Source organism: Salvelinus sp. IW2-2015, linkage group LG32 (assembly GCF_002910315.2).
Source record: "Salvelinus sp. IW2-2015 linkage group LG32, ASM291031v2, whole genome shotgun sequence".
NCBI classification, from domain to species: domain Eukaryota; kingdom Metazoa; phylum Chordata; class Actinopteri; order Salmoniformes; family Salmonidae; genus Salvelinus; species Salvelinus sp. IW2-2015.
In genome coordinates this window covers 13752627-13824715 of record NC_036871.1, presented here as the reverse complement: position 1 = coordinate 13824715, position 72089 = coordinate 13752627, and the positions used below count along the sequence as shown (strand labels likewise).

At 42.6% G+C, this 72089-nt stretch overlaps 3 protein-coding genes and 1 long non-coding RNA gene across 11 annotated transcripts in view; 1 reads left to right on the top strand and 3 right to left on the bottom strand.

Moving 5' to 3' along the window:
- LOC111956594 (fibrous sheath CABYR-binding protein) overlaps window positions 1–1428 on the bottom strand; it is a 37984-nt gene extending 36556 nt beyond the window's left edge. The window contains exon 1 of one of the 3 annotated variants that reach the window (XM_070436655.1): window positions 1207–1428. Coding sequence is in view for 2 of the 3 variants with exons in the window: in XM_070436649.1 (XP_070292750.1) it covers window positions 1207–1246 (40 nt within the window). In the remaining variant the exon portion in view is untranslated. The remainder of the gene's footprint in view (window positions 1–1206) is intronic. The other 2 variants (XM_070436649.1, XM_070436654.1) reach the window with 2 other exon arrangements.
- Window positions 1429–18646: 17218 nt separating this feature from the next.
- Window positions 18647–24379, bottom strand: LOC111956960 (alpha-tocopherol transfer protein). Of its 3 annotated transcripts, none has more exons than XM_023977673.2 (5): window positions 23998–24379; window positions 22432–22585; window positions 20276–20469; window positions 19764–19874; window positions 18647–19330 (listed from the first exon to the last, which is right to left on the bottom strand). In XM_023977673.2, exons 1-5 carry the CDS (start codon window positions 24214–24216, stop codon window positions 19088–19090), a joined length of 921 nt encoding a protein of 306 aa, XP_023833441.1. In that variant the 5' UTR covers window positions 24217–24379; the 3' UTR covers window positions 18647–19087. The 3 variants fall into 3 exon arrangements, with proteins under 3 accessions (XP_023833441.1, XP_070292656.1, XP_023833442.1); XM_070436555.1 differs by lacking the exon at window positions 23998–24379 and adding an exon at window positions 23116–23213; XM_023977674.3 differs by lacking the exon at window positions 19764–19874.
- A 2204-nt stretch (window positions 24380–26583) lies between these two features.
- Window positions 26584–28824, top strand: LOC139023494 (uncharacterized). Of its 4 annotated transcripts, XR_011474630.1 has the most exons (5): window positions 26584–26774; window positions 26935–27609; window positions 27907–27977; window positions 28065–28240; window positions 28330–28824. It is a non-coding gene; the product is annotated as an uncharacterized lncRNA (long non-coding RNA). The 4 variants fall into 4 exon arrangements; XR_011474629.1 differs by having other exon boundaries at window positions 26585–26774; window positions 27907–28240; XR_011474628.1 differs by lacking the exons at window positions 26584–26774; window positions 26935–27609 and having other exon boundaries at window positions 27661–27977.
- Window positions 28825–31915: 3091 nt separating this feature from the next.
- Window positions 31916–65335, bottom strand: LOC111957026 (xenotropic and polytropic retrovirus receptor 1 homolog). Its single transcript, XM_023977739.2, has 14 exons — window positions 64852–65335; window positions 55173–55224; window positions 43313–43414; window positions 42735–42955; window positions 41462–41611; window positions 41132–41297; window positions 40827–41014; window positions 40261–40440; window positions 39798–39960; window positions 38961–39155; window positions 38464–38630; window positions 36427–36563; window positions 35957–36178; window positions 31916–35801 (listed from the first exon to the last, which is right to left on the bottom strand). Exons 1-14 carry the CDS (start codon window positions 64918–64920, stop codon window positions 35747–35749), a joined length of 2067 nt encoding a protein of 688 aa, XP_023833507.1. The 5' UTR covers window positions 64921–65335; the 3' UTR covers window positions 31916–35746.
- Between the last annotated feature and the right edge of the window lie 6754 nt (window positions 65336–72089).

The window sequence follows — 72089 nt, the reverse complement described above, 5'->3', positions numbered from 1 at the left end:
GGAACCATAATATTCACACTGATATGATCGATTTGCATGATAGTGGCCTGATGATTATCATCTTATTGAAAGTGTAACAAAACATGGTGTAAATGCAGCGTTCTATATCAGATGAATAAAAAAAATAGTTATGGAAGTAGCCTAAAATGAGGGGCACTGAAACACTGATAGCCACAATCTACTTACCTTTGTGCAACACATTCTAAGGTTATATAAGTCTACAAGAACTAGAAGTATACAAAAAACAACTGACTTGCCTAGTTAAATAAAGGTTAAATATATTTTTAAATACAAAAAAACTTCGGGTAAACTTTTCTATGGACACGTGTCACAATGACACTGGAGTTTTTGAAAAGGGGCCCAATATTTAGCATGACTTGTACAAGCACCCCCTTGCAGTCTGCCCTGAAACCATTAGTTTAGAAAGTTTAAAGCAGGGAGCTCAGCCCATGCCAATGTAATTAATCAACTCGATAACTTGGGGAGCGGTCCCGCGATGAGAAAAAGGGGGGTCCATATAATTAAAAGGGATCCATATGGGTCCTAGTTCGCAACAGTGACGATATAAGCCACGTGTAACCCCTCCCACGTTCTCCCACTATTGACACGTGAGCACTTGGTAGAAATTAAGGAAAAGTAAATGGGGGGGGGACAATACACGCAACTGATGCCGTTTCCGCTGAAGTCTACGAGGTGGATATGTAATTGGCCTCATATGACACATATTGTCATACGTGAGCACAAGATGACACAGATCCTCACTATTCTTGGCTACCATTGCCAATCTAAAATGCACGGGCTATGGTCGTGCAACTATTCTTTGCAACCTGACGAATTGCACGAAACATTTTCAAATCGAACAAATGCGCTGTTATGAATAGTATGTATAATGTATAGTAAAATAGGGAACGCGTCTGAAATATGGATATAAAGAGACACTGTTTGTGCTGTTTACTATAACTCGAAACAATGTACTGTACAGTTGATGGCTCCGTAAAAAGGGGCACAATTGCTGGCTTACGTTGTTGGTATATTGTTGACGTTATGCTACATATTGTTCAGTTTTATAGGCTTCGTATTGTTGTAGGCTAACTTGCAATGCTTAAATGAAAATGTCAATATTGCCTCCCGATTAACTTTTAAAGCCATTCTGCAGCTAAGTGAAGGTTGGTTCCATGCACCACTGCCACTACTAAAATTACGAACCTTTCATTTTGTGTCCTCGTGCGTTTTTCTTCGGGGCCATGGCTATTCGAAGTTGATTGAATTCAAGTAGAAATGTGGAAATTCAAAATTAACGAGCTTCACTCAATTTCTTGCACTAAAGGTGGCCCAGTAGAAATCAAATCTCTGCCCTCATAACCCGAAGCCCATAGCAACCCCGTCCACTGTTTAGTGAATGCGCCCTCAGCCAGTGCGAGCTTCACGAAGATGAGGTGGGCGGAGAAAAGGAAAATCTCGTCCAATTCGCTTTCAGAGGTGGTTGTCTTATTCAATCGTATGGATACAGTCATTGGGATACCCCCGCAGGCTAGAACCGCCTTGTTTATCCCCCCTTTATGTGGTTTTAACTATAAGGGATACAGCTTTTGTTAAAATGTACTTTTCGTAGGTTATGAGAACTACCCTGATGAACTGATGAAGACAGCTTGTCTGTCGAAACGTTGGTTATTAAATTATTGCATCTGAGCTCCTAGAGTGTGCGGCAGTTTTTTAGGAGAACTTACGCAGAATGTTAGTAGAATTAACGTAGCAGTTTAGGATAATTATGTTAGGGTTAGCTAAAATGCAAAAAATATATTTTCGACATTAATTTGACAAAAGCTGTATCCCATCTAGACATTACCGTTTTACGTCAGCGCTCGAACGTGGCAAGATGGAAGATACACCCATCGCGAGAACTGACTGTTTTTCACAGTACTGTATTAGCTCGTTATTACATAACCTATGTAATCTCTGAGCCTTTGTGAAGTTGTAACCAGTTTTTAACAAATATGTCGCTTAAAACCACGTAATCTCGTTGTGGAATGTGATTGATGCATGTTTTATGTGCATTTGATAGAGAACTCTCACTCAGTATCACAAAGATGAGACCATGCAGAGAATGACCACCGTCAGCGTCACACAGATGAGAGACCGTGCAGAGAATGAATCACATAGAGTAACCTAGCTTCCATGAGCTCAGTAGTGCTTGCGCACTTAAATCCAGTGTCAACAGTGGTGATTCTACACTTATTCATCAGAAACCAATATCTATTATTATCAAAGTAGAGTACCCCCTTCATAAATTGCAAATATTCCATCGACAGCATACTAAATAAAAATCCATACTGTCCAGTTAAATATTCAATTCTGATGTAGCCTACACGTGCTAGCCTAGTACACTGTGTGTCTGTAGGTTGATGTTCCATACATTGTGCCCCTCCCCCATTTATTCAGTTGTCCACATCATCAAAGACAGTACAGATGGGTCCATTCCAGGCAATGTGAAAATCCTAGACACACTTTGCCTGTATAAAACTACACACAAGTATCCACTATTTTTTATTAATCTAAGGACTTTTAGTTGAAGTCGGAAGTTTACATGCACATCAGCCAAATGCATTTAAACTCAGTTTTTCACAATTCCTGACATTTAATCCAAGTACAAATTCCCTGTTTTAGGTCAGTTAGGATCACCACTTTATTTTAAGAATGTGAAATGTCAGAATAATAGTAGAGAGAATGATTTATTTCATATTTTATTTCTTTCATCACATTAACAGTGGGTCAGAAGTTTACATACCCTCAATTAGCATTTGGTAGCATTGCCTTTAAATTGTTTAACTTGGGTAAAACGTTTTGGGTAACCTTCCACAAGCTTCCCACAATAAGTTGGGTGAATTTTGCCCATTCCTCCTGACAGAGCTGGTGTAACTGAGTCAGGTTTGTAGGCCTCCTTGCTCGCACATGCTTTTTCAGTTCTGCCCACAAATTTTCTATAGGATTGAGGTCAGGGCTTTGTGATGGCCACTCCAATACCTTGACTTTGTTGTCCTTAAGCCGTTTTGCCACAACTTTGGAAGTATGCTTGGDGTCATTGTCCATTTGGAAGACCCATTTGCGACCAAGCTTTAACTTCCTGACTGATGTCTTGAGATGTTGCTTCAATATATCCACATAATTTTCCTCCCTCATGATGCCATCTATTTGTGAAGCGCACCAGTCCCTCCTGCAGCAAAGCACCCCCACAACATGATGCTTCCACCCCTGTGCTTCACGGTTGGGATGGTGTTCAATGGCTTGCAAGCCTCCTCCTTTTTCCTCCAAACATAAAGATGGTCATTATGGCCAAACAGTTCTATTTTTGTTTCATCAGACCAGAGGACATTTCTCCAAAAAGTACGATCTTTGTCCACATGTGCAGTTTCAAACCGTAGTCTGGCTTTTTTTATGGCGGTTTTGGAGCAGTGGCTTCTTCCTTGCTGAGCGGCCTTTCAGGTTATGTCGATATAGGACTCATTTTACTGTGGATATAGATACTTTTGTACCTGTTTCCTCCAGCATCTTCACAAGGTCCTTTGCTGTTGTTCTGTGATTGAGTTGAACTTTTCGCACCAAAGTACGTTCATCTCTAGGAGACAGAATGCGTCTCCAGGAGACAGAATGCGTCTCCTTCCTGAGCAGTATGACGGCTGCGAGGTCCCAGGGTGTTTATACTTGCATACTATTGTTTGTACAGATGAACGTGATACCTTCAGGCGTTTGGAAATTGCTCCCAAGGATGAACCAGACTTGTGGAGGTCTACAATCTTGGCTGATTGGCTTTTGGTCTTGGCTGATTTCTTTTGATTTTCCCATGATGTCAAGCATAGAGGCACTGTTTGAAGGTAAGCCTTGAAATACATCCACAGGTACACCTCCAATTGACTCAAATTATGTCAATTAGCCTATCAGAAGCTTCTAAAGCCATGACATAATTTTTTTGAATTTTCCAAGCTGTTTAAAGGCACAGTCAACTTAGTGTATGTAAACTTCTGACCCACTGGAATTGTATTACAGTGAATTATAAGTGAAATAATCTGTCTGTAAACAATTGTTGGAACAATTACTTGTGTCATGCACAAAGTAGATGTCCTAACCGACTTGCCAAAACTATAGTTTGTTAACAAGAAATTTGTGGAGTGGTTGAAAAACAAGTTTTAATGACTCCAACCTAAGTATATGTAAACTTCCGACTTCTACTGTAGTTTGCCCCCGGTGATGCGTTGTGCAAGTGGCAGGTTCATGCATTTGGTGCATTACTGATGTTAGAATGCTTTTCAGTGAATGTTTTCTTTTACTTTTACATTTTAGTCATTTAGCTGACGCTCTTATCCAGAGTGACTTACAGTTAGTGCATTCATCTTCAGATAGCTAGGTGGGACAACCACATATCACAGTCATTGTAAGTACATTTTGCCTCTATCAGCAAAGTCAGTGCTACTAAGGGGGTGTTATGGTTGTGGTGTAGGGTTTGAGCATAGCCTGAAGGTAAGGAGGGGCAGTTCCTCTTGCTGCTCCGTATTTTATTTTTTATTTTATTTAACCTTTATTTAACTAGGCAAGTCAGTTAAGAACATATTCTTATTTACAATGACGGCTTACCCCGGCCAAACCCTAACCCGGACAACTCTGGGCTAATTGTGCGCCACCCTATGGGACTACCAATCACGGCCGGTTGTGATACAGCCTGGAATCGAACCAGGGTCTGTAGTCTGCCTCTAGTACTGAGATGCAGTGCCTTAGACTGCTGCGCCACTCGGGAGCAAGTACCATGTTCTTGTAGTGGATGCGAGCTTTGACTGTAAGCCAGTGGAGTGTCCTGAGGAGCGTGGTGACATGGAAGAACTTGGCATGGTTTAACACCAGGCGGGCTGCAGCGTTCTGTATAAATTGCAGGGGTTTGATGGCACAAGCGGGGAGGTAGGGTCGTACTCTACGGATGTTGTAGAGCATGAACCTGCATGTGCGAGTTACTGCTTTGATGTTTGCAGAGAACGACAGGATGTTGTCCAGGGTCACGCCAAGGTTCTTTGCACTTAGGGAGGGGGACACCGTGGAGTTGGCAACCGTGATGGAGAGGTCTTGGAGCGGGCAGTGCAGAGAGCCTCCGTCACATAAAGAAGAGCGGTCACGGTTGAGTGACCCGTCTTGAAGCCTGACTGGTTAGGGTCAAGAAGAATGTTCTGAGAGAGGTAGCGAGAGAGTTGGTCAGAGACAGCACAATCAAGTGTTTTGGAAAGAAAAGAAGCAGGGATGCTGGTCTGTAGTTTTTGACGACAGAGGAGTCAAATGGTCAGGAATGAGTTGATGAGGGTAGTGAAGAATCGGAGAAGGTCTCCAGAGATGGTCTGGAGAACAGAGGATGGGATGGGGGTCGAGCTTGCAGGTTGTCGGGCAGCCAGACCTAACTAGTTGCAGGATTTCATCTGGAGAGAGGGGAGAAAGAGGTCAAGGCGTAGGGTAGTTCAGTGTAAGTGGGACCAGATGGACTCAATAGACAGAGTGAATGAGGAGCAGATGTCCTCAACCATCCAACCTTCTTTTCAAAGTGGCTGACAAAGTCGTCCAAAAAGAGGGGGGGTGGAGGATTAAAGAGGGAGGAGAAGGTGGACCGTTGGGGCAAAAGCTTGAAATTTGGAGTGATAGAAAGTGGCTTCAGAAGTGGATACAGGGGAAGAGACGGGGGTAGTGATCAGAGACCTGGAGAGGGTTACAGTGAGATTAGTAGGCGAGCAGCCTCTAGTAAAGATGAGGTCAAGTGTATTGCCTGCCTTGTGAGTGGGATGGGTCTTGGGAAGGGTGAGGTCAAAAGAGGCAAGGAGGGGAAAGAAAGAGTTGCAGTCTTATCACTCATCTTTTCAATCTTCAAATTATAATTTATTTCTCAACTATTGCAGAAGATGGGATCCCCAAGTGTAACCAGTGAGTAAATATCCAGTCAGTTGTGTGTGTCAGGATTTGGGTTCTGTTGTCAATGTAAACCAAGCCCTGGTGTGAATTAAGCTAGTTGAATGTAATGTATTTTGGCACCTCCATGTCAGTTTTCATAAAGACCCCTAACAAACTATCCCAACAGTAGACCCAGTAGTGAGATTCCGTTTGCTTGCCTGCTTATCCAAACAGTCCCCAGATTCACAGATAATGCTGCCCCAGGCAGTGGCCTGGGTGGAGTGGGGTCGGGGTGCGGAGGACAGGGGAGGGGGTCAGGTACGATGTGGGAGATGGGTCTGGATGGGGGTCTGATATGGTAGTGGGTGTGGGTTTCCCACATACTGTATGAATGACTGAGAGACAACAGGAAGGACAAAAGGCTTTGTTATGACCTGATCACCTCACCCACTTTTGTCTTTTGTCGGGGTGTGGACAGGGTGTTGATGAAAGTGAGAGAGGGATGATCCAATCACCTAGATGGAATGTTGGAGTGGGGGATAGTTGACTATAGTGGGGGCCTCTCTGGCTCTCCCTGCCTGAGTTTTGTAGTCCCATTTCCAACACCCATGGCTAAATACTGTACAAATAGGCCAAGTCTATGTCTATTGCTCCCGAGTGGCACAGCGGTCTAAGGCACTGCATCTCAGTGCTAGAGGCGTCACTGCAGACCCTGGTTTGATTCCAGGCTGTATCACAACCGGCCATGATTGGGAGTCCCAAAGGGCGGCACACAATTGGCCCAGCGTCGTCTGGTTAGGGTTTGGCTGTGGTAGGCCGTCATTGTAAATAGGAATTTGGTTAAATAAATAAAAAATCGAATTGTATGTGTCCTAAGGGTTTTGAGCTGTAAATTAGTATATAGTATCAACATGTGGAGGAGATCTATCAATGGTTTACAGTTGCTGATCAGACTGAAAATGCACTTGACAGATTTACATTCTAAGCATTAGAAGCATTCAAGTTCAATGTCCAATTGACTGTATGGACTGGAATCAGTGCCCAACACTGTCTTTACTAGTATTACTGGAACACAATGCACATCATTGTATCAATGGTTTATTTAATTTGAATATACAGAACCAAAGGTCTAATCTTAATGCTTTTTGTTATCTGAACATAGAAACATCTTTAAACAGGTGTATTAATAAAGATATCCCAGGACCTTCAAAAAGGTAACTCCAGGTATTGTGAAATGGGATTATCAACTTTGTGATACCTAAGTAAATATCTAAAATCACATCATGTCATCTGTGCTGCCAATATTGTATGACTTCATGATGGCAGTTCAACATAGAGCACATGCAGTGTTCCCATATGCAGTAGCCTATATGCTGGTAATGACATAGAGGTGGTGTACATTGTGCATATATGAAGGTGTACATCAGGTGAAACATACTATTTCCATTGACAGGACCCTACTGACTACTAGGTAACGTGTCCTTATACGTATGTAAACATATGTGAACCTACCTGTCTCTTCCTGTCCGAATGGTTGTCTGTCTGGGCCTCCATGTCAATAACAAAACATATTCATCTTTATCCCTCAGAGTTTTGAAATAGTCATTGAAATAAATATTTCTGTCAGTAAAATATTACATTCAATGAAGATGATATCTTGATAGTACATTTATGGAGGTCTGTACAACTCATGGGGTCATGTCTAATAGTAGACCTACGAGTCATTTGACAATGATAATTGATAGTCATAAGTATTTTACAGCACAGTAAAGAATGAATGCAGGATATGGATGAGGGACAATGGGATTTATAAAAATACTGACCCATGCATGTTTGGATTCCTATTTTCCCCACTAGATGGCAACACTTGACCGGTTAAGTGTCCAGTAAAAACAATTCTGTAACTTTTGTGCTTTATGCTTTTTACCCGAGTCATTTTATGAAATTTCATGGAAAACATAATTGAACAGTCACACACCCACATGTCTGTGGACACTAGAGTCTATTCCACTGTCAAAGTTATTCCATATCCAGATTCTTCCACCTTGGAACAAAGAGTAATTCCATTGGAGAAAAAAGGGTTACACTCCATAACTAGTTAAATATATGGTTACTCCTGTTGCTTTTTACCCTACTTCTATGGATTTATATTTATTGGAGCATAGGGCATAGACTGAAATTCAGAAAACCTGGAAGTTAAAACATCATTGGTAAGAACAAGAAAAATGGCAAATTAGGGTAATAATATTATTTTGTAGTTTCTTAAAATAAAATATTCACTTGATACAGTCAAATTACAGGCATTTGGTAAACTTTCAAATAAGTGGATAAGTTGTCTAATTACAGTACTAATAATAGTAGGTACAATAAAACTTTGCCATATGAGGAAGGAAGGAAAGGGGGATATCCAGTCAGTTGTACAACTGAATGCATTCAACTGAATGTGTCTTCCGCATTTAACTCAACCGCTCTGAATCAAAGAGTTGCAGAGGGCTGCTTTCATCGACACCCACGTCGTCTTCGCAGGTGACTGTATCAGGAACTACAGAATGACACAAAGTTCCTTGGAATTACTGGTATGTTCGCATTTCCTCAATTCAATGTTATTGGTCATAGAGGTGTAGCAAGCAGTGTGTTCCAAACAAGCCTCAACTAAAACGTCAATAGAAAAACACAAGAGGCACTTCATCAAAATCATTTTGCTCTTATCTTGCTCCCAAACTCCAAACAAACAGACTCAAATAAAACAAATTATTAAATGAATCCATGGTCCAAAAGTGATAGAATCTCCTCAAACATTGACATAGGACTTATGCACTACAGGTGAGGCCAAAATGTACATGTCGGCCGTCCAGTGTTTACTGACCAGTTAGAAAAGGGCCGAAGGTTAAGAAGAGGAGAGTACCCAGGCAAACACAACACAACAGACTGGGAAAGAGTCCAGCCGGGCTCAAAACACTGTTGTGAGAGAACCCAACCAAGCTCAACACACTGCACACTGTCCACCTGGACAGCTGTTCGACCTTTGGACCATTTCACATAAAGACAGGGAATGGACTAGAGCTTCTGTAACAACATACACAGTTCTATTTTGTACTTATTTTCTCATTTGAGATAGAGATGCTACAATGTGAAAGTTTCTGGGAACAAGTTTCGACAAGTTTCGACTCTCTTTCATAACCCTGTATGAGAAAGAGACGAAACAGCAAAGAACTTAATCAATGTCCTCTGAGTTTTTAACACTGGACAAAGGATATTCAGGCAATTCTGCCACTTTTCATCCTCTTATTATCTCCAGCACCAACCCAGTGTTTACATACTGTAAAGTGCCTGCAGAAACCCCTTGACTTTTCCCACATTGTTGTGTTACAGACAACATTTTAAGTTGATTAAAAGTAGATTTCTTTTGTCACTGGCCTACACACAATACCCCATAATGTCAAAGTAGAATTAGGTTTTTGGAAATGTTTACAAAAATGAAAAGCTGAAATGTCTTGAGTCAATAAGTATTCAACCCCTTTGTTATGGCAAGCCTAAATGATTTCAGTAGTAAAAATGTGCTTAACAAGTCACATGATAAGTTGCATCTCTGTACCCCTCACATACAATTATCTGTAAGGTCCCTCAGTCAAGCAGTGGATTTCAAACACAGATTCAACCACAAAGACCAGGGAGGTTTTCCAATGCCTTGCAAAGAAGGGCACCTATTGGTAGACATTGAATATCCCTTTGAGCATGGTGAAGTAATTCATTACACTTTGGATGTGAAGGAATTGTGCATGTGTCCTGCAGGACATGTCCCGAATGCTCCAGCAGGACTCCCGTAGGAGTACGACTTGTCCAGCAGAAATGTTGAAAATCCTGCACAAACATGACAATTCCTGCAGGAATACTGCAGGACCAAACCCTGCAGGATTTTGATATTCCTACAGGATGTGGCAATACCTGCAGGACAAAGTAGATTGCTGCAGGAATCCTGCAGGACCTAAACCTGCAGGATTTTGATATTCCTGCAGGATGTGGCAATTTCAAGTTAACTACAGGATTTGAGATACAGTATGTTGTGACAACAGAGAAAATATACTTTTGAAATATAGTGCAATGTCAGACATTTCAACTCAGCAGATGAGAAATGTAAAAAATGACAATGTCCACATGCAATAAATATAATGAATGTTATTTTTATTTGATAGATGTCAACACATTTGATAATGGTTTCAGTAGGCCCACAGTTCAGTCAATGTAATAATGTATTTATATACAGAGCATCTGGAAAGTACTCAGACCCTGTCAAGCGCTGACCTTAGAGATCCTTTTTATGTCTCTATTTTGGTTTGGTCAGGGCGTGAGTTGGGGTGGGCATTCTATGTTTTGTGTTCTATGTTTTCTATTTCTGTGTGTTTGGCCGGGTGTGGTTCTCAATCAGAGGCAGCTGTCTATCGTTGTCTCTGATTGAGAACCATACTTAGGTAGCCTTTKCCCACCTGTGTTTTGTGGGTWGTTGTTTTCTGTTTTGTGTTTGCACCAGACAGAACTGTTTCGTTTTGTTCCACTTTGTTATTTTGTTTCAGTGTTCAGTTTGAATAAATAATCATGAACACGTACCACGCTGCGCTTTGGTCCACACCTAATTCAATTGGCTACAACTGCTCACAGGTTCTCCTTCCAAGAGAAATTGTGTCTGGTAAGGGAAATCAACCTTTTGCTCAGAGAACAGACCTTGGCTGGAGCGTAGTCGGCTATGGAAACCCATGTATCGACATGGCGACGCTATTGGAGTGAGTCAACGGGTTATCGTTAGACAGGTGATGCCAAGTCTCAATCTTCTTCCAACCTCACAAATCAAGTACACTATGTTTGTAGAACACGCGTAAGAGAGGTAATCACAGCACTAGACATTATCAAGATGCTTGAATCCGACTTCACGAGAGAGCTGCAGAAGAGGACCTCATATCTCAAGAGGATATCCGGTTCCTGACAAAAAGGAAAGCGGGCATCAGACGCAAGACAATAGACATTACGAGATGCCGCTGCCATTTAAGGAAGAAAGACCCAATCTGCCGAACAATAAAACATGTGTAGTTCACCGTCTCAGTGCCTGGAAAGGAGGCTAAGGAGAGACAAGCAGTTACTACAAGGACTACACAGCATTCATGGAACACTCCATAACTAGTTAAATATATGGTTACTCCTGTTGCTTTTTACCCTACTTCTATGGATTATATTTATTGGACATAGGGCATAGACTGAAATTCAGAAAACCTGAAGTTAAAACATCATTGGTAAGAACAAGAAAAATGGCAAATTAGGGTAATAATATTATTTGTAGTTTCTTAAAAACACCTTAGACAGTCAAATTACAGGCGTTTAGTAAACTTTCAAATGAGTGGATAAGTTGTCTAATTACAGTACTAATAATAGTAGGTACAATAAAACTTTGCCATATGAGGAAGGAAGGAAGGATATCTAGTCAGTTGTATAACTGAATGCATTCAACTGAATGTGTCTTCCGCATTTAACTCAACCGCTCTGAATCAAAGAGTTGCGGAGGGCTGCTTTCATCGACACCCACGTCGTCTCCCAGATGACTGTATCAGGAACTACAGAATGACACAAAGTTCCTTGGAATTACTGGTATGTTCGCATTTCCTCAATTCAATGTTATTGGTCATAGAGGTAGGCAAGCAGTGTGTTCCAAACAAGCCTCAACTAAAACGTCAATAGAAAAACACAAGAGCACTTCATCAAAATCATTTTGCTCTTATCTTGCTCCCAAACTCCAAACAAACAGACTCAAATAAAACAAAATTATTAAATGAATCCATGGTCCAAAAGTGATAGAATCTCCTCAAACATTGACATAGGACTTATCACTACAGGTGAGGCCAAAATGTACATGTCGGCCGTCCAGTGTTTACTGACCAGATAGAAAATGGCTGGTAGCTGTATGTAATGTTTTCTGTGCTGAGCGCTGCCCTCAGATAATCGCATGGTTTGCTTTCGCCGTAAAGCCTTTTTGAAATCTGACACAGCGGCTGGATTAACAACAAATTAAGCTTTGTTTTGATGTATTACACTTGTGATTTCATGAAAGTTAAATATTTATAGTAATTTAATTTGAATTTGGCGCTCTGCAATTTCACCAGATGTTCCAGGTGGGACGCTACCGTCCACACCCCCTAAGAGGTTAATTGGCTACAACTGCTCACAGGCTCTCCTTCCAAGAGAAATTGTGTGGTATCAACCTTTTGCTCAGAGAACAGACCTTGGCTGGAGCGTAGTCGGCTATGGAAACCCATGTATCAACGATGGCGACGCTATTGGACTGAGTCAACGGGTTATCGTTAAGCAGGTGATGCCAAGTCTTCAATCTTCTTCCAACCTCACAAATCAAGTACACTATGTTTGTAGAACACGCGTAAGAGGACTGTAATCACAGCACTAGACATTATCAAGATGCTTGAATCCGACTTCAACRAGAGAGCTGCAGAAGAGGACCTCATATCTCAAGAGGATATCCGGTTCCTGACAAAAAKGAAAGCGGGCATCAGACGCAAGGACAATAGACATTACGAGATGCCGCTGCCWTTTAAGGAAGAAAGACCCAACCTGCCGAACATTAAAACATGTGCAGTTCACCGTCTCAGGTGCCTGAAAAGGAGGCTAAGGAGAGACAAGCAGTACTACAAGGACTACACAGCATTCATGGAAGAGACCATAGCTTGTGGAGATGTGGAAATTAAGGAGGAAAGGAGGAAATCAAGGAGGAAATTAACAAGCATCCAGCATGGTACATCCCGCACCATGGGGTTTATCACCCACAAAAGCCTGGGAAGATACGAGTTGACTGCTCAGCTAAGTTTCGAGAAATGTCCTTGAATGACCATCTCCTTACCGGTCCAGAGTTGACAAACACATTGCTGGGTGTCCTTTGTCGTTTTTGTAAGGGTCCAGTTGCAATCATGTGTGACGTAGAGCGCATGTTCCACCAGTTTCATGTGAAAGCAGAAGACCAAGATTATCTRCGGTTCCTTTGGTGGGAGAACGGAGATCTAGAGTCTCAACCCTCAGTGTATCGTATGAAGGTCCACTTGTTCGGCGCAGTTTCATCTCCTGGTTGTGCCAACTATGGTCTCAAACATCTTGCTGCCGAAGGACGAGGAAGCTTCAGCGAGAAGTCTATCCAGTTCATAGAAAGGAGCTTTTATGTTGATGATGGGTTGACGAGCGTATCGTCTGAAGCTGAAGCGGCCCAGCTGGTGAAAGAAGCAAGAGAGCTTTGCAGCATCGGCAAACTTCGGTTGCACAAGTTTATCTCTAACAGCAAGGAAGTTATAGCCACAATTCCCAAGGAAGAACGTGCCGAGGGTGCCAAAGATCTGGATATGGCTCTGGGTGAACCACACATGGAGAGAGCGCTTGGTGTACTGTGGTGTGTCGCATCAGACGAGTTCCAGTTTAGAGTAGTTGTCAAGGAACGCCCACTCACAAGAAGAGGAGTGTTGTCTACAGTAGCCTCTATATGACCCGCTTGGGTTTATGGCACCCTTTGTCCTGGCAGGGAAGCAGATCTTGCAGCAGATGTGTCGTGACAAGATCGGCTGGGATGACCCCCTTCCAGATGACCTACGTTCCCAGTGGGAATTTTGGCTCCAACGTCTACAAAACTTGTCTGAAGTAAGGATCCAACAAGGCTACTTGCCATCAAGTTTCAAGGAAGTGCAGAGTTATGAGCTCCATCACTTCTCCGACGCTAGTACCTCAGGTTATGGAGAGTGCTCATACCTCAGAACAATCAGCACAGCAGGAGAAGTTCATTGCTCCCTAGTTATGGGGAAGACGAGAGTCGCCCCTTCCAAGGTTACGACCATACCACGACTGGAACTTTCAGCAGCGGTGGTAGCTGTTCGAACAAGTGACATGCTCAAAAGGGAGCTAGAGATACAAGGTCTACAGGAATACTTCTGGACAGACTCGAAGGTAGTTCTTGGCTACATCAACAATGAAGCCAGAAGATTCCACGTCTTTGTAGCTAACCGTATTCAACGCATTAAGCAAAGCACAGATCCCGAACAATGGAGATATGTGACCTCTGAAGAGAATCCTGCGGATCATGCTTCCAGAGGTCTCACATCAGAACAGCTCATGGCTTCCAACTGGTTCACAGGTCCAGACTTTCTTTGGCAAGAAGAACTTCCCAAAGGACAAGTCAAGGGGGAAGAGTTCTCAGACAATGATCCAGAGCTGCAGAAATCCCTGGTCCATGATACCCAGGCAAAGGAAGAAAGATCATTACTAGATCACCTTCACAAGTTCTCAGACTGGGCAAGAGTGGTAAAAGCTATTGCCAGGCTCAAACGATGTGTCAAGGAAGCCATAGGCTTAAAATTGAGGTCCAGTGAAGCTACAAGCATAGAAGAAAGGAGAGAGGCAGAGCTCACCATTATAAAGATGGTTCAAGAAGCAGCCTTCTCCCATGAGATACACAACCTTAGGCACCAGAAAGACATCAAGACCAAAGATAAAAGCAAGCAAGTTGCATAAATTGAGTCCATTTCTGGATGAGCAAGGTATCCTCAGGGCGGGAGGTCGCTTGGCTCATGCAACTCTTCATTCCCATGTGAAGCATCCTGCAATCCTGCCAAGAGATAGCCACTTGTCAGTGCTGCTAGTCAAGCAGGAAAGAGTGAAAGAGTACGACACCAAGGACGTGGAATGACGATCAATAAGCTGCGATCCAACGGTATATGGATCCTGGGATGCAGCAATGCAGTTTCCTCTCACATCTACAAATGTGTGAAATGCAGGAAATTCAGAAGATGTACAGAAGAGCAAAGGATGGCAGATCTTCCGAAGGAACGCATGGAGACCACGCCTCCCTTCACATACTGTGGGATGGACTGCTTTGGACCTTTCTATGCCAAGGACGGAAGAAGAGAGTTAAGGCATTATGGGCTCCTACTCACTTGCATGGGCTCTCGAGCAGTTCACATAGAAATGCTTGATGACTTAACCACCGATGCATTGATGACTTAACCACCGATGCCTTCATTCATTGCCATATGTGGTAATGTTTGTCAAATCAGATGTGATCAAGGAAGCAACTACATTGGCGCAAGACGCGAGTTTGTGGACGCCCTGACAGAAATGGATGAAGAACGACTGAAGGAACTTGGATGCGAGTTTACTATGAACACCCCATCTTCAAGTCACATGGGTGGTGTTTGGGAAAGGCAAATCCGCACGATACGAAGTGTCTTAACATCCATTCTTGGTCAGTCAGACGGAAGACTCGACAGCGCTTCTCTGCGTACCTTTCTCTATGAAGTCAAGGATCTGCAGAGAAGAATGGGAGAAACACCCCAAATACAGGTGTGCCAAGCTTGTAGCGTCATACCCAAGAAGACTTGAGGCTGTAATCGCTGCCAAAGGTGCTTCAACAAAGTACTGAGTAAAGGGTCTGAATACTTATGTAAATGTAATATTTCAGTTTTTTGTTTTTTATACATTTGCTAAAATTACTAAGAACCTGTTTTTGCTTTGTTATTATGGGGTATTGTGTGTAGATTGAGGGGGACATTTAAAAAATCAATTTTAGAATGAGAAAAAGTCAAGGGGTCTGAATACTTTCCGAATGCACTGTATATTTTGCAGGATTCCTGCTGGATTGTTTTTGTGAAGGGCTACCTGCATAATTCCTACAGGATCCTACATACAGGAATTGTCTTACAGGAAAGTTGTCCCGAAAACCTTGTGGGATATCCTGCAAGACTTCCCTTAAAAAGAAGTCCTACAGGAATCCTGCACAAACAAATCCTGCAGGATTCCTGTAGGACTTCTTTGTAAGGGTGTAACCACGTTTCCAACCAATGTTTGTTCAAGTAAAGTCATACCATTGAAAGAAAATCACAACGACTATGATGGGAACAAGAAATGTGATGGGATCTTTTTATGTCAGTAAAATAAATTGTGATGGAAATTACTTATTGTGCAATTGTTGATAGAATAACCATCATGTTCAGGTAAATGTGCAGTTACGTGATTCTATGTTGTATGGTCCTCCCACTACGACTTTAAAAAAGCATGCACATTTTATTAAGCTACAGATTAAATAAATTATGATTTTCACAGGATGGTAAGTGCATGGTGATGAGCTTGATGCTCCTTTCCAATAAATATTGAGGGTCTTAATTTGTATAATAGTGACATGATGATCGGTGCTTAGCTGCAAATGAGCAAATAAGAATGATCTTGCTCTTTCTCATCTCATCATATAACCTAACCCCATACTCAACTGGGGGACTGCGATCCGGATAAATAAACACACACACACACACACACAGTCAACAGTTTGGACACACCTACTCATTAGCCAGCTAACTTGCGATTAGCATTAGCAGCTAACAAGAGTTGGGCTCAACTCGCTAAGAAAAGACAAACTAGCTGTTTACAGATGTAAGAAACACAAACTAATGGTGTAATTATAGAATGCTAGTGGATTTATATTAAGAAGCACGTTGCATGTGCTGCATTGACCATGTAGACTGAAGGCAAGTGTCTCATGGTCGAGGAACAACAAATGTGCTCCTTGAGTGGCGTGGGGCTATGTCTGAGAGCGGAGATAGATGACTCCAGTAGCAAAGTAAACTATTAAAACATTTTATGTTACGCTGTGTGTATCACATTTAACAAACCAAACATTGAAAAACCGTTATAGAAGGTAAAGTAAAAACCCAACCCGGTCCGTGCATCAATGTATGTATGCATGCATGTATGCATGTATGCATACAAACTACCGGTCGGAAGTTTTAGAACACCTACTCATCCAAGGGTTTTTCTTTATTTGTACTATTTTCTACATTGTAGAATAATAGTGAAGACATCAAAACTATGAAATAACACATATGGAATCATGTAGTCGCCAAAAAAGTGTTAAACAGAGATTCTTCAAAGTAGCCACCCGTTGCCTTGACAGCTTTGCACACTCTTTGCATTCTCTCAACAAGCTTAATGAGGGATGCTTTTCCAACCGTCTTGAAAGAGTTCCCACATATGCTGAGCACTCATAGGCTGCTTTTCCTTCACTCTGCGGTCCAACTCCTCCCTAACCGTCTCAATTGGGTTGAGGTCGGGTGATTGTGGAGGCCAGGTCATCTGATGCATTACCATCACTCTCCTTCTTGGTCAATTAGCCCTTACACAGCGTGAAGGTGGGTTTTGGGTCATTGTCCTGTTGAAAAACAAATAATTGTTCCACTAAGCGCAAACCAGATGGGATGGCGTATCGCTGCAGAATGCTGTGGTAGCCATGCTGGTTAAGTGTGCCTTGAATTCTAAATTAATCACTAACCGTGTCACCAGCAAAGCACCCCCACACCTCCTCCATGCTTCAGGGTGGGAACCACACATGCAGAGATCATACGTTCACCTACTCTGCGTCTCACAAAGACACGGCGGTTGGAACCAAAAATCTCCAATTTGGATTCATCAGACCAAAGAACAGATTTCCACCGGTCTAAGGTCCATTGCTCGTGATTCTTGGCCCAAGTCTCTTCTTCTTATTGGTGTCCTTTAGTAGTGGTTTCTTTGCAGCAATTTGACCACGAAGGCCTGATTCACGTAGTCTCCTCTGAACAGTTGATGTTGAGATGTGTCTGTTACATGAACTCTGTGAAGCATTTATTTGGGCTGCAATCTGAGGTAGTTAACTCTAATGAGTGTGCAAAGCTGTCATCAAGGCAAAGGGTGGCTACTTTGAAGAATCTCAAATATAAAATATATTTTAATTTGTGTAACACTGTTTTGGTTACTCAGTGATTCCACGTGTATTTCATAGTTTTGATGTATTCACTATTATTCTACAATGTAGAAAATAGTAAAAATAAAGAAAAACCCTGTAATGAGTAGGTGTGTTGACTGGTACTGTATATATACAGTATATATTTTTTCCTCTGTCGGGTTTCAACCCCTTGTAAGTGGTATCATATACACACACAAGACATGGAAGAAATGTGTACAAGTGCAAGAAATTAGCTTTAAAACAGAAACATTTATTTCCGCCAACAAGAGGGGTGTGAACAGTTTAGGGTCGCATGGGTTGGGAGGTGTTTCACATTTTTTTTTTTTTTTTACTATGCTGATAAATTACATCCATCCAGACCTTTGCCACCTAGGAAATGTGTGTGACCGGACCTGCTCAAATAGTACTTGAGTTCCCCTGACACCCATCCACTTTATCAGCAAACTAGAGAGCATGCGCTTAAACCAGATTGGCATTCATAACAAGTTTGTGACAAAACAAAACCATGCATAGAGTGGAAAATGTAATGCAAATACATTGAATTTGTTTTTTTATCTGATACATGAGATCTTTAGCGCAAAAGTGTTTATGTGCACTACGTCATCACGTACAGCTTTTTTTCTGCAACAAATCTGTTTTGATGGGAAAAAACCTTTGGAAAATGTGCATATTTGTTTAATGTAGATTTTATAATATTTGCATGAACATCTCTTGCAAATTGGATGGAAACCTAGCTTGTGACATCACAGGGTAGAGTAAAAAGTAGTTTTCAAAACTTGTAACATATTTCTACCCACAGTTTTTGAAAAATCACTTACATTTCTGTGATGTCATCGGCTAGAACTTTATATTTTCTTTCTACAAAATGTAGAAATGTGCCGTTTTTTCACATGTAGGCATTGTGCTGAAGATAATGTAAATGAGGTTGAAAAGTGGTGGAATTGACCTTTAATCTTCGTAATTAAAACACCAATTATAGTATAATCATACAAGTCTATAATACAGTAGACATTCACAAAATTGAACAAATAGCTAAAACATACATCTTTAACCTTGGTCTTAGTTATAACACATTATGGTAACAGACAGTTGGCTGTATACTGCTAATATACTTTAAAACCCATAAAACAGGAGATAGAGAAAAGTAGTCTAGGTCTAATTCCAAACACAATGTACTCAACTCTTTTGAGCACTTGGTCCTAGCATCATCAACTGACAAACGTAATAACCAGGAAACTGGTAGTAAACTTGCATATAATCTTAGACCTCAAGGGCTGAAGTTGTGCACCCCATCCACTTCAGAAGGATGCTACGAGTTGTGTGGTTGTTGGTTGGTCATTGAGATGCACTCTGGGATGTGTAGTTCATTTGGAGTCAGGAGCTGTAGGCAGACTGGCTGTCAGGGTCAGGTTCTGTCTCGGGGTCTGGGGTGACCTCATCTCCTGCAGGGCAGATGGAGAGCTGGGTGAGGTGTTCCTCAGACTGCAGGATGTGGGAGGTCCACTCCTGACACACCTCCTCCATGGAGGGGCCGCTGCCCCCGTACTCCTGGGGGAGAATGTCTTTGGAGAAGAAGCCACTCAGAGTCTCTTCGAAGTTGCTGCCGTGCATGTGGATCTAGGAGTAAGACAGAAGGGAATTGACATGAATTAGTATCACTGTTGTCATGATCAACATTGTCATTGTTGTCATTATTATCATCAGAGGCAGCATTATCATAATGGGTTACCTCTTTAAGGAATACCTAGGATAGGATAAAGTAATCCTTCTCACCCCCCCCCCCCCCCCCTTAAAAGATTTAGATGCACTATTGTAAAGTGGCTGTTCCACTGGATGTCATAAGGTGAATGCACCAATTTGTAAGTCGCTCTGGATAAGAGCGTCTGCTAAATGACTTAAATGTAATGTAAATGTAATGTATAAGCACCTGCTCTAAACAACATCTGAGGTCACTATCATCATCTCCATCACTCCTGTTGACAATGTATGAAAGAGATGTATCCAGGTGAAGCAAAAGTCATAGTGCAAGAATATGTGAATGGTGACTGACCCGCTGTTTGATCTTATCAGTCAGGAATGGACGGATCATGGTGAAGATGTGTTTGAATAATGTGGGCTCATTGATCAGATGGATCCCTCGCACCTTCAGAGGAAACGAGTCCTGACAAGATCACATTTACACAGAGGCTTATTACAGTATTATTATTACAGGCTTATTCATAGTATAGCTATTGTGTATGTAGCTATATTCTGTAAGAGTAACATGAGATGTCTGCAATACAGACAACTCTGGATCCAGACCTAACCCTAACCTTCAAAAGTATTGATCATTCTAAGATTATTTCTGAAAGCAGCGGAGGGGCCCTTTAAAAACAGCAGTACTGGGTTCTGTTCATTAGGCACCAAACTAAAGAAAACGGACTGAAACAGGGAGGGACTACCTGTAATGATTCAATAAGAAATTTTTGTTTTCAGTTGCAAAACTTTAAAAAACATTTTTCATTGGGTGTCCTAATGAACACAACCAAGTTCAACTGATACCAAGTTCAACTGATAGCCTACCGTGAGCACAGAGGACATCCTCTTTGCCAGGGAGGAGTTGATCTGTAGGGCATGAGCGAAGCACCATCCCTGCATGTCGAAGATGGCCTTCAGTCCATTCCTCTGGGTCTCTATCTCCTGGACGATCAGCTCAGATGTAATCAGACTGACACGGAACACCTCGTAAGCTGTGAAGTCTTTAGGATTCCACTGGCCTGAGGAGACAGGCCAACACATTGCAAATGACATCTCAAAATGACAACTTCTCAAATGCCGGGTCTTTCAACCCTGTTCTTGGAGAGCTACCGTCCTGTAAGTTTTCACTCCAACCCTAATCTAGCACACTTGATTCTAACAATTAGCTGGTTGATAAACTGAATAAGGTTAGTTACAACTGGGGTTGGAGCAAACACCTACAGGAGGGTAGCTCTCCAGGAACAGGGTTGGAGAGCCCTGCTGTAGAGTACATCAATTCTAATCTTGACATCGAAGCCAGTTCAACTGCTTTTTATAAATTCTTCCCTTCTATTCAGGGACTGATTTAGACCTGAAACACCAGATGGGTGCAATTAATGATCAGGTAGAACAGAAAACTAGCAGTGCTCTGGATCTCGTAGGGTAAGATTTGAATACACCTACTATAGAGTATATTATATTAAGCCAAATACAGTAGGTATGCCACCTCAGATAATATTTTACACAGCCCTGTGCCATGGGCTGATGTATCAAAATGAATAATGTGTCACGTTCCTGACCTTATTTCCTTTGTTTAGTATGTGTTTAGTTGGTCAGGACGTGAGCTGGGTGGGCATTCTATGTTATGTGTTTCTATGTTGGGTTCATTTTCTATTAGCCTGATATGGTTCTCAATCAGGGGCAGGTGTTTTACGTTTCCTTTGATTGAGAACCATATTAAGGTAGGCTGTTCTCACTGTTTGTTTGTGGGTGATTGTTCCTGTGTCAGTGCCACACGGGACTGTTTCGTTTCGTTCGTGTGTTCCTTCCTGTTCGTGCGTTCAAGTGTTTTGTTCTCAAGTACAGGTCTGTTCACGTCGTTTGTTATTTTGTAGTTTGTTCAAGTGTTTTTCGTCTTCGTTTAAATAAACGAGATTATGTCTTCACAATACGCTGCATTTTGGTCCGATCCTTGCTCCTCCTCAGACGAGGAGGAAGACGAGCGTTACATAATGTTCAAAGTACATTTCAAGGTTGCTGCGTTGACATTAGGGGAACATAGCAGGAGTGAAACTTCGGTGCAATTCCATACGATTCAAGAGATTATGTTACCCCAGGATACCCATTGTGGCGGTAACTGTAGATGACAAGGTATCTTTATTCACGTCAGGAGAATTTTGTGAATTAAGGTTGCTTTATTCATGTCATGGGAATTTAGTGAAGTGCAGACTGCAACTCCATACAATTCAAGGTTGCTGCATTCACATCAGGAGAACACAGAAGGGGTGAACTTACGTGCAACTCTATACGAAATGATATGTGGCTCTGTTCACGCCAGGGGAGATGAGCAGGAGTTAACGACTTTGGTGAAACTCCACATGATTATTGCATTTTCGTGTTTTACACTTGTGTTCAGTAGCATCTGAGTCACATGATTATGAACCAATGACACAGATTGTTCCTGATGTTGTGAAATTCGCTCTTTACAGAACTGGTGCTGTGATATTAGGATATCAGGATTCAAGGATGCTGTGATATTAGGATTTCGACCTGCTTAAACAGAGCAATTGTAACAGTAGTAGAGCAAAGGATTGCAATATGAGAAAATTAATGACTGCAGTATTGCCGTTATGAGTACATGATGCATGGAATGCTAAGGCATACATGTATGAAAGTGTGTATTCTTATTTTAAATGTATGTACAGTGGGGAGAACAAGTATTTGATACACTGATTGATTTTGCCTGCAAAATCAGCAGTGTATCAAATACTTGTTCTCCCCACTGTAGTTCTGTCCTTCAGCTGTAATTGTCTATTAATGTTATTTATTATGTTATGGTTTGAGTGGAACCCAGGATGAGTGGCTGCTGCTTTAGCAGTAGCTAATGGATATCCTAATAAAATACTACAAGTACTAAATACTATTTTAGGTGGTTTTATGCAGTGGTGCCATTTGCCTTGCCTGACACCACACCATATCAGACCATATAGATGAGGACTAACCGATCCTATAGATGAGCACTCTGCTGCCGTTGAGGTCCCGGTCCCTCAGCACTCCATGGTAGTTATTCTGGAGGAGTCCCAGGACAGAGGACGGGTGCAGGTTGGCACTGATCTCTGGGCACTCTCTCCTCCAACGCTGGTAATTAATTAGTAGCTATAAGGATGGAGGGAGAGAGGAAGCGAGAGAAAAAAAGATGGGAAAGAAAACATATTTTAGATTGCAACAGAAAAACAGCCAGCGGTCAGCCTGTCAAATCATGTCAGGCTATTGAACCAAGCATGACAATGAAAATTACATTCTGAAACGGGAGGATGGAGAACAATCTACACCTTTTACTTTTTTTGAGAGATTGAAATCAAAATAAAGAATAAAAAACAAAATGTATCTGTCTCATCTACATTTTTTAAAAGTCACTAACAACGATTCGGAGGTGAGTTAATATAATATTTTGTCATTTAGAAGAGAAAAAAAAAATATATACATACATACACACACACAGTGCCTTTGTTAAGTATTCAGACCCCTTGACTTTATCCACATATTGTTACGTTATATACTTATTCTAAAATTTATTAAATAAACATAAAAAAATCCTTAGCAATCTACACACAATACCCCATAAGGTTTTTTAGAAATGTTTGCAAATGTATAAAAACAAAAAACAAAACAGATACATTATTTACATAAGTATACAGGCCCTTTGCTATGCGACTCGAAATTGAGCTCAGGTGCATCCTGTTTCCATTGATCATGCTTGAGATGTTTCTACAACTTGAATGAAGTCCACCTGTGGTAAGTTAAATTGATTGGACATGATTTGGAAAGGCACACCTGTCTATACAAGGTCCCACAGTTGACAGTGAATGTCAGAGCAAAAACCAGGCCATGAGGTCAAAGGAATTGTCCGTGAGCTTCCGAGACAGGATTGTGTTGAGAGCCAGATCTGGGGAAGGGTACTAAAACATGTGTGTTGCATTGAAGGTCCCCATCAGCATTGAAGGTCACCATCATTCTTAAATGGAATAAGTTTGGAACCACCACGACTTCCTAGAGCTGTCCGCCTGGCCAAACTGAGCATTTGGGGGAGAAAGGCCTTGGTCAGGGAGGTGACCAAGAACCCGATGGTCACTGACAGAGCTCTAGAGTTCCTCTGTGGAGATGGGAGAACCTTCCAGAAGGACGACCATCTCTGCAGCACTCCACCAATCAGGCCTTTATGGTTGAGTGCCAGACAGATGCCACTCCCCAGTAAAAGACACCCCAGTAGTTACCCCAGTACTTGGGAAAAACGCCTCTTTTCTAAACATTTTAATTAAATAACGTTAACTTAAAAAGTGTTAACTGCGGTCACTTATTTCCCTTCAGACAAACTAAGTGTGACCACATACCTCATATTTACCAAACAGTTTTTTTGTGTAAGCAATTGGACATTGTTCTTGGGGGCATCGACCCAACTTTCCTTCACTGACAGTTTTGATTCCAAGTTCTAAACAACTGCTAAATACATTGAAAACATGTCCTAAATAGTTTAATTTTACAATAGTTAACCCACCGCGGATACCAACCTTCAGTGACAGCTCAACATCAAAGTTTCTCGCTCTCAGAAACTTTATTAGAAAACTGTCCGACCAATTCAACGTGTCCTGCGGGTCGATGATGTCTTTCTGCGCCCTCTGTCTCAGCTGTAATAAATAACGTTGGACAACATTGGAGTCGTCGGGTAAACTATTTAGGTCTCCTTCATAATAATTCTCCTTTACAGACATGTCGGAACTGTATGACATTTCCCGCCCACCACACACAAAAGTAGGCTACTCTATTTACGTCAAGGAGAATAGAGAAACTTCCGTTCATGCAGTCAGAATGCAACTGAAATCATTTCTGCTCTTTAACCCGCATGTGGCTCACCTAGGCTAGGCCCTACTCACCGCTGTGCAACTAAGCAAATAATCGAAGCACGTGTCAACAAAGATGATGACATCAATGCAACTGTACAGCCTATTGGTGGTGAGGGGTATAACCTTTGTTTTCAAGTACTTCTCGACCTAAAGTCTACTTCCATGATACGTTGTAGCAAGGCAAGACAGTGGAAAACGTGAGCAGTGACTTGTGTAATAGGCCAACGAGCTGTTATTCTTATAAATAAATTGTTCTGTTATGCTACAATTCAAACACTTAATAACTCGGGCTAATTAAGCAATAAGGACCGAGGGGGTGTGGTATATTGCCAATATATATTGCCATTTATACCACTGTTAAGGGCTGTTCTAAGCCACGATGCAACACAGAGTGCCTGGATACAGCCCTTAGCCGTTATATATTGGCCATATACCACAAACCCAGTCTTATGAACTGGTTACCAACATAAAATAAAATGTTTAGTCATACCCGTGGTATATTGTCTGATCAGCATTCAGGACTCGAACCACCCAATTTATAATACACAATACAAAAGTATGTGGACAACTGCTCGTTGACCATCTCATTCCAAAATCTTGGGCATTAACATGGAGTTGGTCCCCCTTTCCTGCTATATGCCTCCACTCTTCTGGGAAGGCTTTCGACTAGATGTTGGAACATTGCTGCGGGGACTTGCTTCCATTCAGCCACGAGCATTAGTGGGGTCGGGCACTGATGTTGGACGATTAGGCCTGGCTCACAGTCGTCGTTCCAATTCATCTCAAAGGTGTTCAATGGGGTTGAGTCAGGGCTCTGTGCAGGCCAGTCAAGTTCTTCCACACCGATATCAACAAACTATTTCTATATGAACCCCACTTTGTGCACGGGGGGCATTGTCCTGCTGAAACAGGAAAGGGCCTTCCCCAAACTGTTGCCACAAAGTTGGAAGCACAGAATCGTCTAGAATGTCATTGTGCTGTAGCATTAAGATTTCCCTTCACTGGAACTAAGGGGCCTAGCCCGAACCATAAACAACAGCCCCAGAACATTATTCCTCCTCCACCAAATTTCAGTTGGCACTATGCATTGGGGCAGGTAGCATTCTCCTGGCATCTGCCAAACCCAGATGGTGAAGCGTGATTCCTCACTCCAGAGAATGCGTTTCCACTGCTCCAGAGTCCAATGGCGGCAAGCTTTACACCACTCCAGCCAATGCTTGGCATTGCGCATGGTGATCTTAGGCTTGTGTGTGGCTGCTTGGCCATGGAAACCCATTTCGTGAAGCTCTTGACAAAGTTATTGTGTGGATGTTGCTTCGAGGCAGTTTAGAACTCGGTAGTGAGTGTTGCAACCGAGGACAGACGATTTTTACGTGCTACACGAATCAGCACTCGGCGGTCCTGTTCTGTTAGCCTGTGTGGCCTACCACTTTGCAGCTGAGCCGTTGTTGCTCCTAGACGTTTCCACTTCACAATAACAGTACTTGCAGCTCTTGACGAACTGACTTGTTGGAAAGATGGCGTCCTATGACGGTGCCACGTTGAAAGTCACTGAGGGCTTCAGTAAGGTCATTCTACTGCCAATGTTTGTTTATGGAGATTGCATGGCTGTGTGCTCAATTTTATACACCGATCGGCAATGGGTGCGGCTGAAATAGCCGAATCCACAAATTTGAAGGGGTGTCCACATACTTTTGTGTATATATAGTGTATCTATTTGGTTATGGATCATTCCCCAAACTGAATTAAATACTTCCAGAGAATGAAAAGGCAGAGTGTACCGTTACAAAAGTGTCCATAAAACGTTACTTTGTCTCTACAATCTGTCATATAATTGTATCCTTTGGCATTCCACACATGAGGGCTGTGTCGTGTTGATCCACATTTGCTGTAGCGGACATCCCAAATAGGCATGGGCATGTTTTCTGGTGTCAAATCTGTGGCTGACCTTGGCCTATACAATACATTTTCCATTTATAGGAGAAGCATGGGAGGTTTCAGCTACTACTTTGAGTAGCTATAAGAAGACATTTCATTGACACCTCCCTATGCAAAAGAAACCAAAATGTACAGGAAAATATTCACAACAGTCTACATTATAGAATGCCCTCACGAGGTCATAGAAACAGCAGCACCTGCTGGACAAAGAAATTACGGAAGAGAATGAATAGAGGAAATAAAGAAGTACAGAAGGATGGAAATAAAGAACTACGAGTCCAGTCATTTTTTGTTTGATCTTTTTTTGAAACTCAAAAACAGAATAACAGGTTCAGGGAGACGATCCAGGCGCCTAAGTTAGCAGAGAATGCCAACGAGTACTCATGACGAGTACTCCTTTAAGGTTGTAGTTAGTGACCAGAAGTACAGGGTACGATGACAGTACATAGGGCGAGCATGTCCAAAAACTGGAACATAAAACAACGCTCGCGGGACACATGGGACATGTAAGTGTCGTCCGTTTCATGTAATCCATACAGGGTCTTTATTAAGTCTTTATAACGTTCTAGGCATAAGGGAAACATGGTTTACGTTTCATAAAACAATCTAAAGAGCTTTGTTTTGGTCCAGGCTTTTGCTACAGTAGATTCCACTCTTCTTCCATAGGAGGATCCATTTGAGTGACAGCTCTGAGAGATTCAGTGATCCAATGAGAAGCGACAGGGGAATGGGTCCAGTGCAACTCTACCCTTAGCATTCTTAGATCAGCTGGATTATACTCCAAGCAAGGTGAGTGTATGTACAGGGTATGCTTGTAAGCAGGGTGTGTGTAAGCACTTCAGAGTGTGTGTATATTTACAATATCTTTGTGTGTGGGCCCTCCATATCACTCTCTCAAGGGTGTGACATTACTTTAGGAATGTAACAAAAGGATAAATATTTGCTTATTCCCCCACCTGGGGCCTGTTGCACAAAAGTAGAATTAAGACATCCGGGATAAATGACTCAGCTGAGCTCAATGAAGCCAAAACATGTGCGTCCAGGCTTAATTGGTTGCACAAAGACCAAGCCAGGATGAGCAGACACGGATTCATTAAGCCAGGTGAAACCAATCCTGGATAGGTGCGCGCTCACGGCTCACTCAAATAGACCCCGCCACAGATCACAGATTAACTGATTTACCATGGCAACTAGAGCCGCGTACTTTTCCCCGTCGGAAGCACAAATCCTCATGGAGGCATACGAGGAGGTAAAAGATATAATTAAGAAGAAAGGCAACACCGCCACAGTGATGAAGCAAAGAGAAAACGCGTGGCAAAGTATTGCAGACCGCCTGAATGCGTAAGTAGTGCACAATTACACACTCACCGCTCCGCTGAAACATCACAATTACAATTAAAATATTTAATTCACATCTCCAAAAATGCAGTTGTACTGTAATTATGAAACGGTTAAATTTTTAATTGAAATGCACTGCAGATATGAGTGAAATTGTGTAAAGTAACTCCATCACACTGTATAAAGCTATGATAAATATTTTGATATTTTTACTGAAAACAAGACAAAAATACCAAGTAATTTTTTGCAGTGTGACTCCATTAAATGTGTGTGTGTGTGTGTGTGTGTGTGTGTGTGTAGATTAAACATGAACGGGCCAAAACGGACATGGCAGCAGGTCAAAATCAAATACAAGAACATTCTGCAGAATGGTATGGTCCCTGACTAATATTTAACAAAGCACAAGCATATATTGTACCCAGAAGGTGCCTGCTCACACATTGTCTGTACTGTTTTAGCAGTGAAAAAGAATACCCACAGACAAGGCACGGGTGGTGGGTCACCAAAGGCTGACCTTACCCCAGCAGAGGACATGGCCTTGGAGCTAAATAAAGGCAGGCCCGTCTTAGAGGGGATCCCTGGGGGGAAAGAGACGACATAGGTTCCTCCCAAGATGCCACCCGCTTCATTCAAGGTATGTCCTTCCATCTCTACATGGGATACAACCACATTCTATTGAATCAATTTGGACTGTCTGACTTTGGTTTACCTATTGCCTTGCAGTGTCTGGCAGCACTGTGTTCCTGTTAGAGCCACCAGCACAAGCACCAGACGATGCTGATCCAGTGAGTACTCCATCAAAGGCATACTGTAGGCCTGGCATGTCTTGTCTACTAGCTTCAATATGAATCCGATTAAATGTGATAGGGGAAGGCCCCAGTGCAGCAGCAACAGCACATGATGGAGACGATGATGAGGAGGAGACCATCTCTCTGGATTCCAGAAGGCATGAGGTATCATGTTAAGACTGTGAAAGTACTATTTACTCTACAATGGTGAGGAGTCCTCATCAAAATCAAAAAATCTAATTTCTTTTACAGGACCCAGATGCTATACAGTGGGAAAACCAGCCTGGCAACATAGTGCGTATTAATAAAAGGACACCACATCCTGCCAAATTCCAGCTGCGCTAATTGTATGTGTTCACAAGCTCACAAGCTATCAGAAAGTTGTATGGCAACCACCTCCGGCGCCAAATAGAACTGGCAGACATAGACATTCAGTACAAGAAAAGAAGATGGAAAATCTTGCACTGGAGTCCGAAATAAAAAAGAGACAATTAGGAAACTGGACCTTGAAATAAAAAAACTTGAGAGGGAGGTGAGATATGCCTTCAATGTACACTGTATGCTAACTGTAACACAAATGTATTAATCATTATTTTTCTTTCCTCCCCCAGCTCCAAGAAGATGACACAGCTCAAAATAAAAATTAGGTATATTCTCGTAAAGTCAAGTGAGCCATGACATATGAGCTCTTATTGTGAGCACACAGGACGGTGGCATCTTTCTAAGTTTTTTTTATTTTCCCAGCAATCAGTACAACCAAGTCATCGTTATAAGGCATCGCCCTCTTTTGCCCCACCCCCCAGCACCGAGTGTGGCCACTAGCCTATATGAAGGCCCAAAATTGTGTGTTCCTTTCTGCTCTGACAATGGCATGCCCATTCGTGCGAGATGTGGTGGATGAAGAAGCACTTGTGCTGAGGAGAGCCTTCAGGCGAGAAAGGGTCTTCAGGGACCGGTTGGACCACTGGCCTTCCCTGATGACCATCTATATGAAAGATACAGGTTTCTGCAGATGGCATCAGGTATCTATGCAGACTACTGGGTCCCAGGATTAAGCACCGCACTGCACGGAGCCATGCACTGAGTGTGGAGCAAATGGTTTGTGTGGCCTTGCGCTTTTTTGCTAGTGGAGCCTTCCTGTACTCAGTGGGGGATGCAGAACAGCTGAACAAGGCCACAATTTGCCGCACAATAAGGAGTGTGTGTCTGGCTATCAAAGCATTAGCAGATGTCTTCATCTCCTTCCCTGGCCACAGAAGACTCTGTGACATCAAAGAGGAGTTCTATAGGATTGCAGGTAAGAGGATCTACAAATTACAGGACAACTGTTAACACATAGTAGGATACTCATTACTTTGTGTGACAGGTTTCCCCAATGTCATTGGTGCAGTGGACTGCACACACATAAGGATAAAAGCCCCCTCAGGTGCCCATGAGGCCGATTTTGTGAATAGGAATCCTTTCACAGCATTAATGTTCAGGTGAACATAACTTTTTGATATTGTCCATTGACGACACATCTGCATTGCCAGTGATGTGCATTGATTGGTGTAATATTCCTCATCTTATGATTTCAGATGGTCTGCAATGCTGACTGTGTGATCAGCATGTTGTGGCAAAATGGCCTGGCTCAGTCCATGACTCCAGAATCTTTCGGGCCTCTGAAATCTATCAGTGCCTATCACAAGGTAAGCCACACAACCCTATTTATAACCATCATGGCTGTGTCAAGAATATCACTGTGTTTATGAGGTAGTAATGATGAGATTTTGTGTTGACAGGTGAATTCTCTGGTGTGTTGCTGGGAGACAGGGGGTATGGCTGCCAGCCTTTTCTCTGACACCTTTCACAGACCCCCAGGAAGCACCGCAGGCCTACACCATGCCCATGCCAGGACCAGGGCCAGAGTTGAAATGACCTTTGGCCTCCTGAAGGCACGCTTTCACTGCCTTCACAAATTAAGGGTCAGCCCTGTTAGGGCATGTGATATTACTGTGGCTTGTGCTGTCCTCCCAAGTGGGCTGCCTGAGGAAGGAGAGGGCCCCCAGAGTGCCACCAGCCATGGACTGGGACAATCCGGCAATCTTCCCTGATGACGACAGTGGTCGGCTGCTGAGGGACCAATATGTGTTGAATTATTTTAGTTAGTATGTGTGCTTTCATTTTGGTTAAATATGTCCTGCGGTGGCAGAGGAATTTGGGTTTTTTGGTTCGTTTTTTGACGATTTGGCCTCTTATGATGTTTGTGCGGTATACTGTGTGTAATACAAGGCTGCAGGGAGGCTACTGCATCCATTCATTTGTCTGTTCAGTTGATGTGTATGGATTTGTCCTGCATTTATTTATGTGGCAGACATGCAGGGTGTGTTATATACAGACCTTTGATGTGTATGTATCATTTTGTATAATATGCTTGGATTCTGTGCTTTCCATCTTGTAGAGTCACTGTGACTTCAGTTTCGAAAGGAGCTGATGGTTTACCTGCTTTGTTTTGTCCTTATTCAATAAAGGAACTAATGTTACACATTGTGTTTTTATATTCATATGGAATGTGTATTTGTTTATATGACAGAGTACTAGGCCACACTGAAGAAAAAGGATAAAGTCATAAATTTATGAGGCTGGTTCTTTCTGCAGAAAAGCTACATATTGTTTTTACAGTTTTGATACTTATGACAATGTGATACTTAATATTCTGGCACATCAGCATGTCTTTGTTTATGAAACCATACTGAAGTACAATTTCACGAAATGCCCCACATCTGTCATTTTAACAACTGTCCTCCTTTAAAACAACTGGTTACAATATTATGACTTGTGTTTTTTTCCCCTCTGTGGCCCTAATATTCTAATCATTTATATATAGCCTTATAGTCTATGGGAAACTGTAAATTATCTAATGATAGCAACATCATCTAAAAATCATTTTTTAATCCAAAAATCATTGAAATTAATGATCACAAACGTTTAAATAATAACAGTGGGTCTAGTTATATGTGATAACAATGTATAGTGAGCAGTGAAATAACTATTGGTTTCCATTTGTGGTGACTGCTGACTGACATTAGGGATGAGATTAAATAGATCCTGGAATTTAGCCTGGTCTGGAGCAGGCTAGCTCCACAGAATAAATCTCCATGGTAATTTATACCATAACATATCCTCCTGCCCCCTATCCATCTTTAGTGCAACCGGATTACGGATCAATTGAGCCAGGATCACCAAGATATCCTGGCTTAATCCCTTATCCTAGTTTTGTGCAACAGGCCCCTGGTCCATTGGTTGACCTAGAGAGGTGTAGTCTTCAGACCTGTAGAGACCACAATATCTGAAAATGTAACAACAGATGGCCATCCCCATCTTAACAATGGGCGGGGGACCCAAGGTCGCACAGGGTGTTGACTCGTTACTAGTTGTGCCCAATCTTTTGCGTTTGTCAGGAAAAAAAACAAATGAATCGCTCGCTTCTTCGATGTCTATAATGGTTCTTATAGCAGCTAAAGTGCACAAGTAGGTACACATTTATGGAAAATCATTTATTTTTGTCAGAAATTGAACAATCGGATGAGGTGGAATCTAGTTAAATATTGACTCATTGATCTACAAAGCACTGAGGCCCAATGAAAATCAACAGTTTGCCCTGAGACACTGGGGTCCCCTCCTCCTTCGGGTACAAACATTGCTTGACACTTATTAAGACTTATTACAGGGATTACGCATGGCCGTTATTGCTCACCAGCTCCATTCAAGTCTATGGGCCTCTGTGGAGAATCCCATCTGAGCTGGGCAAGGCCGACAGGAGAGCTCAACCATAAAAAGACGGGGCATATCTCAAATGACACCCTATTCCCTATATAGTCCAATATAGCATGCTACTTCTTGTGCACTATATCAGCAATAAGGTGTTACTTGGAACGGTGACACTAATAGATCTCCATGTTGTCTTCTCTTGGTTCTCTCCTTCACCACATTATTTAAGACTAGTTCCCCCAGACCACATTTAAGCTCCATCAGGCTTTCCACAATCACCATTACAGTTGACCTATGAACTACGAAATGCAGCTTGAGAAGTATGGGCCAAATCCTAACCTGAGATATACTTGGGTTAACTCAAACCTTTGAACATCGTGCATTGATATCAATGGGAGATGAGTTATCTGGGCATTTCAAGTTAGGATTCCGCCCTATACGATTGCTTATATCTTTACAGTGTTAGTAAATCTACCTGGTTATACAGAGTGGGGGTTAAAACCCTCAGGTGGCTTTTAGGAAGGGAGGGATTCTGGGAAATGGTTCTTACTCAGTAAGAGCAGAACGCTTAAAGCTTTTGCCTTCATTAGAACTGTGAAACGCATTAGATGCATTCTAATATTCAAGTCTCCTTAGGTGAGCCAATGCAGACCCTTCTCTTTGGAGTCTTTATGTGAGAGCATACACATTGCATTTCTTGGCTGGAGTTACTAACAGAATGATACATTCAACAAATCCCCCAAAGTGAGAAGTGTCCGAGCTAAGAACACATCCAAGGCTAGGAATAAAACTTAAAAATAAAAAACTGTCTGGATGGAATGACTTAGATTTCTGCTACAGAGAAATATGCTGTTTTACAGCAGAATTCAACAACTACTAATATTAAGGGCAGGTGAAGAGGCCAACCCCTGCACATCCCCAGATACACGTGACGCCTCACTCCTAACTGGCATTGGGTGTTCAGCCCTGCGATCTAATGGGATGGCAAGGACCAGGAGTTTTCCAAACTGACACCTGAGCAGGAAAAACGCTGGGCCCCAATTATAACAGAGTCAGGGGAAACTGACCCTACTGATGGAAGAGAGCTGGGCTTTCAGAAGAGACCTGGGCTGTGGTGCTTAGTGGACGCAAAGCAGCACAACATCGCATATAGAACTAGGATGTCTAGAACAGACGTAGGTATCACAGGTGGCTGGTGGCACCGTAGGATGTGATTTTTTCTAGAAAAAACTAATGTCACATGGCCAAGAAAAAGTAAGGGCCCTAATAGTGAAATATCTTTTCTATGGATTTAATTTCTATCTGCTGTGCATTATCAGGAAAAGGTGCTGCAGGATCAATCTGACATCTGCATTGGCCGTGCAGCATCCTACGGTGACACGGCCTCTGAAGAAGTCCGGGCGTTCATACTTCTTGCGGAGCAGCGCAGAGCTGTTGTGAAGGAAGTGAGTTTGTGTGTATGTAGCTATACGGAGCCCTCCGCATTGTTACAAAATTTGGGAGGCTCACGGTGACGCGGTATAGAGCTCAATTTGGCCTCTGCGTGTCTCCGGAGGCTCCGCAATTGCATCACACCCTCCCTACGGAGCCTCTGATCACATTTTCGGATCAAACATAAATGGGCTTTTAGTGAAGCGTTACGCTTTGGAAGCACAGTCCAGCTCTCAATGGAATGTTTCAGATATTTAGCTAGCTCTAAGAGCAATAGTCGTAAATTCTGTCATTCTCACACCTACCACGGCTTACTGAAAAAGACTGTGTTAGCTCACACTAGTAAATAAAAAGACATCCAAGATTTGGCATGAAAGTGAACAATGCTACAGTTAAACCATATTGGTATAGGGGTCGTTCCATGTGATTTCAATCACTTTCTGACTGCACCCCTTTTGATTTGAACAAAACATTTCATTCATGTTTGCCCATGGTGGAAGTGGTCGGAAAGGGACTTTTTGGACCTGAATGTCAAAGTATTCAGGAGATGGAGGTGCTCAAAGCTGACCCATTTTGCATACCCCAACCTTCCATGAGACGTCCACATCACTGGGGAAAAATAAACGGTTGAGTGTGATATCATTTGAAAGCTTACAAACAGGATTGTCAAATGATATGATTTCAGTTAAGAACATTCTTAGACTTTATAGAGTAAATGAAAATGTATCTAAAATTGTATCTAAAACCAGCGTTCCCAAACTAAAGGGGTCGGCGGGGGGGGACTGTCTAGCTTTCAAATGACTCTTGAATGCGCAAGGTGCAATTTTGAAATTGGGTAGTGATTCATCAGTTTTCCTCTTGTTATGTCAGTCATTGCAGACCTTTAGAGAGCTATTTATCAACTAGTCCATGTCAGCTAACATTTCTTAGCTAGGTCTTTTAGCCCATTGATTTTGTTGTAATGTTTGAGTCACTCAGATATCACATGAACACGCAAAATATGTAGAACTGCAGGAAATTAGCTTTAAAATGGCCAAAAACATCTTCACCCCATGGCAGAATGTGTAGAATTACAGGAAATAAGCTTTAAACCTGAAAAATCCTCTCCGCCAACAAGAGTTTTTGTCATGGAATGTGCTTGTGCCCATAGAAATAGACATGGGGGGGATGTTCCACAATGATGGGAGGCCCCCTCCCTATAAAGGTTCTGAAGACCAGGAAGGGGTGGGCTTGTTTTGAGAGAATTGTCCAATCAGAGCCTCCTGAGGGTTTTTGAACATACAATGTCATTTTAAAGGATGAGATGCCCTGAAGCACTGGTCTCTGATCAGCCTTATATTCAGACCGACCCATACTGAACCATTAGAACAAACTCCTCTCCCCCTTACCAACAAGTTCTTGGAACAGTTCTTATGGGCAACATTAGGCAGACACTTTAGCAGCCATTTCAAATCAGAACCTCCCCCATTTCACTACCAAATGTTTTAGGCATCTCTCCCCTCACATAAATAACAATTTAATTAAACAAAATAAAATAAAAACCAAGGTATTCGTGGAAGAACTTATCACACATGGAAAGGACAGCCACGTCAATACAGTAATCTTCATCATCATGTTCATCAAAAAAGGTCATAAGAAAGTCTTGGACCAGACTGATTGCAGAGGAGTGTCTGATCACTGTTCAGAGTCCAACGCTCTCAGTCTTTTTTATATTACATAATTTCTGATTAGCCATCTTGAAATCAACAGTCCGTTCCCCGTTTGTTCTTCCTGATATTTACATCAACATTTACACAGTCTTGGTGTTTCGTCTATGCCCCATGAAATATAAAAAATAACGGGTGACGTCAACTCAGCACTAAATGGTCCATGAATGTAAAAAAACAAAGTGGCTTAAAAGTAGCTGTTCCAAGGTGTGTGTGTGTGTGTGTGTGTGTGAGATATTTGTCTCCAATTGTTATCCTCTGTATACGCCTATATTCATGTCTTTGTACTCTGTGTGTTGATGCAGATAGGCAGCTCTGTGATGGACTGATGAGGGGGCGGGTCATCAAATGATCGATCGACTGATTGATGGGGGGGGGGGGGGGGGGGATATGCCCCTAGGAGGGACGTGGTCCTTTAAAGAGGTTCTGAACCCATGCTATGGATGCAATGGGTCTGGCCTGATGTCAGGTGTCATCGTCTGTGTCCTCCATGAGAACTTTGGTGTCCCGGGTCTTGGTCCTGAGGAGAGAGAGAGTTTAGTAGAGGGGAACACAGCCATACGTTATTACCATACTGGGAAGCGAGGCGCGGTTGTCTCAGGGACATGCTGTAGCTTTGTGTGTGTATGCAGGCATGCCAATATATGTGTGTGTGGAGCTATTGTATAACCGTACTGGGAAGCGAGGCGTGGCCGTCTCAGGGACATGCTGTAGGAGCGTTTCCAGTTCTTCTTGCCCAGGCGGTTCCGGACTCCGTCCTCCTGGTCCATCATCTGCTCCAGCAGAGTTTGGTCGTCAGCGTTCAGCGGAGCCACTGAGATGTCCCTCACCGCTCGGAACTCACCACAGTTATTCAGGTGCTCGTTCTCCAGACGGAAGAAGTTCCACACAAAACGTCTGCAGTGGAGAGGGGGAGGAGGAGAATCAAGTGAAATGTTGTTGAGGTGTTTCACCTGAATTTCATGTATGAAATGCCGTTGAGGGAGGTATTTAGTGGTTAAATGGTTGCCTGTTGAAATCTTCAGGAGAAGGGCTCTACCTAGAGGTTACCACAATAGTAGACATAGACTGAAATGTTAATTCAATGAGAAAGGAAGAGAATGCAAAGAAAATATAGGAGAGAGAATAAAATAATGTAATCTCACCTGAAGACCTCCAGAGGGGCTAGGATGGTAGCCACAATGTCTGCAGCTGACGGTGTACTGGCGGTGCTCAGGGAGAGGGGTATTGTCCAGGCAAAGCGCAGCAGCACATCCTCCAGTATGGCACAGTAGTAGTAGGCCTGAACAAACCCACACACACACACGTGTATTATCATCACATACACATCTTCTGACATTACATAAAAATAGTAGGCCTGAAAATATTTGAACAATGATTTATTACATTAGCAGACATCCTCTTATGGCTGGGCGATATGGCCTAAAAATCACATCTCCATTTTTTTTCTAACTTCTGGACTATTTACGAAATACGTTTCTAAATAAGCTTTGTTGTACAATTAAAGGTCAAATACACTGCATTTCCAACAGTCAACAGTAATCTAATGAATTCAGGGCTTGTGAAATTACACCTAGGCCTTCCACAACCATTAAACCAACTAATAATTTAATTTTATCAAAATAGTTTAACCTGTTTTTTTGCAATAATCACTGATCTGGCTTTCAGGTTTGTCTACGAAAATATTTTGTTACAAATTTAACCAGAACCATGTATAAAGCACATTCACTAATAATGACTAACCTCTTGTAGCAGGCATTATAAAACAGGTCTCATAATCTCTCTAGCACAAGCCCACGAGCTAGTGAGTAGCCAGCTAATCTTTAGATTTCAAGTTTCAAGGATCTATTTGCTAGTTAACAAGGCAGAACAGTTGAATTGTTATGAACACACCCATCTGTCCGTCTACAACTGTTTAACAGCATGCTAGCCTGTCCACTTTGTTCAGATGTTGAAATCAAGTGGCCGACCTTATTTCTCAGAATGAGAAGGAGTTGCCAATTCCTTATATAAATTGAGTTATGTTTTATTGCACATTTATAAAACACAGATTATAAACTGGGTGGTTCGAGCCCTAAATGCTGACTGGCTGACAGCCGTGGTATATCAGACCGTATACCACGGGTATGAAAAAACGTGTATTTTTACTGCTCTAATTACATTGGTAACCAGTTTATAATAGCAAAAAAGGCACCTCTGGGGTTTGTGGTATATGGCCAATATACCACGGCTAAGGGTTGTGTCCAGGCACTCCGCGATGTATCGTGCATAAGAACAGCCCTTAGCCATGGTATATTGGCCATATACCACACCTCCTCATGCCTTATTGCTTAATTAGACAACTAGTATAACAGTCTGTGGCTAAAATGCTGCTAGCGGTACTGCAATGCCGTGCGCGACACTGAGAATTAATTTTCCAGAATCAACGTTCATTGATACTCCTGTTTTAGTACTGTCTGCTCTGTGTGAACTTTGAGCAGTTGAGGGTATGGTTAGAAAAGTTAACTTGTCCTCTGTTACAGTAAAATAATGTCTCAATGTGTTTGTGTCCATATGACCCATTCTGTTGGACCAAACATCAAATGCAAACAGCAAGTTGAAACTGCTTGTCAGAGAGGAAGAAGTGATCTCTCATCTTTGTTGTGCGAGTGTCAGGGGGAGGGGCTTGATGTGTGTGTGTGTGTGTGTGTGTGTCTGTGTGTAAACAGAGGAAGAGGCGAAAGCGAGAGGTTTCACAAATAAGCCAAATGCTTTTCTATGGGCTTATTTCGGACCTAAGCTTGTTGACTGCCTTCGCGCCTTTGGGACAACTCCAATTGTTAGGGCGGAGACATGAGCATCTTGTCATTATACTCCGATCGCTGGTGTAAATGGAAAGGTGCACACAGCAGAGAAGGAACGAAGGAGACGAGACCAAAAAGACAACATGAGAACAACGGACATAAACGCTCATGAAAACTAAAAAACTTGATTCTTGCGATACAGGCATTTGGAATATTGTGCAGAAACATACATTCAAATGAGTTACATATCGACCAGCCCTACATCCTCTCTGTTCCTCTTTGAGGCATATGTTTTTCCCGAACAGTGTGTGTGTGTGTGTATTTCTGTATATAGACGATTACCTCTACCCAACTTATATTCGTCATTTTGGTCATTATGGCTAAGAGGTGTACACTAACTTTCTGGGGGTAGACGATCTCCTCTCTGAGTATGGTGTTATCTCCTGCATTGCGGTCAAACAGGCCCCAGTCCATCTTCAGGTCCCACACCAGGGTGTAACAGGAACTGACTAATGAACAGCCAATCAGCAGGTAGAAGAAGATCTGGGTGTCCTCATGACGCACAGCTAGGAGGGGAGAGATATAGGGGTCAAGGGTCATATTCAATCACCCAAATCACTGATCAATCAACAAAGCAACCGCTCAATCAATGATTCAAGCATTTGGTCAATCAATCAACGTAGTGCATACGTATAAACTACAAACGTTATATTGCAAATACCATTACTGTCCTAATCTCTCCTTGTTAGTTGTTCCATTGTTTGTGGATCCTCTCTCCTCTTATGAGAATCATTGGTATATGCATGTCAACCGGTACAGTGGCCCAAAACAGTTCTGTACTAACGATATGTCATTTAGATCCCAGTCTAAGATGACTCTAAACATTCTCTCCATACCTTTGTGGGTGCTGTAGAGGGCAGCGAAGGTGACCACGAAGAAGGTGGTGGAGTATTTCCCGGCGTTGACCAGGTGTGGGAAGGCCCGTTTGGAGTCGCGGTAACGCCGCAGGCACTGCACAAAGCGGAACCAGGCCGGCAGACACTGGATCACTGCCCGCACGCCGTACGAGTACGAGTGACACACGCCTCCACCTATCAGAATACACATCGATTAGGAATTAACCAATAAAATTCAGCACACGTTATACAAGTTAGTGACAAACACCAGCACTTATCACAAAGCACATTATCAGTCAACCAATAAAATCTGCCAAATATCTTCCATTTAAATTCCTGTCTGTTGGATCAGACATTGAATTTATTTATAGGAATTCAATATACTCATGAGTTTAAGATGGAGTTGACTCCAACACTTAACACCCATGCAAATAATAACATCAACGGGATAAAATGTGCTTGAACAAGGCTAGTTGGTGGTATGTATGTTTATTTGGACTGGATAGTGTTTGGAGTGAGCTGTCTGTGGACTAGGTTATGTTTGTTTGGACTCGAGTTCACTTTGTTTGGACAAAAGTCTTGAGGGTATGTTTAGTGTGGGCTTGTTTTGACTGAGATTTGTATGTTAGGGTAAGGCTGCCTGTTGTGATGAGTGAGAGTGCGAAAGAGAGAGATACAGAGAGAGGAGACGGGGATAAAGGAGAGGAAGAGAGAAATGAAAGTAGCCACCAGAAATGAGAAAAGCTCTGATTGTTGAGCTGAGTGATTGAAAGTCAAACTAGCTTATTTTCCATAGAGCTTGGAGTGTGTTATTGTGTGTGTGTGTCTGTTGCTTACTGTCGCGCAGTAGCCCGTCTTGTTGCTTCCAGTCGAGCTCAAAGCTGTAGAAACAGATGAGGTACTCCAGGTCCATCAGAACCACCCCTAGAGAGTTGAGCTGGTCGGCCAGCCAGAAGTCTGCAAACTCTACCCTGTGGAACGGGGCTGTCACCACACGGAACTGGAGGAGAGGGAGGGATAGGGAGAAAGGTAGAGAGGTGGGGAATGGAGAGAGGGAAGAGAGAGATTGTGAGAGGGATATATATATATATATATATATATATATATATATATATATATATATATATATATATATATATATATATTACTGACTAAGGATGCATAGGACAACAAAGACAGAGCATTTGGCAACATAAAATGGTGCCCTTTCCCCCATCATGATGACAGGCACATGTTCAGACATGTTCAGCGGCCATATAACATTTGACAGTGCACTTCTTCGGCATTCTGAGCGTCTCACCAGCAGTTTGAGGAGCCAGAAGCGTGACTTGTAGTAGAGGGTCTTGAAGGGGTTGATGAGGAAGAGGAAGAAGAAGCCGTAGAGGACCAGCGGGTTGGCCTGCATGGGCACCAGGATGGACTTGGAGAACAGACAGGACAGGATGCTCACACACCACAGCACCCCCAGGAAACCAGCAATCTATGTGGAGGAGAGGAGGGAGAGGCAGGTTAACTGGTGTTGTAATTTGATTGAAAACGCAATCTATTAGTGTTCTACTGCTTAGGCAACAGCTGATTTGCTCCTTTCATGCCAATAAGGCTAGATTCAGTAACACTACACTAAATGTGACCATAAAAAGCCACATAGGTAATATGAACGATATGACTAAAACTCAACCAGTATCCAACAACAAACTTCTGGGACCAGACTAATATATGCGCCATTCATAAGACGCTTTTATCCAAAGTGACTTAGTTATGCGCGCATACATTTTACGTACGAGTGGCCACGGGAATCAAACCCAAAATCCTGACGTTGCAAGCGCCATGCTCTCCCAACTGAGCCACACGGGACCAAACTCTTACCTCAAAGAGGTGCTGGTGGGAGAGGTTGTTGCGGGGGTTGAGCTCGAAGATGAGCACATGGTTGACCCCCGCCTGGCGCCAGCCGTACGTGTTGATGCCCAGCAGGAAGAGGAACTCGATCAGCAGGAAGCCGCCGCGGTAGATCCTCACCAATGGCCACACGTTGGCATTCTCTATCACAACCACAGCTAGAGGGCAGGACGATTAATAACCCATTAATTAACGTCAGCGTTCCGTCAACAACTGAGATGTTAAATCCTGAACTAGAGCACTTAGAAATGGGGAGGGAGGGATGACGGACGTACCTGTGATGACGACGGTGACCATGAGGACGAGGAAGACGCCACAGTACAAGCCGACCCTAAAGGTGGTCCACGCCGGAGCAGGCTGTGCAGCACCCAGTGGGGGCACTCGTAGTCTCTTCATGGCTCTCTGTCTGTCTCCTCCCTCCAACTCTTGTGTTACCAGGGCCTGAGAGAACGGTGGAGACACAGCGAGAAAGGAAGAGATTGTCACAGCTAAAAGTTAAGACAAGATGATAAGCGAATAAAACTGAAATGATTATAGTACATTACTACTAGCCAATGCTTTTCATTGATAAGAGGGGGAAACAAAATGGCTGTCCAGTCCAGTACCTCCGTCTCAGAGATGAGCTGGGTGATCTTCTTGCAGGTGTAGAAGGGGGCCACCTCCACGTGGGCCACGCGCCAGTCGGCTCCCCGCGACGTCTCCAGGATCTTATCATGCTTCTTCAAGATCTTACGGAAACCTGTGAAGTTCAGATTCTGGGGAGAGGAGAAACAGTTGAAGGATTATAATAGGAGTCTCCCGGAGAATTTTTAGGACGTAAAACTTGTTGCAATGGATCAGAAGGTGACACAGGACAACAAGGTTAGGGTTAGCGGTAGTGTCTTGGGTTTGGTGATTAGGAGCTGGTACCTAACTTGGTAGTTCTGCAGCAGGATGAGGCTGAGGTAGTATCCAGAAATAGTGTATAGGGGGGTAGTATCTAGGGGTGGTGTCTACTAGGATTGGTTGGTATACCGTATACCGGGGTATTTAAAAAAACCACAGGAATGTTTTTCGATACCGTCAAAACAATTTCTTTGACGTTTTTCAATATGTTGGAATATTTGTAGCTACCTTTTAATACCTGCAGTCAACATGTGCAATACGTTAGGAGATAAAGCAGATTGCGTTCTTCGTTTCACATGATCTTACATTATGAAGCTTACTGTGGTTCCCCAGAACAGTTTGTTTGTAAATAGCACAATGGGAGAAAGCGAGAGCTGGTGAGTCCATAGCAGTCTATCTATCGACGAGTCTCTGTTGTGCAGCGCACATGAGGTGATGAAGTTACAATTCAATTCACTACTAAATGTTTGCCATCAGATATCTTATAATGTCTTTCTGCCAGAAGTCAAAGAGCTCTGGATGAGTTCTGTACAGCTGCCATTTTTTCCCTTTCTCCCAATTTCTCTCGTTCACATTCGCTTGTAAATGTCCACACTCACCGGAAATTACATTTGGTTGCTACTAGCTATGCTTGTATAGCTTTATGGGCTGGATTTTCCTGTCTTTGCAATTAGTTTGTTCGTTTTCGCACGTTAGCATTTAGCTAACAGCGTCTATGTGATTTCACTATTAGTTTGTGCTACTTTTGTTAGTATTCTGGTAATAGAGGACCAATGGGCTTTTCTTGTGTTTTTAGCACCCCCTTGTAGGCTATGCCAGTAATACCGTAAATCCCGGGATGAGTGAGGCACGGTTTTACAATATGAAAAATCGGATACCGCCCAAGTGTCTAAATTTGTAGTTGTGCAGCAGGATGAGGCAGTGTCTAAGGGGCAAGTGTCTAAGGGGCAAGTGTCTAAGGGGAAAGTGTCTAAGGGGCAAGTGTCTACTAACCTGGTAGTTCTGCAGCAGGATGAGGCTGAGGTAGAACTCTGAGAAGGCCAGTTGCAGGTCTTTGATGTTGCGGTGTTTGCAGCGCTCCTGCTGGGACAGGTGGAAGACGGCCTTGCGGCGGCGACGGAGGCCCTGCATGCTGCTCTCCCGCTGGGCATCCAGTGAAGACTGCAGCTCATTCTGCAGCGTGGCGAAACGGCGCTGGGCCTCGGCTAGCTTTTCTGGAGAGAGAGAGGGAGAGGGGGGAGGAAAGAAGAGAGGGAGAGGCAGGGTCATGGGAAGAAGGGGAGCGTGAGGGAGATTGTGTAAGAGGGAGGCAGTCTGATTCGGTCTCTGTTGCCTAACTATTGGTCTTTGGCAGGAAGATTCAGTACCTAAGGGATTCATGTTTGTCTTCTGACCAGATGGGCCATTAGTGGCCTAGACCTGTGGAGGAGAATGTGACTGTTTGCTAGTAATGCAATGTGAATGTGCTGTTGGTTTTTTGGTACAATCATAGAAATAGGCTAGCTAAGTAGAGAAACAAACTGTGGTTTGGTTATATCAGGTGCATGAAATCGAGCAACATGCACAGTTACCAGAGTAGAATGTGTTGATTTTGGCCAGCTCCTTTTCGCACGTCTGAAAGAACTTCTCCTCAAACTTGGCGTAGTACCTCTTGACTGTGTCCTCGTCGGTGACTGGAAAGACAGGAGAAGATTTGAAGCACAAGGAAAAAACTAGGTGTTATTCATCTTCTCTCTTTTCCAGACAAGCTGATGTTTGCAAATGTCTTTGAGACCTTGCTATTTTTGCCACGTGTGATATTGAGCAGTGATCCTTTCGCCAAAGATAGCCTAAACCCAGTCATTTCACATATTTCATGCATTTAAACACTAGCAGCCCATATTTAACTATCTAGTCAACTTAGAAAGCTTGTTTAGAAGGGAATACATCAAAACATGTGAAAACGACTGGAGTCTTAAGTGGACGTCAAACGTTCATCCTGCTGCACAGTCCCTATGGACGCTCTAGTCTAGAGCGCCTTGTTAAAATTGTGCTTAGGAGCATTTCTAAACTCTCTCCATGGTTAAAGTAGAAAGAAATGGATGTCATTATTGTAAACGTGTGTGAGTATGCTACATTTACTAACATCATATATTGGAGCGGCAGGGTAGCCTAGTGGTTAGAGCATTGGACTTGTAACCGAAAGGTTACCCCTTATTTCGAATGACACAAGCTTGCATTTTCACCACAACATTTAGTGGAATTAAACATCCGTTTTACGTCAGATTGGAGATGTTATTATAAAAAAGTGTATAGTTATCACGCCAACACTAAATGGATTGCTTGAATCAGATGAATATATTTGGTTAGGTACTGTTGGTTTTGTCATACGCGTCTGTCCGTCGCCGGACTTAACGCCATTGTCATTTTCAAACTTAAAATAGCACAGACAATTCGGGGCGCTCTCTGTATAAAAGTCGCTGGCCACAAACTAATACACGGATTTGACAGTCATCACTGAAACGAAAGCAACCCGTCACTATTTAGAACTACATGTGGCGAGACGATTCGTTGAAATTATCCAGTCAAAAGGTTTTTGCGTTTCCTATTTCATATTCATATCTACCATAAACATTTTCCTACATGGAAATTAGTTGATAAAAGCCTACTACAGGTTCTCATCTATCGACAGTTACATGTTGTATACCCAAGTTTGCGCTCTTTTCAAAGAAAAACCACAACAAACTATACCTGTCCCAGTTCCATTGATTTCAATACAATATCGATGCGAGTGACTCATTTGCACGCTCTATTGATTACAGTAGAACGAGCTAATCAATTTCAGTCTAGAGTGACCGATTGGTAAATATTGGTGCGTGAGCAGTTTTTAAAAAGTTACTAATTTTGCAAAATAGAGTAATCTGAACACAAGTGTAACGTGTGTAATTTTTGTCTTCGTCTTCAACATATCACAACATATTGCAGCATATTGATTATTATATTACATTTAAAAACAGTGTTTTGACACGGCTATAATTACAAATCCATGACAACAGGAAGCAGCAACAGTATAATTTTCAACTTATGATTTAGTAATATAAACTGTACCTTTTACATTCTTTTTCAGGATTCTACTTAATCAGGTCAGAACTAATGAACTAGCCCAAAAACATGTTAGGATATATTGATTTTGATGATATTAGTGTCTTGCCTACCCCTAAGTCTGCATTGACAGAGGATGTCCTAAGAGATGGTACGGTAGGTTATTGTGAGACTCCGTAGAGAGCAAGGTTTCTGTACATACATTACACACTGTCATTACTTAACCTCTCGAAGTTAGCTTATTCAGCACATTCAGGTGGCCTGACATGGTGGAGATGACACTGACAGTGTTATGACAATAGACAGCAGTTCTAGTACGTTCATAATGCTGAGAGCTCTTCTAGAATGTAGAACAGCTAGCCATGTTTGAGAGTTCACACACAGTAGAGGGTGAGAATGTTTTGATAGAGGTGAAAAGCAGTTTTGCAATGTTTGAAGGAAGAGAGCTAATGTTTCATAGAAGGCTAATATTTTCATGCAGAGAACACAGCAGTGGTAGAACTCTAGACTGCTGCGAGAAGCTGAAACGGTTCCAATTTGTACGGGAAGGAAATATGTTGGACATGTACATTGTGTTCTTTGCTCCTGGTCCTCTTGGAGGCCCTGCAGTGTGAGCAGGCTTTTGTCCCAGCTTAGCACTAAAACACCCGATTTCACATTGTGGATTAGTTGAATCAGGTGTTTAAAAGAGTGTTACACTTGAGACTGAAGCCTGCACACATTTCAGCTTTTTAGGAACACTGGTCTAAAGCAGGGGTATTCAACCGGGGGTCTGGAGGTATTGAATGACATACCTACAGTAGAAAACAGGAGAATATCTTATTTCGAATGACGTCAACTTTATTTCTCAACTCCTAATATTGAGCAAATTGGGTGGTTCAACGAAATGAGTGTCTTTTGCATCCCTTTGATATTTTAAGTATAAATTGTGCAACAATATTGAATTTTAAAAGCCTGTTATATTCCATGAAGTGCCCTTTAATATAGACCACATGGAGAATTCAATAAATCAGATTTTTTTTCTGTATATGAATAAAGATTTACTAAATTGTCAAAATTCTGCATTTTGACATGCCCTCCGTGCAACCTCTGACTTGTAGGAAGACTTTAACCAACATTTCTCCAAGTTTTCACCATCACTGTGAAGACCTAGTTATTTTGTTGCTTTGACAGTCATTTCTGAAGATTATTATTTACTTGTGATTCAAAATCTGTACCTCATTTCAAGGTCAACCCTGTTACCTTAAAGTGTGGTGTCAGGAAAATAACCTCACACTCAATGTCAACAAAAGAAAGATGATCGTGGACTTGAGGGAGCAGCCCCCTATCCACATCGACGGGACAGTAGTGGAGGGTGGAAAGTTTTAAGTTCCTCGGCGTACACATCACGGACACACAGAAATGGTCCACCCACACAGACAGCGTGGCTGAAGAAATTTGGCTTGTCACTAAAGACACTCACAAACTTTTACAGATGCACAATCGAGGGCATCCTGTCGGGCTGTATCACCGCCTGGTACGGCAACTGCTCCGCCCATAACCGTAGAGGGTAGTGAGGTCTAAACAACGCATCACCGGGGACAAACTACCTGCCCTCCAGGACACCTACACCACCCGATGTCACAGGAAGGCCAAAAAGATCAAAGGACAACAACCACCCGAGCCATTGCCTGTTCACCCCGCTATCATCCAGAAGGCGAGGTCAGTACAGGTGCATCAAAGCGGGGACCGAGAGACTGAAAAACAGCTTCTATCTCAAGGCCATCAGACTGTTAAACAGCCATCACTAACATTGAGTGGCTGCTGCCAACATACTGACTCAACTCTAGCCACTTTAATAATGGAAAAATTTATGTAATAAATGTATCACTAGCCACTTTAAACAATGCCACTTGATATAATGTTTATACATTACTCATCTCATATGTAAATACTGTACTCTATACCATCTACTGCATCTTGCCTATGCCGTTCGGCCAACACTCATTCATATATTTTTATGTACACATTCTTATTCATTCCTTTACACTTGGGTGTATAAGGTAGTTGTTGTGAAATTGTTAGGTTAGATTACTTGTTAGATATTACTGCATGGCCGGAACTAGAAGCACAAGCATTTCGCTACACTCGCATTAAAATCTGCTAACCATGTATGTGTATGTGACAAATAAAATTTGATTTGACCTATAGGCAAACAGACTAGATTTAATTTTTTTTTTTATAGCTTGCATCCAACTGCCCCTCTCTGTTGCACACAAGCTTCCATTTTCCCTGTCACAAGGGGATTTATGGCTGATGTTGTCACGATCGTTGGTTGAATTAATAGACCAAGGCGCAGCGTACTTAGAGTTCCAGATGTTTAATAAGTATGAAACTCACCAAAAACAAAACAGAAGAAAACGAAACGTGATGTTCTGGGCTGCTCACAGGCAGCTACACAAAAACAAGATCCCACAAAAACCCAGTGGGAAATGGCTGCCTAAATATGATCCCCAATCAGAGACAACGATAGACAGCTGACTCTGATTGGGAACCATACCAGGCCAACATAGAAATGAAAAAAACTAGACTACCCACCCTAGTCACACTCTGACCTAACCAAAATAGAGAATAAAAAGGGTCTCTAAGGTCAGGGCGTGACAGATGTAAGGTTAAATCTTTAACCCTCTTACTTTATTTGGTACTTATTGTATTTCACCTCGATGGGAACACGTATTTTATTAAAGTTGAACATGTGCTCTTTATGACAGAATGTAAACATTTGAATGCAAACAAAATGCAAACAAATTTTTCACTGTCACACATCTCAAAAGGCACCGAATTCACGGAACGATCCAATTTCACTATCTGGAGTATCTGAAAAAGCGAACAGACTACTATTGTGATATTGCTGCTGGTAAACTTTCTTGACTTGGACATTAATATTTGCCAACACATGACTAACCTCTGTTTAACCAGCTAAACAGCTGCTCTTATCCAAAATGTGTTTTAGAGTTACCCTTCTAGCTAATAGGCTATGTTAGAGTTTACACTTCTACTTCAATTACATTGTGGGGAGGTCAAACTCATGAAAAACAATCTACCAAAGCTATCCATTTTTAAAATGAAAATTCCTTCTCCTTGCCATTTTTCATTCACCTGATGATACGACATGTTAATCTGTATTTTTTGCTAATGTATGATGGGGCTCCCTGGGCCGCCGGTTTGACAGAGGGGGGTCCCTGGTCTAACGTCATTTAAAGAAAGTTCAGTATGTGCCTCGATACAGTGCTGCCCCACTCCTGTAATACATCAGAAGGCCAGCAGAAGGAGCCGTTGGCGAGAGGGCAGCAGGTTGGTTCCGAGTAATTCCCAGTGTTACAATATTAGGTTCACTTACAGTAGAGCTATGGGTAGTCCAGACAGGTGCCTCTGACTCAGTGTCTGAGCACTATCTGTGAGTCAGAACAACCAGACTGTGGTCTGGAAAAGACTGGGTGGGTGTCAGGGATATTTCAAGGAGTCTACGTGCTCATGTAGGGTTCCATGTACGTTTTTATCAGGTGCATTTGTGCTTGGATAGATTAGAAACTGGCACATACTGTGGCCCCCCACTGGAGTTAAGGAAAATGGCGACCCCTGTATTACGTCCTCGATGACTTGGATTCCTGAAATCGATTTTTAAACTATGGTACATAATCTCATGTATTTTGTAGGTCCAAAGATGCTGAAATGAACTAGAAATGTGATAGGCTGGGAGGATCTGAGAGGAAAGGATTCATCGCCCTAATCGTCTTTTGCCTTAGATGATAAACGCTGATTCATAACAAAACGCTCATCCTTCCGCTTTCTGCAGAACGAGTCTATCATGAATACATTACACACGCAAGGACACATGCATTCAGATATTTGCAGCAAAAGATAAATCACTGGAAGGGTTTTTTCTGGATCAAAATGAGGCTTAGACAAAGGGTGTGGTCAGCCAGTCAGAGCAGCTGAATTCTGGCCGGTCCCTGGGCAACAACAATTGAGGCCCCCCATCTTGGCGGTGTAGTGTTTTATTTTTTTCAGTTTTAAAGCTAACTTCCTGCAATTCTACACGTTACCATGGAGCTGAGAGAAAAGGTTGCCGTTTCAATGCCAATTTCATGCACTTTGCCATGGCTAATGCAGTGTTCTAATGCTCAAACATAATAACAAGATCAATACTCCTGAATTGGACTTAGGTAGCCCGAAAAAAAAACATGTAGGGAGCCTGTCCAAGGATTTTCAATGCAGAAAAATCCCTGCACTGGTCTGCAACAACAACAAAATGCTATGAGAGAGAGAGAGAGCGAGAGAGCGAGGTCATCGTTAGAGTCTGAATACCACTGGAGGAAGAGAGGATGGGGAGAATGATGGATGAGTGAATGAATATAATAGCTAAAAGATACAACTCAGAACACTCCCTGTAGAACTGTATGCTGAACAGGATGTTAGTCTGTGGTAGTGCCGTTGGCGGGAAAGTCTCCAAATATCCCTTTTACTGGCCTTTCAGGCTCTCTCTGTTTTGCACGTGTCTTCAGTCAAAAGGTCGTAGAGAAATTTAATAGGTCGAAATGTAAACATTTGGAGAGATTTTTAAAATTTATACAAAGGATCTTCACAGTGCTTTCCCCTACTGTCCTCTAAGCTTCGGTGATGTCTCAGTTCGCTAAATCTAGCGGATGACAAAAACAAGTTAAAAGTTTTGAGGGAGAAATACATTTTACATAGATGGGTAATGACAAGATTTTAATTTCTTTCTTCACATAAATGTATGTGTTATGACTCCAGTTTCCTGACTCCAGTTTCAATACACAGTGACACATGATGACCAAATCTGAGTGGGGACTATCCAAGAGGGGTTGTTGTGAGTCTGCAGATTAAATAGAGCTCATTTTATTAAAAGATATGCTATTTTATCTCAGACAGGCATCGACTGTGGCTGAATCATGGACTAAATTGACAGTTTTTCCTCAATGTCCCTTTTCTTGTTTTTCCTTTGTCTTTGGCCATATATATAGATAGATAGATCTATATATATATATATATATATATATATATATAGATCTATATAGATATATCTATATATAGATCTATATATCTATATCGCAACTGGACAAAGGGGCAGAAGATATTGCTTGAATACCAATGGGATCTTAATATTATTGAATTGCTATGAACCGCTCAATAGGCTATGTGCTGCCTCTGCTATATATCACCCAATAAAACCCTTCTCTGGTGTGATGTTGTTTATCAAGTTCAATGTACACAAAGTGTACAAAACATTAAGAACACCTTCCTAATATTGTGTCCGCCCCCGCCCCCCTCCCTTTGCCCTCAGAACAGCCTCGATTCAGTCGGGGCATGGACTCTAAAAGGTGTTGAACGCGTTCCAAAGGGACGCTGGCTCATGTTGACTCCAATGCTTCCCACAGTTGTCAAGTTGTCTCGATGTCCTTTGGGTGGTGGACCATTCTTGATACACACGGGGAAACTGTAAAGTGTGGAAAAACCCAGCAGCATTGCAGTTCTTGACACAAACCGGTGCGTCTGGCACCTACTACCATACCCCGCTTAAAGGCACTTAAATCTTTTGTCTTGCCCATTCACCCTCTGAATGGCAAACATAAACAATCAATGTCTCAAGGCTTAAAAACCCTTATTTAACCTGTCTCCCCCCTTCATCTACACTGATTGAAGTGAATTTAACAAGTGACATCAATAAGGGATCATAACTTTCACCTGGTCAGTCTGTCATGGAAAGAACATGGTGTTCATAATGTTTTGAACACTCAGTGTATAGTGTAAGAAGTTGAACTCCTGGGTTGATTACGGTTATCAACTGCCCCAGGGCATGGTAACTGCCCCAGGGCATGGTAACTGCCCCAGGGCTCAGAGCATGGTAACTGCCCCAGGGCATGGTAACTGCCCCAGGGCATGCAAACAGCCACTGTAGTACTGGTAGCCAGCACCTGTATAACTGGTTTGGGTAACTCTATATACCTCTACAGAACTGGGTCACTGAGGCCGTCTGGGCCCTGAGGAGGGCTGACAAGATTGGAGATACACACCAACCAATCTATACACAGCTGGGTGACACACTGCCAAATCACAGGAGCGCCTGAGTAGTAGGCACACATTGTTGGCCTATTTGGTTGAAGAAAGACCCTTAAAACAATTTTGACACGGTGGGTAAGATGGTGGTGGCAGTGAAGTCAGACTTGTGGGCGTGCTGGTGAAGTGACATCATGATGTCTGTGTGTGAAAATTAACGGGCGAAACCAACCTCACAAGTCTGCAAACCTCAGCTGTTTCCAAGGACCATCATTAACTTTTCAATTACATTCAATTTAGCCTAAAATGGGCCTGTGATTATCGTTAGTCTGCCATGGCAAATAACAGCCATTTACACCCAGTTCTGGCACACACACGTAATGGCACAAAAACAGCAGCCGAGATAATCAACACACACCCACACACATATTCATAAGCAACAGCCATTCATAACTGTCATTTACCACACGTGGGTAGTTCGCATCCTCGCTCCCGTTCTCTCTGACACACTCACACAACACACGGACAAACAGCTGCAGCGATCACAACAATCAATTCACTCATAGTTCTATTGTCATCTGTTGATTGGAAGAAGAAGGGAAAAAAACGATGCCTTTCGGCCTAATTCATGTAGTGAACGCATCTACGGTGTATCATAGTGATGAAAACAAAGACGACTGCAGTCTGCAGTTGAGAGTTTGGAAAGGGTAGGCCTACTGAACAAAGAGCTAAGGGTATTAACAAAAATCAAAAACACTTGGTTGGGAGTTTCACAGTGTGCGGACTGCGGTGTCTTCTTGGTTATATAACACCGGTTGGTTACTACATTGCTATTACAGTAAACACACTGAGAGCATAACAGTGTCCCAATACTTTTTTGCCGACGCACTGATGAGTCGAGTTTCAACTTGGGCAACACTCCAGGCCATGTGTCCACTGTCCAGCCATAGCAACGGCACCTACAGACCCAGAGATCGGCTCGCTCCAATCCTATCAGTGGCAGTGATGTTGAACTATGACCTCAGATGAACACAGGAATCTGTGTTTGTTTTTGCGCCGAAGAAACCCAGGGATATACAGTGTCTTCAGAACGTGTTCAACCCCCTTGACGTTTTCCACATGTTGTTGTGTTACAGCCTGAAATGAGATTGTGTCACTGATCTACACAATACCCCATGATGTCAAAGTGGAATTATGTTTTTAAGAAATGTTCACAAATTAATCAAACATTAAAAGCTGAAATGTCTTGAGTCAATAAGTATTCAACCCCTTTAGGCTTGCCATAACAAAGTTCAGGAGTAAAAATGCTTAACAAGTCACAAAATAGGTAGGATGGACTCCGTGTGCAATATTAGTGGTTAACATTATTTTTTTTAATGACTAACCCATCTCTAGACCCCACACATACAGATAATTGTAAGGTCCCTCAGTCGAGTAGTGACTTTTAAGCGCATATCCAACCACAAAGACCAAGGAGGTTTTCCAATTCCGTGCAAAAAAGGGCACCTACCTAATGGCACCACCTATCTTTTTATACATCCCTTTGAGCATGGTGAAGTTATTAATTACGCTTTGGATGGTGTATCAATACACCCAGTCACTACAAAGATACAGACGTCTTCCTAACTCAGTTGCTGGAGAGGAAGGAAACCGCTCAGGGATTTCACCATGATGCCAATGGTGATTTTAAATCAGTTACAGAGTTTACCTGGGGCGGCAGGTAGCCTAGTGGTTAGAGCATTGGACTAGTAACCGAAAGGTTGCAAGATAGAATCCCCGAGCTGACAAGGTAAAAAAAACTGTCGTTCTGCCCCTGAACAAGGCAGTTATTGAAAATAAGAATTTGTTCTTACTGACTTGCCTAGTTAAATAAAAAATAATAGCTGTGATGGGAGAAAACTGTGGATGGATCAACAACATTGTAGTTACTCCACAATAGTACTAACCTAAAATATTCCAAAACATGCATCCTGTTTGCAATAAGGCACTAAAGTAAAACTGCAGCTTTGTCCTGAATAGAAAGCGTTACGTTTGGGGCAAATCCAACACATCACATTCCAAATACTTCATATTTTCAAGCATGGTGATGGCTGCATCATGTTATAGGTATGCTTGTCATCGATAAGGACTGAGGAGTTTTTCAGGATAAAATAAACTGAATAGAGCCAATCCTAGAGGACAACCTGATTCAGTCTGCTTTCCAACAGACACTTGGAGACAGCAGGACAATAACCTAAAACAACAGGCAAAATCTACACTGGAGTTACCAAGACGACATTGAATGTTCCTGAGTGGCCTAGTTACAGTTTTGACTTAAATCAACTTGAAAATCTATGGCAAGACTTGAAAATGGCTGTCTAGCAATGATAAACAACCAATTTGACAGAGCTTGAAGAGCTTTAAAAAGAATAATGGCAACTCACTCCCCGTACACTCCCCGTGCGCAAAGTTTTTAAGAGACATACCCGTTAAAACACCCCTAGAGTAATTTGACGTGACTTTGAATATTGAATAGCAATCTGTGTGTTTTATGCTAGAGACATAGTTTCTTTAAGTGGTATTCGTTTTTACCCTGTTATTTAGAACCTGACGGACAACTATAAAAGCTCAAACCAAAAGTGTATTCACCCACTGGCCCAGACAGCTGAACAGACAAAGACATGTTCCCACCAGCACAAGTGTATATACCCCAATTTAGGTGAACTCTCCTCCTTCCCTCTAAACATTACATATTTATTGCTAGGCAGGAAGCTAAGTGATGTGGCTAATAAACTGTTCCTTCTTTCTCCCGTCATGTGACCTGACCTGACCTCATACCCCCATTCCTCACTAATCCACAGCTCTCCACCCTATCAGTGACCGCAAGCATGTGATTGCCTTTCCCTCACACAGTAACATTCCAAGCCCCTGGCTCATATCCAACCTTAATTGACTCCACCATATTCATAACCAATAACTTCTGGTGTAACAACCAGACTGTGGCCCTGGTTGTTATGCGGTATATGGCCAATATACCACGGCTAAGGGCTGTGTCCAGGCACTCGGCGTTGCGTCGTACATAAGAACAGCCCTTAACAGTGGTATATTGGCCATGTACCACACCTCCTCGGGCCCTATTGCTTAAATATACCTACAGGGTTCCTAAAATTCAAAATCAAATAGCTAAATGATCCATGGTATGACCATTTGAAAATATATGTTAGCTTAGTAGATATCGCAAACCAAGGGCTTAGACCTATAGGAGTTATTTTTTATTCCACGTAGACAGAGTATTTTGTGTAGATCATTGATTAAAAAAAATACAATTAAATCAATTTTAATCCCACGGTGAGTGGCTAAAGTATTTGAAATGATTTCAAATAGTATTTGAACCCAGGTCTAACACACAGACATGCACACGTTTGATAGAAAACCATTTCTATCCCTTGAAAGAAGCTACACTGTACAATACTCAACCTACAAGCCTTCTCGGGTCCCCTCAAGCTTTGACTCGCCTAACGCCTCTAACTTCAGGCACATCTCAGGGTTGACAGATACCAACTCTTTTCACCCTAATCAGCTACACTATACAATCCTCCACCTGCATGTGTGTACTGCAGTTCCCTCCAGCTTTGACTGTGTTCCAGACCTCAGGCTCCTACAAAAAGGTGTTGACAGGCGAGTGGAACAAAGTAGCCTCTGTGGCCTGGTCAAACGTAACAAGCTGGATTAAGTCTTCAAGCTCACAATGCCACGCAGACACCACAGGGAACTCTTAACAAAGGACCATGACACGTTGCACTGAGAATCGCGCTGTAGAAATGGATTAGCCGTCCAATAAACTGAGGACAGCTATGATGACGCCAGCGACAATAGAAAAAGTCTGGAGCAAAGCATTCTGTCATTCTCCTTGCTGTTAGACCAAAGACTGATGGACAGAAGCATCGTTTAAAGGAAAGAGGGGTATTTGAGGGATGAAGTTTGCTTATTGTGCACTTTTCTTCCTCTCCCTGGCTCAACGCTCTTCCTCTGCTGTCTTTCCTTCTCTCCATTTTCCACTTTGCCCAGCGCTTTTCTCTCCTGGTCTATCTAATGCAGGTGATTGACTTTGTTCTTGCATTGATATCTTCAGCAGTTTGATACTGAAAGGCCATGGGTTACCTAATAGTGGTGTGTTGGGGGGGACGTGGGGGTCAGGGTTGGGCCCTAATAGTGTGCAATATGCACGTACACTGCATGTGCATGTGCATGTGCACGTACACACACACACACACACACACACACACACACATACACACACAGAGCTTATTTTACCTTCGATAGAGGGTGCCTGGTCCTGGGCAGAATACAGCATATCCTTGAAAGCCTGCAGAGCAGAAATAGAAAAACAAGAAAGGGGTAAATAAAATTATAATAAAAATCACTAACCTAACTAATCGGATGACACATAAAAAGGCCTAATGCACTGCAGACATTTTGTTTGAGGCGACATTATTTACGTTTCAACCTGTAAACACTTTAAATGATGCACTTTAGGTGCACACATGTAAGCCTACAGCACAATGTGTTATAACAGCACATGATACAGTGCGACTATTTTACTCGCATATGCGCCTAAATGGTTTGCTGTGCGACCCAGAATATTTATTTAGGAGCACCAGTGCGCCTAGAAATATGAAGGATTATTACCTCATATTTTTCATTCTCCTCAATGTCTGTGTGTCCCCCTACATTTTTTTGTTTTGTTACTTAGACGCACACGTCCTCCTTGTAAAAAAAGCTCAGCGTAGAGCCCTGTGATGTGCTGTGGTGTATGACTCATGACGCTGCCGCTCCTTAACATGTGGGCAACCAGATTATTCCACCGCTGACTAGCTAAAACAGCCAGAGAATTTCTGCCCAGGAGCAAGCAGGCAGGCACAGAGGTAGACAGACAGAGACCAGAGAGAGAGACCAGAGACAGTACAACCAGCCAGCCAGCCAGCGGAAGCAGCCGAGCTGCGTGATAAAAACGGGTCATGCAAATCTAACAATAGAGAAGAAAGGTGAAAAAGGGGAAGTGTTCTGTCCCAGCTTTCCTTGGCATCAGGATGACAAAGGAAACAGTCAAGGTTATTCTGGTGCATCACGGAACCAATCACACAGAACAGAACGTGCTTTTTTGAAGCCCTAGCCCCCTAGCCAGAGTCCAGACAATGGGTTCAGAATAGACAGTCAGCAGCAGATAGCTACTGCAGTCTTTCTACATCTCTGTGTGTGTGTCCCGGAGTGCAGAGAACAAGAAGCCCCTCGTTATTGTGGAGAAGCCTGTGAGACAGACGACAATACAAGTCCTCGGTGCCAATAGAGCCGCATGGTCAAGGTCACTCAGGCTCTGCTGAATGAGTGGATTCAGTAGATCTACAAACAAGAGCAACAAATGAAGAGAATGAATGGACAAATGATTGGGAAAGAAGTCTAGTTCACTGGAAGACAACCTATTGGTTGTTGTACCGACATGGACAAGTGCAAACAGGAGTTTCAAAGTCGTGCCTGTTTTATTTCTGCCCATGGTGGATAATGAGCATGTGGTGCTGTCTGTGCATGACCTGGGATCAGTCACTGCGCTTTGGGTTCGTTGGCATACTTGTGTTGTGTGGGAGTGTTTGGAGTTTCTGTGTGTGTGTGTGTGTGTGTGTGTGTGTGTGTGTGTGTGTGTNATATATATATATATATATATTTGGGTGTCACGCTTATAATAGGATTACATCTATTCTATGACGCACAAGCCAAGACACAGGCGTAGGTTGTCTATAAACTATTAACTACTAGTGAGTTAGCCACTGCATCTCCAATGTGAGCTTGTAAACCATAATCAGGGTCATATTCATCAAACAGAAGAAAAAAAATGACTGAAAAAGGAAGGGACTACCTGAACGGGTCCAATAAGAAACTTGTTTTTGTTTTCCGTTGCAAACCGTTTTGCCCTAATGAATACGACCCACCCTTGCTTTCTGCAATGACAACAGCGATAATCATAAACTGTGACTTTAATGGTTCGGTGTAACTCGCATCAGGTGACAGCCAGCAGCCAGAAAATCGGCTGACACCAGCGTTCCACAAGAGCGAAAGAAACAGCAGTGTAGACAACAACAGAGGTCACACAGACAGTACTAAGACTGGCACTTGTTGTTATTCTCAATGACAATCGTAACCACAGTCACACACACATGAATACAGAGAGACATGAATATGGCACGCAAACACATGAATGCGCACACAGTCACACAGGGTCAATCTGACGTCTGCATTGGCCGTGCAGCATCCTATGGTGACACGGCCTCTGCAGAAGTCCGGGCGTTCATACTGCTTGCGCTTCGCCGAGCAGCGCAGAGCTGTTGTCAAGGAAGTGAGTTAGTTTATACTGGACCTCCCGCCCTCACCTACCATCAACCAATCATGTCAATGCGGAGCTTTATATGTAACCCTCCGCGTTGTTACAAAATTTGGGCGGCGCACGGCGATGCGGTACAGAGCTCCATTTGGACTCTGTGTGCTACCGGAGGCTCCGCAATTGCATCACATTCTTCATACAGGGCCTCCGACCACATTTCAGGTATAAATCGGCTTTAAGCCTCAGCCCGTTTCCCTGCTGAATCTAATTCAGAGGCAGTACAGTGCTCTGCTCATACAGAATGGTGAAGCAGAGGCCAGCTTCCCTCTTGCCCTAAGAGAGAGAGATCAGTGAACAAATACAACACCTATATTCTCAGAGCTGCACATGCATGCACTCACACACATGCATACGTGTGTGTGTGTGCTGTCTCTTATACACATCTAGATGTGTAAGTCTATCCTACCTAGATGGAGGATAAAATGACTTGTACTAGTTTATACCTATTCTCTTAGAACTTGGCTAGATCAGATAGGATCTCAGAAACAGTCAATAGCGAGACAGCGTGAGAATCAACATACTAGGGGCCCATCTGTGTATTCCTCCATCTTAGCTGTGGTCTTCTGTGAGGGGTTGGTTGTGTTCCAGCTCATCTCCACACAGTCGGACCGTACATATCATCAGACTGCTAGCCTATATCATATTAATGTGGTTCCAAAGATGTAAAACACTTCAAGGCATTGTGAAATCTGATCATTTTGCACAGTGCGGCGGGCTGGAACGCGACCAGTGTCTTTCTTACTTTGCCCTGTAGCTGAGCCAGTTGAGGACAGTGATATGACCCCGCCGTGAGCCTGGTCCCTGCTCTGCACCCCACGAAGACGGTCACAGGACTCTCCCTGTGAGAGCGAGGGCTAATATAAAATGGAACAGTCCACCGTTGAACGCTCCAGTAGTTTTATTAGAAACATTCATTTTGACCACACGGGAAGGCCTGAAGAAGACCCCTTTGTGGTAAAATCATTGCTAGTAAGTAAAACCACGGGAACATTTAGCTCCTAGGCTTAACCGTGAGAAACGTGTCTTCCTCTTTTTCACATGACGTTTTCTACCCTTGTTTTGTACTACTTTCAAACTAGCAGTCCAGTGTTTCCCTAGGGTTGTTCGGTTTTAAAATGGTGACTGTGAGGAACAGATAGATTTTGACTGAGCAGCAAATTGTTTGTGGCACAGATGGTAGGGATGATAACAGCAACAGAGGCAGCGATGGCATGACGTGGTCTGCTTACAAAGCTCCCCAACTGTCATGCGACACTCAGCATATAGCCTTACAAGACAGGGCGCCGTGCTACTTGTGTAGCGAAAGCCCACGCTTTCCCACACTACCCACGGTGTGTGGGTGTGTACGTGACAAAGAGGGCAACTGCCCCTGCTTGAGCCTGTGTCTGTGCAGTAAGTGTATCAGCGGGTGCTAAAGCGTAAGTTTCCTAAAGAAAGCAGAACACTACAGGCAGGCGATTATCCCTTTAGCCCAACCTCCCTCCATCCTCCCTCTTCTCTGACGCTGTACTCCTGTTGGCCTTTCACAGGTCTGTGGTATCTTTGCATATGGCTGTACTCACACAGCATAGACCGTAATACAGGCCAAACAACAACACAAGGCCAGCAAAAATCAAAGCAGAGTGGACTGTGGAAGTGTGTGTGTGTATTTGGCTACACCAGGAGGAGTCTAGGAGACAGAGCCTGGTTAGAATGAACAGTCAAGTTGAGTGACTTCTGACTACAACTGACCGCTCACTCTGTCTGCAATCTCACTGCATTAGTCTGCCTAATATGCTACTAAGCTAAAAGAAAACTGATATATATATATATATATATTTGGGTGTCACGCTTATAATAGGATTACATCTATTCTATGACGCACAAGCCAAGACACAGGCGTAGGTTGTCTATAAACTATTAACTACTAGTGAGTTAGCCACTGCATCTCCAATGTGAGCTTGTAAACCATAATCAGGGTCATATTCATCAAACAGAAGAAAAAAAATGACTGAAAAAGGAAGGGACTACCTGAACGGGTCCAATAAGAAACTTGTTTTTGTTTTCCGTTGCAAACCGTTTTGCCCTAATGAATACGACCCACCCTTGCTTTCTGCAATGACAACAGCGATAATCATAAACTGTGACTTTAATGGTTCGGTGTAACTCGCATCAGGTGACAGCCAGCAGCCAGAAAATCGGCTGACACCAGCGTTCCACAAGAGCGAAAGAAACAGCAGTGTAGACAACAACAGAGGTCACACAGACAGTACTAAGACTGGCACTTGTTGTTATTCTCAATGACAATCGTAACCACAGTCACACACACATGAATACAGAGAGACATGAATATGGCACGCAAACACATGAATGCGCACACAGTCACACAGGGTCAATCTGACGTCTGCATTGGCCGTGCAGCATCCTATGGTGACACGGCCTCTGCAGAAGTCCGGGCGTTCATACTGCTTGCGCTTCGCCGAGCAGCGCAGAGCTGTTGTCAAGGAAGTGAGTTAGTTTATACTGGACCTCCCGCCCTCACCTACCATCAACCAATCATGTCAATGCGGAGCTTTATATGTAACCCTCCGCGTTGTTACAAAATTTGGGCGGCGCACGGCGATGCGGTACAGAGCTCCATTTGGACTCTGTGTGCTACCGGAGGCTCCGCAATTGCATCACATTCTTCATACAGGGCCTCCGACCACATTTCAGGTATAAATCGGCTTTAAGCCTCAGCCCGTTTCCCTGCTGAATCTAATTCAGAGGCAGTACAGTGCTCTGCTCATACAGAATGGTGAAGCAGAGGCCAGCTTCCCTCTTGCCCTAAGAGAGAGAGATCAGTGAACAAATACAACACCTATATTCTCAGAGCTGCACATGCATGCACTCACACACATGCATACGTGTGTGTGTGTGTGTGTGTGTGTGAGCGCACACTCAAACAAACCACACAGCTAGGCAGAATCTAACAAACAGGTTCTCATAAATAGGCAGATTCTCAGAATACACTTCTGAAAACCACTACACACGTGATAATTTGTCCCTGTGTGTTGTGCAACTCTAGCCAACAGCCGGGAGTCTGGAAAGACAAATTGTGTCATCATTGTGTAAAGAACTGACCCCCACAAGAGCCAAAGAGCCATCATTCAGTGTCTGTTCCAGCCCTGCCAATCTCTAATCGGTAGGCTAATCCCACGAAGGAAACCTCGCAGCACTGATGTTTGATGATTAAATTATATGTACTGAAGATGGAGAGTGCCATTTTCTGAGGGAGAAAAAATGGGGGGCTGTGTGTGGTGGACACATAACTACACCACATTTCATACATTTTTAAGAATGACGGCCTGCAGACACGCATTGATCAATATGCCATAAATCTATTTGGTGTGTATGCTTATTTCATAACAAAGAAATGCTTAAGGGACCACTGGTCTGGACCCATTTTGTTCACACACTGCCCAGCAGACTGTGGGAGAGGGAGAGCAAGCTGACCCTTTACAGAGATGTTTTTTTTTTTTTTTTTAATCTGTGCAAGAAGCAGCAATGCATAGACTAGAACTGGAAGCAGCTGTGGCTCAGTCTGACTGAGGACTGCAGCTGTCGTCACCTCCAAATGCAGGTGCTCATTGCAGAGCTACAGTATGTTGCTGCATTCCACACCAGTTCCATAGATTGCAGGTCTTTTCAATCATCCCCATTGAACAGAGGCACTGAGTTTGTTAGTAGCTGTGATGTAGGGTTCAGCTAGAACGTAACAAAATGTGGAAAAAGTCAAGGGGTCTGAATACTTTCCGAAATCTTAGTAAGTCGTTTTATAAATTGATTATACTTATTTAGAAAAAATATAATTATTTTTAAGCCTTATTCATACAGTTTTGTTGAATAGGAAATACATAAAATATTTGTACTGTGTACTTAAGCTTGTATCCTCAAAAGTGACTACACCTCAGCAATTTATCAGTTTTAACCAGAAAGGTTAGATTTGAACCTTTCTTGCAGTATGCAGCATTACTAGTTATTGTTTATTGCACTCATGATAAATAATAACTTGGGGGATTACGTAGATTATATTTTCAATTACATATACAGTGGGGAGAACAAGTATTTGATACACTGCCGATTTTGCAGGTTTTCCTACTTACAAAGCATGTAGAGGTCTGTCATTTTTATCATAGGTACACTTCAACTGTGAGAGACGGAATCTAAAACAAAAATCCAGAAAATCACATTGTATGATTTTTAAGTAATTAATTTGCATTTTATTGCATGACATAAGTATTTGATCACCTACCAACCAGTAAGAATTCCGGCTCTCACAGACCTGTTAGTTTTTCTTTAAGAAGCCCTCCTGTTCTCCACTCATTACCTGTATTAACTGCACCTGTTTGAACTCGTTACCTGTATAAAAGACACCTGTCCACACACTCAATCAAACAGACTCCAACCTCTCCACAATGGCCAAGACCAGAGAGCTGTGTAAGGACATCAGGGATAAATTGTAGACCTGTACAAGGCTGGGATGGGCTACAGGACAATAGCCAAGCAGCTTGGTGAGAAGGCAACAACTGTTGGCACAATTATTAGAAAATGGAAGAAGTTCAAGATGACGGTCAATCACCCTCGGTCTGGGGCTCCATGCAAGATCTCACCTCGTGGGGCATCAATGATCATGAGGAATGTGAGGGATCAGCCCAGAACTACACGGCAGGACCTGGTCAATGACCTGAAGAGAGCTGGGACCACAGTCTCAAAGAAAACCATTAGTAACACACTACGCCGTCATGGATTAAAATCCTGCAGCGCACGCAAGGTCCCCCTGCTCAAGCCAGCGCATGTCCAGGCCCGTCTGAAGTTTGCCAATGACCATCTGGATGATCCAGAGGAGGAATGGGAGAAGGTCATGTGGTCTGATGAGACAAAAATAGAGCTTTTTGCTCTAAACTCCACTCGCCGTGTTTGGAGGAATAGAAGGACTGTCTCTTATACACATCTAGATGTGTATAAGAGACAGGTATTGAGGGGAGGATGGATGGGGCCATGTATCGCGAGATCTTGACCAACAACCTCCTTCCCTCAGTAAGAGCATTGAAGATGGGTCGTGGCTGGGTCTTCCAGCATGACAACGACCCGAAACACACAGCCAGGGCAACTAAGGAGTGGCTCCGTAAGAAGCATCTCAAGGTCCTGGAGTGGCCTAGCCAGTCTCCAGACCTGAACCCAATAGAAAATCTTTGGAGGGAGCCGAAAGTCCGTATTGCCCAGCGACAGCCCCGAAACCTGAAGGATCTGGAGAAGGTCTGTATGGAGGAGTGGGCCAAAATCCCTGCTGCAGTGTGTGCAAACCTGGTCAAGAACTACAGGAAACGTATGATCTCTGTAATTGCAAACTAAGGTTTCTGTACCAAATATTCAGTTCTGCTTTTCTGATGTATCAAATACTTATGTCATGCAATAAAATGCAAATTAATTACTTAAAAATCATACAATGTGATTTTCTGGATTTTTGTTTTAGATTCCGTCTCTCACAGTTGAAGTGTACCTATGATAAAAATTACAGACCTCTACATGCTTTGTAAGTAGGAAAACCTGCAAAATTGTCAGTGTATCAAATACTTGTTCTCCCCACTGTAGTTACATTTCAGAGGTTAATTCCTCAATCTAAGTTCTGTGCATCCCAGCGTGTGACAAAATCAATGATATAAAACCAAAGATATTGATCTGTTTTAAGCAATCAATCATGTCATTGTGATAACTAACTTTTACACCAATCGGAGGTTAAAAAAAAGGATGTGTAATTCAAATCAATTTTATGGGGTGAAAACGCAAGCTTGTGTAAGGTAGTAACACAAACTGTCCACATTAGGGAAGTTAATGCAACATACAGTAATTTAATATGGCAAAGTAATTCAACTTGTCAATTTAAAAGGTGCAATATGCAGAAATCAATCTGCCATTCCCTGGTTGTTAAAATTCTAATAGTTCGCCTAATTTCAGTTTATGTGACAAAACAAGCAATCTAAACCAGGGTTCCCCAAGCCACGAGTTCGCTACACCCGCAATAACATCTGCTAAACATGTGTTCAGTGTGACAAATACATTTTGATTCGGCCTTCCAACATTTTTTTTCTTCTTAATTTTTTATTGTTGGACATGAACTGTAAAAACATCAGGAAATCAGCTATTTTAATTTGAGAAAACTGTTCCCAAGTATTCCCATGCATAAGAGACATTGGTGATTGTATACAAATAATAGATTGGATTTATATAGCACTTTGCTACTAACTGACGGTCCTCAAAGCGCTTTACGTACTCATCTCATCCACCATCAATGTGTAGCACCCACCTCAGTGATGCACAGCGAGCATTTTTGTACCAGAACTCCCACCACACATCAGCTACCAGGTGGAGAGGTGAGGAGTGATATATGCCAATTAGGAATGAGGGGGATGATTAGGTGGCCGTGACAGAATGTGACCAGGTTGGGAATTTATCCATGACACAGCAGTGAACACCCTACTCTTACAATAAGCACCATGGGATTTTGAATGACCACAGAGTCAGGACACCCGTTTTAATATCCCATCCGAAAGACTGCACCCTATGCAGGTCAATGTCACCAAATGTAATCAAGGTTTGAAACAATTATGTTTTAGTCAACAACAAAAAATAATGATTATTTTCTGGCCCCCCTACCATCCGCTGAATAACAAATTGGCCCACGGCTGATTCTAGTTGATGATCCCTGATCTAAACCCTGTGAAATATGTTGTAATTTCCGCTGTTTGAAGCTGGTGTACAAAACCGAAAGTAAAAGATGCTAAAACTACATTTAAGAAGGGAAGCATAGAAATAGCGCACATCTACCGCTTCTTAGATTTGCTTTCAATAAGAATGCCATTTATAATTCACATTTCTGTGAATTTCGTCGGTTGCCCAAAAAATTACATATTGCAGCTTTAAGATTATAGTACATGTTGCCCACTCACTAACTATTGCAACAATGACATCTATTTCTTAACCATTTAGAGGGTTTAAAAATGCTCTCAAACACAATTTAACCGGTCACTCTAGTCTAGACTAAAGCATCCATAGCGTCTGTGCAGAAACCTGAACGTCTGAAGTCTCTAATCCTAGCCGATTAAACTCAACTCCACGATTTACGATGGAGTTGAGCGGCGGCGAATTTAGTGTGGGCGGACTGGAGCTTCGATGTCTCATTAAATTAAGTTTTTATCCAAAACTGCTGATTTCAGCACCCAAATAGCCTGCAATTACAATTGACATTGTTCTGTGTAATTGCAGGCTATTCATTGGGTGCTGAAATCGGTCGTTTTTCGTAAATCGTGGAGTTGAGTTTAGTCGGCAAGGGTTCAGCCGAAACTATTTGTGATACTGGCGAGGTGGTTAGCGAGATAATTTAGCAAGCTAACCCGATATTACTAGTTGGGTTGGCTATAAAAAAAAACGAAGCTCCGTTTAAGAAAACCCCCTTTTTGGCACCTACCGTACCTAGCATAATTTAGCTAGCTGCGCAAGCCAAAAAGCAAGACCGCTAACGTTAGCTAGCTAGCTATTTACCTCATACTGGATGTATTGTTTTCTCCATTCAGGAGTGATGTGCGCCGAAAGGTGCTCCGTGAATTTCATCCTTCCTCAGCGGTTCCCCTCCCGGGGTTTCGACGATGAAATACTAGCTGTCAGATGACTTTCTTTGTGGTGAATGGATATCATACAGCTAGCTTTTTTAATAAAGCCAGCATGGATGATGTGACAGAATCACCACTGAGCAATGTTTGTCATCCAGATTATGACTGTGCTGCTCGGTCCAAGATCCCCTTTTTCTCCGTCTCACATTATGGTCGGAGAACGTTGGCGGGACAACCCCGAAACATAACTGCAAGATGATGCTCCTCTCCTCCTTTATCTTAACTATGTTGTCACTATAATACACTGTTATTTCGCCTTTAGTTGTTACTTTGACAATATTGTTTTTGTGGTAACACGGGTCTAGCCTCTTGTGCTGTAAAATCGTTCAGTCGCCATCATTGGGTAGAAAGTGACGTACTTGTGTCGTCACCGCTCATAGAACGCACAAAATCATGCGTGTATTCATTACGCCGATTCTGTTGCAAAACGTTTCGTCTGTTGTAAAACGTATTGCAACAGAAACCATTTACTCCAAAGATATTTTTTTTGCAACAGAAACCGTCTACTACAAACGGAAAACGTTTTGCAACGAAAACGAGAGTTTATATTGGCTAAACTCAGGTAGGTCCGTCCCCGTTTCTGTTCTGCTCTGTTTGCTTCCGTTTGGTTCTATAACGGTCAACGGTTTCATTTGCGAGACGTAATGAATACACCACAGGTGGATTGTTTTCTCCAAACTCTCACCGCTCCCTACATTTGGAATACGTTAAGAACATGTGCAAATTGCCACTTTGCCTTTCCCACAATTTATAGTCTAAACCACTGATTTTGCTGTGAGGTCCAAACCCTTGCCAGATGGTCAGGCATCATACATTTGCGTTGTGAACATCAGTGTCTCCCAGAGCAGTGCTATATTTATCAACAGACTATGAGTCGGAGATTGATTGGCCCCAAGTAGGTCTGGCACCAAGGCGTTATGAACAGAGCTCAGACTGTTCATTGGTATGCAACCAACAGAATAAGACACATCATGACGTAGTCACTAGATGGCAATGCAATAATAAGGATAAATGTAGAGATTGAGGGAAAGAGTCAGAGTAGGACTTGAACCAGCAATCCTGCACTTCCAGGGCAAATGCACAACTACCTATAAGGTCCAGACTTCTTGGTACAGAGTTGGCTATGCTCACAGTCTCCACTATTCCCGCTCTCTCAAAACGCGGCACGTGAGTTTCTTTTGACAACAGCGCCCTCAAGTGTCACTATCAGATATGCCTAGAGCATAATGTCACCAAGCAGTGCCCATAGGTACCGCCAACATTGGTAGGTAAATGAAGATATCCCTTAAAGGCCGTTTACCATAGAACAAATGTTCACAGTTCTGGTCTACTTAAGGGGTGGCTCTCCCAAAGGCACCAAAGCGATAGCAGCTAGTCTAATTAGTTAATTGACTGTAGGCCTATATGAAAGTCTCTGGTACAGCTACCCCTCATATTGCCTAATAAATCAGACTGTGATACCAATTCTTGGTATACAATCTGAAACGAAACACAGCAGAAAATGTTTAATGTTTAATTGTCTGTGCGTTTGGTCCTTCATCTGATCAACATTTTTGGCTTTTTTTTTAATATCCAGAGGAAAGTATTGTTTACCCAACTTTTTAGAGGTCCAGTACTGCCTTTGAAATGTATATTAATTGGCACATGCGCAAAACCATGTAAACGTCTGCAAGACTTCAGTTAGTATGCATTCATCTCGTGCATGTACTTCCGTCTTGTGCACATGCCTTAAGTCATAAGCAAACAGATATTGATTGCCACACACAGAGACCCGCCTTTTGAAGTGGGTTTATTTCCTGTGGATATGTTGTCTCAAATGTTGACCAGCTGAGAGACCTACCCCATTGGGCAATTGGCAGAGTAAGTTCAAACATTATTGCATTCAACATTTGTGACAGACAAAGGACGTTTCGTTTTTTTTATGTAAATGTGCGTGGCTATGCTTTTCAGGCAATGTAAAGCATCGCCACCATCGGGATCTCCCTGGATTCCTCTGGCTGCTTGTAAAGAAGATGAATATCTCAAATAAATTAAAAAATATATATTCTTTGCGGACAGGGATTTTACTCTGTAATTCTCACAAATCATAATTTTTGTGTAAATGTTTAGTTTTTCTAGTAAGAAATCAAAATACTGTTGTGAAAAGGACAGCTAGTACTCACCCCAAAAGAGGGTTGTTTACATGCTAAGTTAACCCTATATTAAAGAGTGACAAGACCCCACAAAGTTAAATCCTCTTGGCAATGAATATGAATGAAAGTTGAATTACTGGAATTTAACTCAGGAAATGAGCTTCGCTGCATGTGTGATGATTTTTGATTGTGTGAATATGCTGCAAAGTCAGCTCCACCTCTGTAGTGTGAAACTAGTTCTGTTATATAACTATTTAGTGCTTGAGTGTGTGCGTGCATGCGTGTGTGCTTGAGTGTGTGTGCGCGTGTGTGTGAGTTTGTGTGTGTGTGTGTGAGAGAGGGAGAGATCATAAATACCTAAACACAACTCTTTTTTCTCAATAAATCTTTATTAGGCATGAAGTTAAAAAACAGTGATTTTCAAAAAAGAACAGTGGGCCTAACCCACCATGCACAATGGAGGACAGCATTTGAGATGGATTACTCTTGCCTTTCAATTACATAAGAGTTGAGTTTGCTTTGTTTTGACGGCAGACTAACAGCATGATGACACTGGCCCCATCGGCCTCTGGTCAAATTCAGCACCATGTATCGTGGACAGCGCCTCTGTGCCGCACCACACCACATAATGCTTGCTTGAAATGGCAAACATGCATGTCTCCCTGCAACGATAACGAAGTGACATCTGTATAGGAAATTATATTTAGTGGTAGAATCACTAATTTAAGCGTTATTGATTAGGCTACAGATGCAATGCTTTTAAGTAAGCACCCGAGTGGCGCAGCGTTCTAAGGCACTGAATCTCAGTGCTAGAGACGTCACTACAGACCCTGGTTCGATTCCAGGATGTATCACAACCGGTCGTGACTGGGAGTCCCATAGGGCGGGGCACAATTGGCCCAGCGTCGTCCAGGTTTGGCCGGGGTAGGCCGTCATTATAAATATGAATTTGTTCTTAACTGACTTACCTAGTTAAATAAATAAAAAACAGCGTCGCGCAAAATAATGTCGCGTCCATTTAGTGCTGTAGGCCGAGGGCTCGGCTCTTGGCATTCACCGCGTGCCTTAATTGAATGACTTTAAATCAAGGTCCGCTGTGAACACGGAGAGCCGGAGTCCAAATCATGGATGGAGAGAAAAAGGCGTCACCGGTCTCCATTTTAGGCAAGCCTATCCATATTCTCACCAAAAAATAAAACCGGTCCTTGTCCCTTCGGATGGGGGTGCATTCCATATAGTGTAGCCTAATTTCCATATAAGGTGTTGCAGCCAATTGAGGCGGTCAACAACTCAATTGTCTATCCCTAAAACCTGCGTCTCGAATTTGGATAATGTTTGGCCCCTGAAATTTCGTTGACTCAACCTCGGCTATTCATAAGGAGATCACCAATACGCCTACGAGATAATCCACGGCAGCCATTATAAGAAAATCAAATTGGTTAGGGACGGCCGTGCATTTTAGTCCTTGCAGGAAAGGGTATGCATTGCTCTGAGTTTGGAGGTGGTAGGCTATCACAATGAAAACGCCTTAAGGTGAAAAGCGGTGGCACATTTGATGTTCTTACGCGCCTGTCATGCAGCATAAACAAACATGTTATTTACCAAAGTAGTATGACTAGAATAATCCTATAAAAATACCAAGGCCGTTATTCCTCAAACATTCATTCAGAGATGGAGGGGAGATAATCTAGGCCAAACAACAAACACCATAGCCTGCAACACCACTAATCCGACATCGAATGCAAACATTTAACAATTCTGCAACGCCCTAATTCACTGAAAAACGCAAAGAAGAAAAATACAAAATACAGAAATCACCTAAAGGATGACACTTTTAGCCCGTGTCTGGTTGAAGGGCAACAATGATTAGGGTAAATAAAATCATATAAAAATGCTGCCAAATACCAACCGTGCGCACAGGTTGTCTATTATCTAAAGAGAAATAACATAATCTTATTTAAATACAACCCACATAAATAAAACGACACAGGTTTTAACTGCATATAGGCTATTCTGGTCCATGACGCATTCTTTCCTCAGGAATGATCCCCAGTCACATAGCACTTCTTATCACGTCTGAGTTCGTCTCCAGAATTCGAGGGATTTTGATTCGATGCCGGGAAAAAATCGTTTCAAATCTAATCTAATAGCATACATCCTCGTTCGGCATTCTTCTTCGGTGAGAATTGTACTATTATATGTCGTTCCAGACGATAGCAATTTAGCATCCTTTCAGCGCGAGAGGATTACGAGCAGGGTCAGTGACGTCACCATGCAGACAGATGCTCCAAAATCCCTCTCATCCTCATCCAATGCCCTTGAGACTGTTGCTGCGCTTGCAATTTTACCTTCCTTTTCTCAAATAGCTATTTGCAAAAACGTCCATCTATATTTTTTCCACAAGTCAGCAATATTTTCATATGCCGAGTGTGAACATTTGTGTATAGGCTTGGCTTGCACATAACTGTGCATGATGACATGTGAATAAACTAATGAGTCAATTATGTATAAGCCTAATTCTAATTGGCCTACTCTTGTCAGATACTCATGCAGCACACACTTTGGGTCTTTTAGCAACAGGCCTATCAGAATATTAACAAACTATATCAAGATTTACAAGATATAGGAGCCATCCAAATAACTGCATAATTCAGCGATGGACATACCGGTCTGAGTTTGCCACTAGAGAGCAGTAAAGCCACACAAGCACCTTGATGCAAAGTTCAAATGAATTCAGTCACACTGAAAAAGAAGGTTAGATTTGTATTGATTAGTCAGGACTGAGGAGCTCAGTTTACAGATGCCTCTGGCCAGCCATGGATGTGCATGTGTCCAGTCTAAACACATGATTCAATGGCTCTATTCTTCAGATTCAGTAGGTCATTCCATTATAAACCTGTCACCATATTCGGCACATTGTGCACTCTGTTCATCAGAACATCTCGCCATATAACATAGTTGAACAGAAATGCTATGGACAGAGAAAGACATTCCCATGACATTCTGCTTAACCTTTTCCTCTCTTCCTAGTTTGCACTTTCAGTCATTAGTTCCCTATGATGGAACCACATCTGTTCTGCCTTTTAAGCCGGCATCAAACCATGTGACTCTTTGTGGAGCAGCAGGCTATACCACATCCACTTTATCTAGCTGGGCAGTGGCCTTGTGATTTTACCAATGAAAAAGGAAATGAACAAAGGATGAATGCTTTGGCTTACAAAACATACTCCACTTGCTTTAACCCTTGATATTGGGGAAGGGCTGATATTGGATGAAGGTGAAATCCCAGGTTGCATGCAGTCACACACCTTAGTTTTTACACTAGTTAAATCTTGAATAGCTTTATCAGCTGTTACACAGTACAGACACAGTTTCTGGCATTATTTTTTTGTTTACTACTTAACATTACAGTAATCCTGTTTTCCCGAATACATGAGCATTATGACCTAGCCCCTTTTTCCTTAACAGTAGCAGAACAGTATGCTCATCCCTTTCAAGAGATTAAAACAGATCCAGATCTCAGTGCTGTTAATGGGCCTCCGTCTTGTCCTTTATGACTGCTTGAGGCAGAAGTTGCCCTTACACACAGATCTAGGATCAGATTTCTTTGCATACCTGCAATTCTAACATCTGACTCTGCACTGGTGGTTGGGGGCAACTACCTACTCCTATATGACCACTGATACATACAATAACTGGATAGGTGTCCACCATATTGCTCTCAAGTGATCAGTGCTTTCAGATCAGTGTTAGTGAAGGAAAGGATGGAATAAAATGGAAGGAAAATTATAAAGCCTCAGTCAGTGTGCTGAGGTGTCCAGGGATGAAACCAGGCAACCAATTCCTGATAGTGAGATGTGCAATACCTGAAGGTCCTAGCTTTACCTACTGAGTAGTGTCTCATCTCACCTAGTTCCCACCGGCCATGGGATTAGTATCCATGACTGTGTGCGCTGGGCCATGTTTCCATGACCCTGTCTAAGCTCTCGCCTAATTGGTTAATTAGGACAGATGGTTCGGAGATAAGAATAGATGGAACCGTCTACATGTCAGGCATGATATAGGGGAAGTTTAGGGTAACCAGTACACTCCAGGGCATGTTGCACAAGTCTACTTTTAGATTTAGACCTCAGCATATTAAGACTGTAGGGCAAATCATCTCAGTCTCGCTGTGTAAATTACAGTCATCTTGGATCAGGGCCATGTACAGAACATACCTTTCAGGGATCAGGTGCTCAAAATTTTAAAAAAAGGCACCCTGCTTGAAAAAATTAACTATTGTTGATGTTGTTGCATAGTCCTATTTCTGCAACAACACCCTCTCTCATCACAAATTGTAAGCAAGGCAGTTAGTTAGTGCCTCCTAAACACATGATTGACATCAGGAAAATATGGTGGGCTATCAGATGAACAGTGAAAATATCGGTACTTCTGGGACTGCTCAAAGGCACTTTCAGTAAAAGTAATTCGGTTTAGCTAACTAGCAGATTTTTCCTACATCAACATCAATGTTCATCTGATAGCCCACCATATTTTCCTGGTGTCAATCATGTGTTTAGGAGGCACTAGCTAACTGCCTTGCTTACAATTTGTTCAAACATGTTGGATTTTCTCGGTACAAAATATGCAATGCTTGTCTAGTGTGAGATGTGCAACAACAAGTTTTGAGGACGGTGATCAGCAATAGCCAATGAGAGCTAGATCACCAGAGAAGAAGCCAGTGAGATGACGTTGTTTCGCATCACCCATAATGACTCGAGCAGGAGCGATGACTAGGCTACTACTAGTATACGTTTGTACTTGCCTTAAACCAAAGCGTCAAATTGTTACAGCTCTAAAGTTCCCAAGCAAAGTTATTCAACTTAAAATGTTGGCTAGATATTTCAATTCTGAATAGCAAGCGTGACTGTATGACTGAACTTTTATGAGGCTGCTTTGAGACACCGCTAGTTCTAGCTACATTAGGGTTTATACAAAA

Bases quoted from the DNA above. Each gene is read 5' to 3' on its own strand.
- LOC111956960 (XM_023977673.2), bottom strand. From the start codon at position 24,216: ATGTCATACAGTTCCGACATGTCTGTAAAGGAGAATTATTATGAAGGA. The intron at 20,470-22,431 runs GTTAGTCCTCAT...CTGTCTCCTCAG, and splicing joins AGTGCTCATCTATAGGATCG to GCCAGTGGAATCCTAAAGAC. The intron at 19,875-20,275 runs GTAGGCTATCAG...TGATCTTGTCAG, and splicing joins GGATGTCCTCTGTGCTCACG to GACTCGTTTCCTCTGAAGGT.
- LOC111957026 (XM_023977739.2), bottom strand. From the start codon at position 64,920: ATGAAATTCACGGAGCACCTTTCGGCGCACATCACTCCTGAATGGAGA. The intron at 43,415-55,172 runs GTAAAATAAGCT...CTGTCTTTCCAG, and splicing joins CCAGGCACCCTCTATCGAAG to TCACCGACGAGGACACAGTC. The intron at 41,015-41,131 runs GTACGTCCGTCA...CCTGCCCTCTAG, and splicing joins GGTCACCGTCGTCATCACAG to CTGTGGTTGTGATAGAGAAT.